General features: G+C 45.6%; 2 protein-coding genes across 2 annotated transcripts; both read left to right on the forward strand.

The window, feature by feature from the left end:
* The first annotated feature begins 13,080 nt into the window (after nucleotides 1–13,080).
* On the forward strand, nucleotides 13,081–31,023 carry ARHGDIB (Rho GDP dissociation inhibitor beta). Its single transcript, XM_075574056.1, has 6 exons — nucleotides 13,081–13,233; nucleotides 21,383–21,566; nucleotides 22,556–22,639; nucleotides 29,352–29,428; nucleotides 30,098–30,161; nucleotides 30,690–31,023. The coding sequence occupies exons 2-6, from the start codon at nucleotides 21,389–21,391 to the stop codon at nucleotides 30,887–30,889; spliced, it is 603 nt and encodes a 200-aa protein (XP_075430171.1). The 5' UTR covers nucleotides 13,081–13,233; nucleotides 21,383–21,388; the 3' UTR covers nucleotides 30,890–31,023.
* A 2,612-nt stretch (nucleotides 31,024–33,635) lies between these two features.
* On the forward strand, nucleotides 33,636–53,317 carry ERP27 (endoplasmic reticulum protein 27). Its single transcript, XM_075575067.1, has 7 exons — nucleotides 33,636–33,762; nucleotides 38,512–38,603; nucleotides 40,027–40,164; nucleotides 42,147–42,263; nucleotides 43,638–43,763; nucleotides 43,861–44,058; nucleotides 52,785–53,317. The coding sequence occupies exons 1-7, from the start codon at nucleotides 33,657–33,659 to the stop codon at nucleotides 52,824–52,826; spliced, it is 819 nt and encodes a 272-aa protein (XP_075431182.1). The 5' UTR covers nucleotides 33,636–33,656; the 3' UTR covers nucleotides 52,827–53,317.
* The last annotated feature ends 18,772 nt before the right edge of the window (nucleotides 53,318–72,089 follow it).

Raw genomic sequence — 72,089 nt, forward strand, 5'->3', positions numbered from 1 at the left:
CTTCAGTTAATCTGGTGCAATACTTTTGTACTGGGTTTGCCCCAGTTTTTCAGGCAGGAGACTTTAATAAATAATATTTATTCTGCAATAGCAAATAAATATGTTTGGTATGAGGGACATAGCTATGAATTTGAAAGTAAAGAAACACTATAGAATTTTTTTTTTTTAAAACTTGCTCAATTTATTTTATTTTTGTAAAGGGCTGTTCGACCTAGCAGAAAACAAACACTTAATACAGATAAATGTAAGGTTATGCATTTGGGAAACAAGAATAAATAGGCAATTTACAAATTAAATGGGGATAAATTAGGGGAATCCTTGATGGAGAAGGATTTAGGAGTGCTTGTAGACAGCAGGCTTAGCAATAGTGCCCAAAAGTCATGCAGTAGCTGCAAAGGCAAACAAGATCTTATCTTGCATTAAATGGCAAAAGGATGGAAGGGAAGTACGCATAATGATTCCCATCTACACTGGCGACACACTTTATTCGAGCTCGGCTAGTCCCACGAATTCGGGTATACCCGGGTGTATTGAGGTTTGTGACTGTTTTCTGCCCGAGTGCATTGAGGTATTTTCCAGGCAGGGATTGAAGCATTTTATTCCCGCTGGCTGCAATACTGCACAGTATATATATATATACTGCATTACAATTCATGAATTTATGCCATCTGGTAGACACGCGAAGCATTGCAGCCTATTAAATCCTAATCATTATCATTTAACAGATCAGCCGCCCGTCAGCCAGGCATGAACCCAGGCTGGGAAGGCAAACGCAACGGGGCTTGTCAGAGGTGAGGAGCGGCGCATTCCAGGTATCTGCCAGGTACATACTGGGTATTTGCTCGAATAAAGTGTGTCGGTGCAGTATAAAGCATTAGTAAGACCATCCCTTGAATATGGAGTATAGTTTTGGACACCACTGCGATGATGAAGGGGTACCCTGACCAATAATAAAGGTGTTATGCCCAGGTGGGTGCCCCAGAGCCATATTGGGGAATCATAGATTGTCAGCTCTGAAACCCAGTAATGGCATGAACACTGTAATTTTAATATAAATGTATGCGTGTCTCCCACCAAGTATAAGATGGCAAGGCTAATGGGATTTCTAAATGTAAAAGGTATTACTGTGGCAGTGTTTCCTGTAACTGTGCAAAGGAAAAATGGTTTTAAAACCCAGTAACTTGCAGCATAGCAGGTGGCTTTTCGCTAACTTTCGCTAGGAAGCTCCTAGCGCACTGAGATTTGCTGTGAGCACTGTTCGGGTAAAATCAGGACATTTCATATCGCGCAATTTTTATAGAGTTATATAAAAATTGATGAATTAAAGTCCCCCTATTTTAACTGTACCAATATGTTGGTATTTTAACTGTACCAATATGTTAGGCACATAGGGATTTATATCTAACCCGCCAGAGACAGATGAAATGCTTTATTTGTAATCACTGTTGTTAGAAATGTATGGCAGGAACTTCCTGCAAAGGTACCGGTGCATATCCAGCCCTGGACTTCTAAAGCATCCCGCTGACTCAATGCCACGATGTCTGGAAAAAGTCCGGAGTTGAAAGGTGCCGACATACTAAGGTGTCAAGTGGGGAGGTGTAACACAAGTATCCCCATCTTTGTAAATGTCCGGGCAAGTGGGCCAAATTTCCAGCCAGACTAAGGGTTCCAGATCCAATACTACAGCGGCAGCACGAAGGAAGCAGCTCCGGCGGAATAACAGTTGTTGCGAGAGGCGCCACTGACCAAAGACTGTTTCCAGCTCGATTTGCGCACAACTCCCGCTTGTGGGAAATTGTGCCTAGATACGTTATTACCAAAGATTTCGTTTTGGGAACAAGATTTTTCGTTTGCCGACTCCCAGTAAGTGTATTTTCAGTGTAATTGTAAACCAATGTGTGTGTGTTCATTCTGTAAATAAATCACAATTTATTTTATCTCTTCGCTTTGCTCAAAGGATCCAGGTATTAATGTGTTAAAAGTGCTGGTCTCCCGTGACAGCCTTTTTTTCTGGTGGCAGAGGTGGGATCTGATTGAGCCTATGGTATAGCATCCTGCGGGATCCTATAGCATAGCGGGAGACTCGAAAGCAAGAGGTAGCATACACACGGTTTACAAGAGCACAAAAAAATACAGTCACCCTTTGTCCCATAACTTTGGGCCTGCGGGTGAAACATGGACAAGCGAGCAGGACGATTCCGAACTTGGGATCATGCCCAGATCGTTGTCCAGTGTGAAGGTTATGGCTTACCAACGGCTGGTCGGTCAAAAGCGCAACTGGAGGAGGATTTGGAACGGCATGATGCTGGCATTGCTTACCCTGAGGGCACGGAGTCCATAACTGCAGCCGCAGTGATCACACTTCAGGCCGGGGTGCAGGAGGTTAATCCAGCCCCTGAGGGAGATGAACATGGGGAGGGACAGGTTGCTCACTGGAATAATGGTGAAGGACTGGGTCTTGGGAGTGCAGGAGGGATAGTCCGCGTGGCTACTGGACTCGCTAACCCTGGACTCACAGCACTTCTTGACTCATGGGGAGAGAGGGCTACAGCAGATGAGGATTCGGATGCTAGCAGCAGTACACGGTCATGTGTCCCCTCACTCCCATATGATCAATGGGGAATAAAGCAACCCTACAAGTGGACCACCACAGTTTTAACAAGTTTGTTTGTGGCACTGATAAAATCGATGGTTTTCTCCTGGACTTTGAAACACAGTGTCTGAGATACCGGGTGCGAGAACGGGACTATGTGCTGAGAATGCACCCCTTGTTGTCTGTTGTGGCCAAAGAAACGCTGCAGGGTTTCTCACGAGAAGACCAGGATGATTACCAACATGAAAAAGCTTTGCTGCTGTTGCAGTATGCCCTCACCCCAGAAGCTTACCGGGCAAGTTCAGGACAAGGGAATGTCATCCCATGGAGTCCTATGTCCATTACGGGGCCAGCATGGCAATGCAGGGGACCGAGTGGGTGGAGGGTTGTGATGCTACAAAATACCACACTTTGCTGGACTTAATTTTCCAAGAAAAATTATTGCAGCAGTGTTCCTCGGACGTGAGGCCATGGGTCTCCTGAGCTGAACCGCATTCATTTCAGCCTCGGGGACACCCTGCTTCCCGAGTTAAAGGCCCTGTTATGGGGTGCCGGCATACCCCCTGCAATGTTTACATCTTCTGCATCACGTGACCGGGAGATTTAAACGCACAGGAGATACCGGCACCCCATACCGGGTCCTGTAACTCGGGAAGCAGGGGGTCCCTGAGGCTGAAATTAATGCGGTTCAGCTCAGGAGACCCCCTGCTCCCATACACTATTATTATAATTCACATTAAAGCAGCTTCATTACTGTACCTTAGTGGCTAGCCGCTACGGTAATGATTTTTTTTTAATACTAGTGTGCGGGAGCAGGGGGTCTCTGAACTGCATTGATTTAAGCCTCAAGGATGCCCTAATTCCCGAGATACAGGTATGGGGTGCCGGTATCTCCTGCAGTATCTAAATCCCCTGGATGCAGAGGATTTAAAAATGGAGGGAATACCAGCACCACATAACCGGGCCTGTATCTCGGGAAGCAAGGGGTCCCCGAGGTTGAAATCAATGCAGTTCAGAAGAACCCCTTCTCCTGTACACTATTATGAAAATGAATAATTTAACTGCACGATTGCCTGTAAAAGACGTGCGTGGAGAAGCAGCGTCTCCGTGCAGCTCTTCCAGGCTACATTTTAAACAATAGAGAATGAAGGAGAGATGGAACCCAATAGAGCACTCAGGTTCACACTCTGGTGATAAGTGAATGAATTAAAAACATAATCTTTATTAAACAACATATATAAAATATTGATCGAACGACGTACTAAGGGTGAGTTGATCCTAAGTAAAGAAAACCATATTGGCTCTGGATCAAAATAAATAGTGTGTGCCAGATGATTTTAATAGACCACTGGTACTGAGTTCACACAGTATTCCTGATGCGGACCTGTGTGGTGGGTGATTATTCCAGGTGTGTCAGGGTAAGTACTGAGATTGCAGGTCACAATCATATAATATATTTAGTACTTTATGGTAAGCGTGACCCAACTGATGGACATAAAAACAAATACACTATGTATATCAGTGGTGGTATAGTACAATCAGCTATGCTCCTCTATAGAGATCTGTATGCCCCTATCAGTGTCAGAATGACCTAAGGTAAACCCTCTGCGTGCTATACTCCAGGGGTGTGTGGACCTATATAAACCAGCGTGGCTAGAGTCAGAGGTAAGTATCCTGACTAAGGTCATAGAGGTCAGTATCCCAATCTGGGAGACACTGATGATAGGGGGCAGGCTGGTGACTCACAATTTAACAGAGTGCTTGGTTATTGTAAAAGCTGAAGGAACCCTCACAGATGCTAAGCAGCACCCCAACACGGCAGGGCAGCTGCAGTGTGCTGTAGGTAAGGTTCCTCAGTACTATTATTCCAGAGCACTATCCCTATAAACATCATTTCACTGAGGCCGCAGCGGGGGTTCCCCTACTATTCCTACATTTTAAACAAACAGGTTCAGTGCGATAAGATTTAGAGAAAAAAAAAACAACAAATAGTGCGATCTTGCATTTTTTGACCGCACTTTAAAAAAATTTTGGTTTTTCTAAGTGAATACAGTACCGTTTTGACTCACATGTTTTATAGCATGGTAAAACAATGCAAAGTCGATCGCTATTTAGTGAATAGGCCCCAATAAGTACAATGTCCACCAATGACAGGAGGTGGTAGTGGAAGGATGAGTGAGTGGATGGCCTGTGAGAGCCTGAATTTTTTCTACATATATGTTTCCGTGTAAAACGTGATACATGTTACAGATGGATGAGTTGGGGAAGGTCAGAGTCCCTGAGTTCCTGGCGCATGGCCCATTTTTACCAAGTAAAGTCTGAGTCAAAACCGCATTTTTTATTTGGCACGGGTAGGAAAAAAAAGACTAGAACAAGCATTTCACATTCGTTTCCCCAATGTTTCAAGCTGCAGCGCTGTGAGGAAGGAGTTCCCCAAAATGAATGTAAAAAATTACAGAAGGGAGAGAGAAAGAGAATAAATCAAGCAAAGAGAACATAAAAAAAAACAGAGAGAGAAAGCAGAGATCAAAATGGAGAGAAGAAAGGCTAATTAATAATAAATGAAGAAGAAACAAAAATAGCAAATATAATTGGCACCAGTAATAATTAACACATTATTTATATATCTTTAACTTCTCAATAAAACCAAGAGTTCACTTATGTCTGATTTCAATCGACTTTACATTCTTTCTGCGGTATGAAGGCTTTCCTGAATAACTTCCCTCGTACGTAACACAGCAAATATCCGTAGGTGACCACAAACGTCCTGCACGAAGCCCTATATGAGAGTTATATAGCATAATGTCACACATGTAACATTATAGCTACATCGAGATTTCTGCTCCAAAGATATTGATGCAGAGAGAGACGAATTAACAAGCTTTGGGACAAAATGATATGTTTAATGAAGTTAGCGCATTCAATTTGAATGATCAATAACGTAATTACTATCCCATGCCTCCTATAAACACAATGCTTCCTGGGAATAGATATAGCGAGTTTACTGCCTTCAAAATGTATTGCCCTGTCGGATTAATGACATGCCTATTATGTAAAAGGGGCAAAACCTCCAAGGACGAAAGAATACTAATGACACTAACATATTTAGCCCATTAATTGGTGGAGGGGCGCCTCTGGCTGTTGTGATCACGAGATCAGTCCATGGTTAATGACTGGGTGGAGCGGGAGAGGGGGAGTCTCCGCGTTCAGTTCCATATTGAGACAGAATGCGAACCCCCTAGAAGAAGTAGCAGGGTCTTTAGGACGTAGCTGCTACATTACGGGGCCCGTGGAGTGCCAGAACCAATGACGCCAGTAGCTACATCCATAAATCACCCAATGGGTAAATGGCTCACATCTAGGTAATTGATGGCTTTTTTCAAACCAAAATCTGACATCTATAATTTATTTTGAAATCATTTTTGTAGTTTGTTTAGTTGAAAATGTTGAGGGCATTGTTGTCCTCTGAGTGCTCCTTTTTGTCTGATGTTCAGCAAGTGTTTACACAGGAAGGGCCCCTCTCGCCCCTCCCCTTTGTCTTTATTGGCTCTCTGATAAGGACAAGTAACTTAAGGGTAAAGAAAACACTTGATTTACAACCACCTGTCCATTCCGAGGCTCCTACAAATTCAACTTTATTAATATGCAAAAAATGGAAAGCAGACAAATCTTTGCTATTTGCATGGTTATAAGTTTTTAGGCAATCCAATTAGATTGAAAATGGTAACATTTTTAAAGAATGCAGCAAACAGGGGCGTCCTCTGGAGTTGAGAAGCTCTATTTTCATACTTACCACTTTAGTTGTCAGTTTACTCCCTGGATTTTCAAAAATGGCGTCCATAGTCCTCCAATAGGAGACCACAACGTCATTCCTATTGGCTCATGGGACCCTCAGGGTTCAGTAGCTATTTTGATTTCCCGAATGGAAGCTTCACACAATGGCAGTTTGGATGTTTCACTTTGTTTTAGTGTATGTGAACTGGGGAGGGGGTGGGGTGTTCACAGTCCATTTGTTTCTCAATACATTATGAAAATGAGAAGTTAGAAAGAATAGCACAACATGACATGATATTAGTACTTTATTACTGACTAGCTGATATACCCAGCGTTGCCCGGGCCTGGAAGGGCAGGGGGCATGGAGTGGAAGGGCGGGGGGCCAAGGGGCGTGGAAGGGCGTGGAGGGCAAAGGGCAGGGGGGCAAAGGGCACGGAGGGGCAGAGGGGCAAAGGGCAGGGAGGGGCGGGGGTGCCAAAGGGCAGGGAGGGGCGGGGGGGGGCAAAAGGGAGGGGGGCAGGGAGGGAGGGAGGGGGCAAAGGGCAGGGGGGGCAAGAGGGCAGGGAGGGAGGGGGGCAAAGGGCAGGGGGGCAAGAGGGCAGGGAGGGAGGGGGTCAAGATGGCAGGGAGGGAGGGGGGCAAGATGGCAGGGAGGGAGGGGGGCAAGAGGCAGGGAGGGGGGCAAGAGGGCAGGGAGGGAGGGGGGCAAGAGGCCAAAGGGCAGGGGGGCAAAGGGCAGGGGGGCAAAGGGCAGGGTGGCAAAGGGCAGGGGGGTAAAGAGGAAAAGGGCAGGGGGCAAAGGGCAGGGGGAGGGTGGGCAGGGGGCAAAGGGCAGGGGAGGGAGGGCAGGGGTCAAAGGGCAGGGGGCAATGGGCAGGGGGAGGGAGGGCAGGGGGCAAAGGGCAGGGGGAGGGAGGGCAGGGGGCAAAGCTCAGGGGGAAGGAGGGCAGGGGGCAAAAGGCATTGGGAGGGAGGGCAGGGGGGGCAAAGGGCAGAGGGCAAAGGGCAGGGGGAGGGAGAGCAGGGGGGGCAAAGGGCATTAGGAGGGAGGGCAGGGGGGGCAAAGGGCATTAGGAGGGAGGGCAGGGGGCAAAGGGCATTAGGAGGGAGGGCAGGGGGGCAAAGGGCATTAGGAGGGAGGGCAGGGGGGCAAAGGGCATTGGGAGGGAGGGCAGGGAAGGGAGGGCAGGGGGGGCAAAGGGCATTGGGAGGGAGGGCAGGGGGCAAAGGGCAGGGGAGGGAGGGCAGGGGGAAAAGGGCAGGGGAGGGAGGGCAGGGGGGGAAAAGGGCATTAGGAGGGAGGGCAGGGGGGGCAAAGGGCATTGGGAGGGAGGGCAGGGGCAAAGGGCATTGGGAGGGAGGGCAGGGGGCAAAGGGAAGGGGAGGGAGGGCAGGGGGCAAAGGGCAGGGGGAGGGAGGGCAGGGGGCAAAGGGCAGAGGGGCAAAGGGCAGGGGGAGGGAGGGCAGGGGGGCAAAGGGCATTAGGAGGGAGGGCAGGGGGGGCAAAGGGCATTGGGAGGGAGGGCAGGGGGCAAAGGGCATTGGGAGGGAGGGCAGGGTGGGGCAAAGGGCAGGGGGGGCAAAGGGCAGGGGGAGGGAGGGCAGGGGGGGCAAAGGGCAGGGGGCCAAAGGGCAGGGTGAGTCAGGGATGCGTTAAATAACCCATTCCCCTGCGTTTACTCACCTTGCACACGGCCGCGCTCCTCTTCTTATGGGTACTGGCCACCCTCCTCCTCAACCTCGGGTTCCTCAGCGGTGAGGCTGAGACGCTCCGGTGAGGAGGTGCTCCGCCTCCCGCGGGGAGAGGCGGAGACAGCCGGTGGAGCGACCTGTGTGAGGGGAGAGCCGCGTGCTCTGTGTGTGGGGGGGGGAGCACCGGGTGAGGGCGGAGCCACGTGCTCTGTGTGTGTGTGGAAGGGGGGGGGAGCGCCGGGTGAGGGGAGAGCCGCGTGCTCTGTGTGTTTGGGGGGGAGGGGTGAGCAGGGGGGGTGAGCAGGGGGGGGGTGTGCGGGGGGGGTGAGCGGGAGGGGGGGGTGAGCAGGGGGGGTGAGCGGGGGGGTGAGCACCGGGTGAGGGAGTGGCCTATGGGTGGTGAGAACCGTGGGGAGGTGAGAGTCCCCCGCTGTGTCCCGGGCGTTCGCTCCGCTCCCCCGCTGACTGTAGCGGTGCCATGGGGGGGAGGAAAAAGCCACGTGCTCTGTGTGGGGGGGGAGCGCCGGGTGAGGGGGGAGACGTGTGCTCTGTGTGTGTGTGGGGAGGGGGAGCGCCAGTTGAGGGGAGAGCCACGTGCTCTGTGTGTGTGGGGGGGAGGGGTGAGCGGGGGGGTGAGCAGGGGGGGTTGAGCGGGGGGTGGTGAGCGGGGGGTGGTGAGCGAGGGGGGGTGAGAGCGGGGGGTGAGCGGGGGGGGTGAGCGGGGGGGGGGTGAGCGCTGGGTGAGGGAGTGGCCTATGGGTGGTGAGAGCCGTGGGGAGGTGAGAGTCCCCCGCTGTGTCCCGGGCGCTCGCTCCGCTCCCCCGCTGACTGTAGCGGCGCCGGGGGGGAGGAAAAAGCTGCGTGCTCTGTGTGTGGGGGGGAGCGCCGGGTGAGGGGGGAGCCGCGTGCTCTGTGTGTCTGGGGGGGAGGGGTGAGCGGGGGGGTGAGCGGGGGGGGTGAGTGAAGGAGGGGGTGAGCGGGGGAGGGTGAGCGGTGGGGGGGGGTGAGCAGGGGGGGTGAGCGGGGAGGGAGAGGGAGGGGTGAGTGCCGGGTGAGGGAGTGGCCTATGGGTGGTGAGAGCCGTGGGGAGGTGAGAGTCCCCTGCTGTGTCCCGGGCGCTCGCTCCGCTCCCCCGCTGACTGTAGCGGCGCCGGGGGGGGGGAGGGAGGAAAAAGCGCGGGAAAGCGGGAGACCCGGGGAGAGGAGGAGGTGCGCACGGGTCCCGATGAGCGCCGCGGTGTGTGTGTGTGTGTGTGTCGTCACTCCGCCTCATGCCAATGAGAGGTGTGCGGGGGCGGGCGGGCCAAGGGAGCAATCTCATTGGTCTGGCCCAAGGTCCAATCTGATTGCCGCTAGGGACACAGGGAGACACATACAGACAGACAGGCAACGACACATAGGACACTTTGAGAAATATATAGTAGATTTAATAGGTCCTCCATTTCTCCATTAACATTGTTTCTTAGGCAAAGTAGCAATGACCATGTGTGCAGTGGCTACACAATCTCATGCTGGTGCCTAAAATGCAGGGAGATATATTGACTTGCCCAAGGAGAATTAATACTGGGATTATGAACAGTGTTTACCCACATCAAAGGCAGTGTATTTACAGTAGACCACTAATGATACCCCTTCAAACCAACCTAATTGGTTGGAAGATGCCTGAGTTCTACGGTTAGAATAATTGTTCTATATTATACCGTATACTAACATAATGTAACTGAGTTTGTACACATGGCGAGCTGACACATGGGAGGGGTTTCCCCCAGGAAATGCATGAAAAATGCAACCCAAAATAACTGCAATTGCTATTAGAAAATGTGTGGGTAAGATCGGTCAGGTTTGGCAATGCTGTACTTATACTACTCTGATGTAAAGCTCTGTGTGTGCAAATTAAAAAGTAGTGGTGCATTATAAACCCCCAGTACTATCGAACCGTCCTGTAGGAATGGAGTCATTGTGTTACATCCTTTGCACAATATACAATATGTTGCTGGCACTTCCTGGGCAGGAATTAACCTATCCACAGCCAGAAGAGTCACTTACGCATGGAGAACGTATACTGGCAGTAAAAAGGTCAAACATTTAGTGATAATGTTCTCTCTCTCTTGTTTCAGGTGAGCAGACAATTTTCCAGCTTCAGATCATGTTGGTTAACTGGTATTCCTCTTTTGAAGAAATGTTACATTCACCTTGTACTTCATAAGAAGTTTAGCACCCATACACAGGGCTGCCGACAGGAGGTACAGCTGGGATTGCTGTCCCGGGCCCGGCCAGTCAAGGGGCTCGGCCCCTCTGTTGGCAACCTTGCAGTTCTCTCTGTGCAGGCAAGCCGGGACCTCCCATCTTTCCCTCACCTTCTGCACGACTGAGGGGTCCTACACTTTCCTGGCTGATGCCCCCCTCCCTTTCCTCCTGTAGGACTTCAGGGCCCTCCCCTTCCCTCAGCACCACCCATCTGTCCCTCCCTCACCAGGCCTCTGCGGGCCTGCTGGGCTCTGCCTTGCATCGGCCATGCTGCTCCAGCAGGCCCTTCTAAGGGTCGCAGGTAGGCCCCCCTTATACAACCCTCCCAGGCACCTTACCCTCCCTAATGGGGGAGAGAGCATGTGTGTGTTTGGGGAGGGGGGGGGGTATTTGTGTGTGTGTTTGGGGAGGGTGGCTTATTTTTGTGTGTGTGACGGGAGGGGGGCAAGCCTATCTTCTCCATATTGCTCAAACAAATGTTCTGATTTCATTTGCTCATCCTACTTTTGGTCATAGTCTTGGTATTTGATAAACCTTGGAAACCAGTCAAGTACAGTACCATCTTTGTCCAAAAATGGTAATTTCTTCTTGTGATATGTCCAGTTCACTGCCATTTTAGTTTTTTTCGGCCCTAGGATCATATCACAGACTTTTGTTTGCTTTCAACCCCATTTATTCTTTTTTCCTGTCTTTTTGGAGAATACCCAAGTAAGAGACCTTTGCAGATGTATACTCAGGGAGACCGATTTGGGGGAAATTAACCAGGGCTTTATTTAGCCTGTCACTTTAAAAAGCAGTTTAAGGCAAAACATAATACAAAGAAACAAACACCTACTCCTTTGGAGATTAAATAAACAGTCCATGCCCTATCTATCTGACTGGCTGGATAGGCCAGTTCACAGTCACAAAATATAGAACAATTTATCAGGGAGCAATATATATGAAAGTCTTATCTGACTGTGCTGGTCCGGCGTCTCCAGTTTCTCCAGCTTCACTTCAGATTCATGCGTTGCAGTCCTGTTGATCCCAGGAAACCTGTTGTCAGCACACAGCCCTGTTTTTTTTAAATAATCATTACAGTTACAATATTATATTAATCTATATACAATTCATGTGTTATGTTTACAGACCTTGCTCAATTTTTTATTATAAATTGTAGATTTTTAAAAGTTTTGCTATTTGCACTTCTATATTTGTACTCAGTGGGAATTCTTGTACTAACACTGTACCTTTTGTTTGTTTATGTGTACACACACACGGGAGTGTGTGTGTGTGCCCCCTCTGTGCATGTGCACTACTGCACATGCGCTGGCGGCGACGTCACTTCTGTTACATACTTCCATCTTCAAGAAGGAGATTTGTGCCTGCAAAGAAGTTTCACTTCAAAGTTATTTCATCTCCACACCCCAATGATGTTGTGGCTTTCTGTTGACCACCAGAGAGAGGCTTGCCTAGGCAGCCATGTTGTTACTACCAGACAATAATTTTTGTCCGGGACATTGATAATGAAATATCTCTGCAACCGGTTCTCTTAATTCCGTGTACTGCATTTCAGCTCCAGAGGAGCCACCAGTTACTTCATGTGCAACATACTATATATGTGTAACGAACTAATACCTTGGTAGGGTTAAAACACCACTTTGGGATAAGGCCTGGGACATAGTGAGTTTGTCCGGGCTGAGGCGCCATCAGGGGGCGGGACGGGGGCGGGCCAGTGACGTCATGGAGCTGGTTCGCCCTCATTGGGCGAACCGTTCACGTGACCGGCCCTGCGCTCCGGCGAGCGCCAATTTAAAAACTGTGAGAGACACATGCTTCCGCAAGCGTGCGCGAGCCCCTGCTAAAGCCGCTCTCATTGCGGCTGCAGGGGGCTCAGTTTTGAGCAGCAGCACGCCTCAGCGCATAAGCGCTGACCATGCCCGAGGCCTAACAATCAAGTGACAATACTTAATAGCTCATATCTATATTTTCTAGATAAGCATAAACAGGTAAAAAAAGTTCAATCAATAAGTTATAAATCAGTTCAAGTATAGATCCAAATAGTTTTCATACAAATTAATTTAAAAAAGACTAAGAAATCATCTACAGAATAAGGAATACACACAGCCTACAAATTTACCTAGGGTACTGTACCATTATAAGGACCATTATATTTTGGGTCCTGTATATATTATAAGGACCACTTATTCCCATTGTAGTGTACCTGTTGTGTTGCCATTGTTTGAGAGCAGGGGAGAAATCCAATGTGCATTTCTGCACCTACGAGTTGAAACTCTGTGTATTCAGTTAATCAGAGCAACTATTGATGTACTTGCTACATGTTATAAAAAGATGTGCTAAATGTTTTAATTAGACAGATTTGGGCCCATATTTATTAGGTGGTGGTATGCCACAAGACACCTTACAGACCATTCAAGTTAATTGACGATAAGGTGTCTTCCAGCACTGGAAAGGGTATTGTGGGATTTCATTGCATAGTAGTTATGGGCCTTTATCAAAACATCTATTGTTTGCATATAGAAGAAAAAAATATATTAGTAAAGCTATATATTGAAATGCCTGTATAGGAGGTACAGCATATTATCTTTCTTCAAAGTGCCTCATCACACAGTGATGAAGGAAGTACATTTTCCATTTTTTAGGGAAGTACAGGTTGAATTATATTGTACATTATTGTGCTGTCATGTAGCGTAAGACGTACTGTGTCTGTCACTATTGCAACTTAAATAAGATGTGACCGTTACAGTACATGCAATTCTAAAGGAGGAATGATAGCCAATGCTGAGAACTTCCTGCTCAAGTGGTTTTGGAGAGAAGGGGGAGGTTGGTTGCTTCAACAGTTTCCTTCCTCTTTCAACTGACAGGCAGCATAGAACGAAAAAAGGAAAGGTTCCTCTTGCACAGAACAGCACACAGACCAGAGCTTGGCAAGTATCTTTTTTAAATCATTTAATGCAGCCATGAGCTCCTTTTTATTGCCGACAGAATGAACAGGAGTGGGAATTGTAGAGGATCCGTAGTATAGCAAACGTGTACAATGGACATTTGCCTTGATGGATCGGATTAGATGTCTGTCACTAATGTATGGTACTGTCATTTCAGTGTCATAGTGTTACTAGTGCAGAGAACGACCCATGTTCATTATGCTGTGAAGCTACTGTGCTGTATTTCTACATTTCAGGGAAGCTTCTGAGCACCGTTCATTTGAACGGAGTTTAGAGTCTTCCCTTAAACATCGAAGCATCTTCACAGCATATTGAATAAGGCCTATAGAGGCTGTGTTGGTCGTAGAAAAGTGTCTGTCTAGGCTTGTCCCACTAAGGGGGTTCTTCACAGTAGTTGTGATATGTACAGAGCTTTAAAAACCTCAAAGCTTACTGCTTCATGAAATTCAAGGCTGGCTCTAGGTTTCTGGGGCCTTAAACAGAGCCAGGACTCCAGCCATGGCAAGTTGTTGGTGGGTGGGGAGGCACCATCCGGTTTTGTTGAGCGGGATGGGGTTGGGCTGCAGAATCTGATCTATGACCAAATGCTACAGTGATCGGAGCTGGATTGGGGGAGAAATGGGGCCCCCTAAACCAGTAGGGTTCTTAAGCGATCACTTAGTCTGCCCCACCACTGTGTATAATACAGAAGTAGTACAGAGATTTGGCAGCTTTTAAAAAACACTATTAGACATACATTTGAAGTATATTCTATATTTTGTAGCACCAAACATAATTATGGTTGTACACAAGCTTCTGATGGTTTCTGTGCCTATTTTTCAGATGTACTTAATCACTATAGTTTAATCCAACTTGTTACACCCATATATTTAAAGGAAACATAATTGTAGCTTCATTGTAATGTATCTTTCTAAAACAACCACAGTCATTGCTGTTAGAGTTAAACCATTGGCAATCTGAATTTGCTTAAGGCAATGAAACTCATAGGGAGCCCCTTTCCCTAAAAGTATTACAGATGTGTTATGTCTTCCTGTCATTTTAAATGTCATGGTTTTGTGACCGCAGATTGTGGAGTATATACCTCTACTACAACTGCCCCTATGATGGACTATTTAATAACCACGCAGAACGTTTGTCTAGATGCACAGCCCCCAAAATGTTTTAGTTTAGTAACCCTAACGTCGGTAACCTGTTACACGTGACACAGACCATTAGATAGAGGAGTTTAGAATTTGCACATTTTTTACACATTGTAAAGGGGGAAAAGTGACAGACTCAGCACATTATAACATTATAATAAAGTACGTGCATTCTGCATCCCCTCCCTAACTTCTCCTTTAGTTTATACCCAAATTGCAAGGCACAAAGAGATGACCGCAATATGATTCATTTCGCACACCGAGGGGCTTACACTTAGAGATGGGCGATTTTTTTTTTTTTTTTTGCAAATTCGGATCGGCCGGTTCCTTTGGGCCGCGGATTTCAGCAGATCAATGTCAAAAAGGGGCGATTCTCGTTTTAATGATTTTTTTTCTTATTATTACCAATACACTCCGCGGATTCCGCAGCCCAGAAATTCGTAAGAATTCGCCAACGGATTGCTGAAACTGCGGAATGGAGTCGACAAATCCGGCCACGGGTTGTATCCAATAGCAGATTTTGATGACTCTGCGCGAATTGAATTTGGCCAAATCTGTTTGCGGATTTTACACACAGCGAAACAGATTTTAGGGGCAACAATAGCGAAAATCTGTGAAAGGGATTTGGGCAGATTCGTCCCTCTCTACTTACAATGCATCAGTTAAAGCTGCAGTTCAGTCTTTTTCTTTTTTTTAATTCAATAGTTTCATGTGGGAAATCTCTAATTACCTAAAGAACTGCATAGCTGCCAGTCAATTCATTCTCCATGTATTGATCGGCGAAATTTGGCAAAATCTTTAGATATGGGATATGTTTTTCCTCTGCTTCTGTCACTCAGTGGAAGCTCATGAATAGTCATGAGCACTCCTGCACTGACATGTGCAAGAGGGAGGGCAGGGCTGACAAAGGGGTGTGCCAGGGCTTGTGACAGGACATGAAGGGGCAGTGCCTTAGCAAATGGCTGTTAAAATAGAATACAAGAAATTTCAAAGTTGTTTTTTTAAAAACAGAAAATGCTAAAAGTATTTTTTCTTACTACAGAACTGATTTATTAAAAAAAAAACACACATGCAGGATATTGACTGAACTGCAGCTTTAAGGACAGAATGAAAGTCTCACTAAGCTTTCATTTCATAGGAGAAAACGGCACTGTGACACACGAATCCCAGTCCCCTTATTGCTGTAGGCAATATTCATTAGTGTAAGAAAAAACGCTACTGTACATTGGGTTATGAGTAAACCCTTGCTAGCTACAGTAGATAAGTAGGTTTTGCCTTTTCAGTATAATTTGCTCGCTCTCTCCATCACAGCAGGATGTTCTGGTCACATAGGGTAATGCTCATCTAATCACATACATTGAAGATCCGCTAATAGGATCAGCATAAGCTTAATACCAGGTCCAAAAAGAAGCTCCTACATTCATGAGTCAAGGGTCAAAGATTGCTTAGCATCGAATGTCTCTCGCCCAGTGAAGATGTTTTCCCATGTGTGACAGCCTGTTGTGGTCTTTAGCTAAGCTCACCCAACTCCACTAGTGCCTTATTGTAACTGGTCGCTAACTTTGTCCAATCCCTGATTTCTCTTGCACATATTGATGGAGGGATGTATTGCAGGCACAATAATAAGCAATAATAGTCAACTAGAGACCCGGGGAAGGGGGGGAATGACCAAATACTGGTGACAGAGTTACAGTATGACAGACATACCCATACGGTACATATACGTGGCACAGGGACATAAGGGACACAGAGAATCCCCCCTCCCCCACACTCACCTTAGTGGAGGCCAGCACTGTCCTCTGATGCAGCCAAACACCCTCTGCTCGGCTGCTCTCTGCTCAGCTGCTCGCTGCTCGCTGCTTGCCAACCCTTCTCACATAAGCAACTACACAGCGTGTTAAAAAATAATTGAAACATTTTTGACGCGCTTCGCAGTTAATTATAAATGGTCCCAGTCCGTGGAGAAGTCTCCTCCAATCCAGGCTCACTGGAGGCGCGAGCACAAGTACCGTGACATCCTGATGAAGCGGGGAAAATGTGCCGCTCCCGTATTTTTCCACCCTAGGCCCGGGCCTAATGGCAAATCCCCCACTGGCTGCACCTAATCTAGAAACCTGGTCAACATAGATGGAACTCGATGGACATACAGTGCAGCATGTCTTTAACCCTCATTTACTACAGTATGTAACTATGTTACTATCACATTTCATATCAGAAAGGTATTAAAGATATTGTAATGTCTCTACAGATGGTTGTAGATTAGCTCACTTTAACCAGATCTATTCCATTTGTAAAGGCAAGTTTATTTTAAGATAACACACAGCGATATTCCATAACGTGTTCATTCTGCAGCAATAGAACATGTTAAATTGTTAGTGTACAGGACCAGCACTCGTCTAAAGACAGGGGTTCTCAACTCCAGTCCTCAAGACCCCCTAACAGGTCAGGTTTTCAGGATTTCCCTGCTTCAGCACAGGTGGCTCAATCGGTGCCTGCTTCAGCACCAGTAGCTCAATCAATGGCTCAGTCGAAGACGGCATCACCTGTGCTGAAGCAGGGATATCCTGAATACCTGATCTGTTGGGGGGTGGGGGCGTCTTGAGTACTGTAGTTGAGAACACCTGTCTTCAGACATTAAACCAACGTGCAATAATTTTCTATACTGTCGGTCCATATACCATGGTGCATACTGTACATACTGTAAGGACAAGAGATTGGGCTGGAGACACTGGTTTAAATAATGACCTCTGCTTTCAGATATACAACATTGTAAATCAGTTATATAGCTTCCTCTTTCCCTGCCTGCCCCTTTATTTATCGCTCGCTGTTATCAGCTTCCTCTTTTTATAATACCATCTTGTTTTTCTTTTTCTTTACTAATGTAACTATTGTGCCAGCTCTTCTAGGAACAGTTTTACTGAAACACAGGATCTGTTTTTTTAAATTAGTTACATAGTGAGTTACATAGTAGACGAGGTTGAAAAAAGACATACGTCCATCAAGTTCAACCTATGCTAAATTTAGACAACAGATACTTTATCCTATATTTGTACTCACAGTATATTGATCCAGAGGAAGGCAAACACTAAACCCCAGTGTCATATCATCCAATGATATCTCATAAGGGGAAAATAAATTCCTTCCTGACTCCAAGAATTGGCAATCGGATTAAAGCTGCAGTTCAGTCTTTTTTTTAATTTATTTTTTACATTTATTTTTTTACTTCAATAGTTTCATGTGGGCAATCTCTAATTAGCTAAAGAACAGTATAGCTGCAGCTCAATTCGTTTTCCATGTATTGATAGGTCGAAATTTGGTGACATATTAAAAGCTGGCATTTGTTTATAATCTGCTTGACTGGCAGTGGAAGCTCATGAATATTCATGAGCAATCCTGCACTGACAAGTGCTAGAGGGAGGGCAGGGCTGACAAAGGGGTGTGCCAGGGCTTGTGACAGGACATGAAGGGGCAGTGCCTTAGCAAATGGCTGTTAAAATAGAATACAAGAAAATTGGTCTTTCAAAGTTGTTTTTTTAAAAACAGAAAATGCTAAAAGTATTTTTTCTTACTACAGAACTGATTTATTAAAAAAAACAAACATGCAGGATATTGACTTTAATCCCTGGATCAACATCCTCCCCATGTTTACTTATTTGGTCATTTATTTAATCATAACTTACTGCTGCGGCACAGTTTATTCGAGCATTTGCCCGTTCTGTGCCGCAGCAGTAGCCTGGCGCGCGCCCGAGTGTGACGGGCGCGCGCCGAAGCAGCGGAAGAGCGCCCTCCGATCGGGGCGCTCTCCCTCCCGCTGCCGGGTCCGCCGGGTCCCCCGGAACCCCCTGCCGCTGTCCCGCGATCGCGGGACACCAGGGCTCCCTCGGGGAGCCCCTGGACGTGCGTGCAGGGGGCGCACGCTCCCGAAGACGCGTGACCGCGCGTCTATGACGCGCGGCACGCCGAGGGGCGGCCACTAGCAAGCCGGGAAATCTCCCGGCTTGCGGATCTGGCCGCAGTGCAATTAAATGTGTCGCCAGTGTACTTAGACTCAATGTCATTTTAACCTGAAATAAACACACTGCAGTTGGTGAGCAAGGTGTTTTTGTGTTTATAAACACACTGCACCAATGTTTATAAAATGAAAACATGTCACAGCTTTTATTAACAACAATCAACGGGCAATACAACATAACATACCCGAGGCCAACTTGCTGTGACTACTGACACATACAGTACCCCCGACTTGAACCACAAACAGCTACAGCCTGGTGAGACTACAAACAACACATTCCTTTGGGAGGTCACTCCCACACCTGCCACATTAGCCTAGCATGGCACACCTCCCCATGACCGCACCTCAAGAACTTCCAACAAGTCCCCACACCGACCCCTAAATCACCCCGCCAAGCAGCAATGGCAACTGTTGCACTCATTTCAAACCCAAACATAGGGAGGGAAGGAGGGCGGGCTTCTCATGCAGATTGAAGAGAAAAAGAAGTCTCCCACACAGTAACTATTTGCTTACATAACCTCCCACCCCCACCAAGACTGGCTACATCACTTCCTTCTAAACCCAACCGCACTTAACCCTATCCTAACCAACCCCAGTGGGGAGCTCTCTGCATGTAGTTATATATATCGGCCAGTTTATTCGTGTTATTATCCCGGCTTTACATCTTATTCTGCGATAACAAAGTTGCTTACAGATCTTCAAATCATAATATAAAAGAGAGAGCACAATACAGGCATACCCCGCATTAACGCACGCAATGGGACCGGAGCATGTATGTAAAGTGAAAATGTACTTAAAGTGAAGCACTACCTTTTTCCCCACTTATCGATGCATGTACTGTACTGCAATCATCATATACGTGCATAACTGATGTAAATAACGCATTTGTAACAGGCTCTATAGCCAGGGTGGGCAACCCTGTCGCCATTCGCCACTTGTGGCGAATTGGCAGTCAAACTGTGGCGAATTGTGTAACTTAGTTTTTTCCCAAGCGCGAGTCCCCCCTCCCCTCCGGCATGCGCGAGCACTCCCCCGGCATGCGCGAGCACTCCCCCGGCATGCGCGAGCACGCCGCAGTTTGTGAATGAAGCAGGGGCCGAGCAGCAGTCAGAGGACACCTGTGGTGGAGCATGTAGTGAGCGCGCGCGCCTGAGCACTCCATGTACCCCCAACCTGGAAGTGTTCCTGGTCTGCACTGATATACCTGATCCTCCACTGCGGCGCCACGCTCCTCTGATTCCTGACTCCTCTCTGGCTGTCCTCCTCCTGCTCACTAATAGCTGGTTGCCTGCTTCTCCTCCTGCTTCACTAATAGCTGGTTGCCTGCTTCTCCTCCTGCTTCACTAATAGCTGGTTGCCTGCTTCTCCTTCTGCTTCACTAATAGCTGGTTGCCTGCTTCTCCTCCTGCTTCACTAATAGCTGGTTGCCTGCTTCTCCTCCTGCTTCACTAATAGCTGGTTGCCTGCTTCTCCTCCTGCTTCACTAATAGCTGGTTGCCTGCTTCTCCTCCTGCTTCACTAATAGCTGGTTGCCCTGCTTCAAGTTTACAGCACAGGTGTGCATTTTAAACTGTTCTGTAACAGTGCACTGATTTGTATTTTTGCATTTAGGTGTATTAATTCTCTTTCTAATGAATGAACATATAACCTGCTTGACTCACCATGGCTGTGTGTGTGTGTGTGTGTGTGTGTGTGTGTGTGTGTGTGTGTGTGTGTGTGTGTGTGTGTGTGTGTGTGTGTGTGTGTGTGTGTGTGTGTGTGTGTGTGTGTGTGTGTGTGACTGGCTGTGTGTATGTGTGTGTGACTGGCTGTGTGTGTGTGTGTGTGTGTGTGTGTGTGTGTGTGACTGGGTGTGTGTGTGTGTGTGTGTGTGTGTGTGTGACTGGGTGTGTGTGTGTGTGTGTGTGTGTGTGTGTGTGTGTGTGTGTGTGTGTGTGTGTGTGTGTGTGTGTGTGTGTGTGTGTGTGTGTGTGTGTGTGTGTGTGTGTGTGTGTGTGTGTGTGTGTGTGTATGACTGGCTGTGTGTATGTGTGTCTGACTGGCTGTGTGTATGTGTGTGTGACTGGCTGTGTGTGTGTGTGTGTGTGTGTGTGACTGGGTGTGTGTGTGTGTGTGTGTGTGTGTGTGTGTGTGTGTGTGTGTGTGTGTGTGTGTGTGTGTGTGTGTGTGTGTGTGTGTGTGTGTGTGTGTGTGTGTGTGTGTGTGTGTGTGTGTGTGTGACTGTGTGACTGTGTGACTGTGTGTGTGTGTGTGTGTGTGTGTGTGTGTGTGTGTGTGTGTGTGTGTGTGTGTGTGTGTGTGTGTGTGTGTGTGTGTGTGTGTGTGTGTGTGTATAAGGCCGCGCTTATAGTCCCGGCGACAGCCACGCGACTTCGCATCAAAATTAATGTATTGAATCCGTTGCGTGTGCTTATAGTAGGAGCGACACGACGGCGCGACGCTTGGTCGCGATCGCTGGAAGTCAATTTGATTTGATTTTTATCAGCGACCGTAGCGCGATGTCAGCGTCGTCGTCGCCGGGACTATAAGCGCGGCCTAAGGCGCTTTATCCTGTTGATAATTTGAACCATTACATATGTGAGTGTAAGACCGTCTCATTCTAAGGTGCAGCACTTTTTAAATATGCCCCTATGTATATCAATAGGATGTGTGTGCTGTACGTGTCTCAGTGTGGTAATGTGTGTGTTATACGTGTGTTAGTGAATTAGTATAGTGGGTTTAAAGAGCTTCTGGTGCTGGCCTTGGGGGTCCATAGTTATAAGTGGCACAGGGCATCTTGGTAGGCAGAGGGGGCAGCAATGTAGTGATCTCCAATCCTGCGTGTGGGCCAGTTTCCAAAAGTTCCTATGTTCTTGTATTGCACAATAGTACTAACAAAGGCCAATACTACCAGACATCTTTGGTGACAGATGGAATGAGTTGGAGAATTATCGAGTACTGTATATAGCGCGTCACTGTCTGCTTCTTCTTACCCATACAGATAAAAATGACGGAGAATGAGCCAGTCGCCCATGATCTGGAGGATGATGATGAACTGGATGGAAAACTCCATTACAAACCTCCCCCCCAAATGTCCCTGCAGGAAATTCAAGAGCTTGACAAGGATGACGAGAGTTTAGCCAAGTACAAGAAATCGCTGCTGGGAGATGGACCAGTGGTCTCAGGTATATGCCTATGTTTCAGACAAGGATTGTGGTTTTGTTGGAGCAATATATACCCTTTTTTTTGGCCTAGATTAATTAATATTTATTAAATCAGGGCAAATTTCCCTGATGTAATGCCTTGTTTACTAAGGTAATCATAAGCAAAAATAATGGTTCATTAGCATAGAGTTAAAAAAACATTATTTCAGTAAAACCCTGTGTTATTTTCCAATAACAGCTTTATTCTAGTCTTAACTTTACCCCCTGCCACAGTTAAGTAATGTAGCATTATTTCTCTGCATTCAGAGCTTCGTACATTTTGTATGCATATAATTTAGGTTGCAATGCTTTAGTGAATACTGCAATATTAATCAGATGTGTTAACTTCGGTTAACGTCCCATTATACAGCCGGCGAAGCCTAGTAGATCTAGACCGCCTTAATATGTGTTAATGAAACTGATCTCTTCTCGGGGCCACAGGGATTAGGAAGTGTTGTAATGAAGTAAAAGCAGATGGGAAGTTTCACAATGTATCTGTAACTGGTGCTCTTCCTTAATGCAATGCTAATCAGTTGAGGTTACAGGTATCTACACCAGCAATAAGGCACGTTCTCCTCATCTCCAATTATATCTTCTGAAATAACTTCAAATGAACCTGCTCTTCACCCTTTCCTCTACTTCAAAACTCTTCCCTGTTAGAGGGTAATTCTATATATGCTAAGCGACCGTTGGGGCAAGTTTCAGATGAAAAATCCCCATACACTTCAATCCTGGAGGCAGCCTGTCTATTGGCATTGAAATAGTTTACAATGAAGTGATCCACAATATGGCCGGTACTAGGGGTTTTCCCAATTAATTACAGTATGCGCTCTGGACAAAAAAGGGAAAGTACAAGTTAGCTACTAACCAAGTGGGACTGGACAATAGAGATTGGGGCAAATGCAAAGCTTTGTGTCTTCTGTACAATAATTATCTGTTACTGAAGGACTTTTTCTGACTCCATTTTTCAGACCCAACAGCCCCAAATGTGACTGTAACCCGCCTCACACTGGAATGTCAAGCAGCGCCCGGACCAATAACCATGGACCTTACTGGTACGTGAAAAGATATTTTAAACATATATACCAAACCCTTACCTGTCTACTAGAGAATAGGCGTGTAATTATCTTAGGTGCTTCCAAAAGCGGCTTTTCAAAATATTAACTCATCAGTGTATTGGTCTTCTTAGAAAGATGCAATAACTCTTAAAGTAACTGTATTACTTATTTCTATCTGGTGAAGAAAAACAAATATGAATAAATCTTCTTACGGGGAACACTGGATTCAAGCATATCAGCTACTAATGTGTATTTGTTTTACTAAGGATGGCATCATAATTATTTTGTAAGCAAAGAAACAAATCTAAGCTAAAAAGTTTGTTGACTAAACAAAGTTTTGTAGTGATAAGATCATTTCTCAAACAGCATAAAAAAGCTGTGTGTGCTGTGCACGCACATAGTAAGTGAAACGTCTTTGACTTTTGTCACAGAAATTGACTTATAACGCGCGTTCTCGGCACACATGTGTCAGTCAGTGTATGTGTCAGTCAGTGAGTATATATGTGTGTCAGTCAAAGAGTATGTATGTGTGTCAGAGAGTATGTATGTGTGTTTGTTTGTGTGTGTGTCAGTCAGTGTGTGCATGTGTGTCAGTCAGTGTGTGCATGTGTGTCAGTCAGTGTGTGCATGTGTGTCAGTCAGTGTGTGCATGTGTGTCAGTCAGTGTGTGCATGTGTGTCAGTCAGTGTGTGCATGTGTGTCAGTCAGTGTGTGCATGTGCGTGTGCATGTGCGTGTGCGTGTGCGTGTGCGTCAGTCAGTGTGTGTGTGTGTGCGTGTCACTGTGTGTGTGTGTGTGTGTGTGTGTGCGTGTGTGTGTGTGTGTGTGTGTGTGTGTGTGTGTGTGTGTGTGTGTGTGTGTGTGTGTGTGTCAGTCAGTGTATGTCTCTCTCTCTCTGTGTTGTGTGAATGTCTCTGTGTCGGTCAGTGTGTGCATGTGTGTCAGTCAGTGTGTGCATGTGTGTCAGTCAGTGTGTGCATGTGTGTCAGTCAGTGTGTGCATGTGTGTCAGTCAGTGTGTGCGTGTGTGTGTGTGTGCGTGTGCGTGTGCGTGAGTCAGTGTGTGTCAGTCAATGTGTGTGTGTGTGTGTGTGTGTGTCACTGTGTGTGTGTGTGTGTGTGTGTGTGTGTGTGTGTGTGTGTGTGTGTGTGTGTGTGTGTGTGTGTGTGTGTGTGTGTGTGTGTGTGTGTGTGTGTGTCAGTCAGTGTATGTCTCTCTCTGTGTTGTGTGAATGTCTCTGTGTCGGTCAGTGTGTGTATGTGTGTCAGTCAGTGTGTGTATGTGTGTCAGTCAGTGTGTGTGCGTGTGTGTCAGTCAGTGTGTGTGCGTGTGTGTCAGTCAGTGTGTGTGCATTTGTGTCAGTCAGTGTGTGTGGGTGGGTGTCAGTCAGTGTGTGTGCGTGTGTGTCAGTGTGTGTGCGTGCGTGTGTGTCAGTCAGTGTGTGTGCATATGTGTGCATGTGTGTGTCAGTCAGTGTGTGTGCGTGTGTCAGTCAGTGTGTGAGTATGAGTCAGTCAGTGTGAGAGTGTGAGTCAGTCAGTCTGTGCATGTGTGTCAGTCAGTGTGTGCATGTGTGTCAGTCAGTGTGTGCATGTGTGTCAATCAGTGTGTGCATGTGTGTGCGTGTGCGTGTGCGTGTGCGTGTGTGTGTGTGTGTGTAAGTCAGTGTGTGTCAGTCAATGTGTGTGTGTGTGTGTGTGTGTCACTGTGTGTGTGTGTGTGTGTGTCAGTCAGTGTATGTCTCTCTCTCTCTCTGTGTTGTGTGAATGTCTCTGTGTCGGTCAGTGTGTGTATGTGTGTCAGTCAGTGTGTGTATGTGTGTCAGTCAGTGTGTGTGCGTGTGTGTCAGTCAGTCTGTGTGCGTGTGTGTCAGTCAGTGTGTGTGCATTTGTGTCAGTCAGTGTGTGTGCATATGTGTGCATGTGTGTGTCAGTCAGTGTGTGTGCGTGTGTCAGTCAGTGTGTGAGTATGAGTCAGTCAGTGTGAGAGTGTGAGTCAGTCAGTGTGAGAGTGTGAGTTAGTCAGTGTGAAAGTGTGAGTCAGTCAGTGTGTGAGTGTGAGTGTAAGTCAGTCAGTGTGTGAGTGTGAGTCAGTCAGTGTGAGTGTAAGTCAGTCAGTGTGTGAGTGTGTGTGTCAGTCAGTTTTTGTCTCTCTCTCTCTGTGTTGTTTGAATGTCTAGTTGTGTTGTGCCCCCCTCCCCCCTCGCACGCAAATTCTGCCCCCCCCTCACACGCAAAAATTCTGCCCTTCCCCCTCCCCTCGCACGCAAATTCTGCCCTCCCCCCCTCCCCTCGCACGCAAATTCTGCACCCCCCCACCTCGGGGTACATGCGCCCGGCACGGGCATGAGTGACTGAGCCCCTGTGCCGCGCGGGTTGCGCCCGGGTTTGTGCCGTGTGCCAGTGGAGGGCTGAAGGACTAGGAGCGTGTGGGGGGAACGATTCCGCTGCCAGCCGCTTCTGCGCATGTGTGGCGTCCGTCAGCGGCGCCATCACAACTGCGCATGCGCGACATGGCAGCGGGCGGGGAACAGCGTTACAGCGGTCGGGTGTGTGGGGGGCTGGGTATGTGTGTGTGGGGGATGCGGCGGCGATTAGGAGCGGCGCTGGCGGCTATCGCCGCCGCCGCATGTGACAGGGGACATGTGAGCGGAGCGGCGTCCATTACGTGATGTCACTTCCGTTTCACATTTCGCCCCCCATCTATCCAGTTTTATCCCATCAGAGGTGCCACTAAAGAAGTTTCACTTCAAAACCCTCCAAACCACTTGTTTTACCTTGGAAATGTTAAGCGTGGAAACAATTATTTGAAAATATATATACACTTGTCTGATTTTTTCAAAATAAATGTGTTAATCAGCTACATTTAACATGTTTAACTAGTCGCTATCCTTATTTTACTTTCCAACAAAAGCCAACATGCTGATTTCTTAAGATAGGGCCACATACTGTGACGCCTCAGTCAGAGAGGAGTTATTAGTAATGTTTAAAATAAATTTAGCAAGTATTACAGGTGTGTATTACATTGTGATACATTTTAGTGGGCAATCAAAAGCTAATTATATATATATATATCATCTTCAGTCCTTGTCTCCCCACTCCTTGATGAAGCCTCCCCAATGATCTGCTAGGTACTTTGGCATCAAGCTTCTCTTCTCCATGTTGCCCCAGCACATTTTCTGATTGCATCCTCCCATCTTACTTTCGGTCATCATATTTTATTAATAATAATAATAATAACATGTTCTTGTATAGCGCTGCTAGTTTTATGTAGCGCTTTACAGAGACATTTTGCAGAAACAGTCCCTGCCCTGTAGAGTTTATAATCTATGTTTTTGGTGCCTGAAACATGGAGATAAAGTGACTTGCCAAAGTTCCCCAGCTTCAAATTCAGTGCCAGTCAGTGTCTTTACTTACTGAGCCACTCCTTCTCTAATGTGTTGAGCTTGAACCAGCTCAGTGACTTTCCCAATGAGCCGCTCCTTCTCCTAATCTCTTTTGGAATCCAGTTGAGTACTATCTATCTTTCTCCAACGATGGTAATTTCTTCTTACTTTGTGTCCAGTGCATTGCAATCTTAATTTCGTCACCCATGTTATGATGTCACAGACTTTTGTTTGATTTCGAACCCATTCATTTTTTTCCTGTCTCCTCGACTGGTAGTTCTTTTCCATTTATTTCGATCTTCGCAGACTTGACAGATTTAGTGAACATCACATTGATCCTGCTGAGATTCATATGGAGGCCCACATTATTACTTGCTTTGGTCAGTTCTCCAATTTGTTGCTGGTGGTCTTCTGGACCTGTGACCAAAATAACAATCTAACCTGTAAATGATAGGCGACTCAAATATTCACCATTGATTTCTTTTTCATGCCAATCTTATGTCTTCAACAATTTTTATAGTATTGCAGTGAAAAACTTTGGTGACATGGTGTCTCCCTGTTGTACTCCTTTTCTGATCCTTATCTTATTTGTATCTTTGTGCAATCATTCATTACTTTGGGAAATCACTTCTTGTATGACTTAGATGTGGTCCATCTTCTTGTATCCACTGCAAAATCCCACTTGTTCTCTAGATTGGGCAAAGTCCAGAGTCTGTTGCAGTCGATTAGTGAGTATCTTTGTAAATCTCTTTGAAGTAGACTGATTGGTCTGTACTGTAGTTCTTGAGGTCTTCTTTGTCTCCTTCCTGGTCAATGAGGATAACTATGGTATTACTCCATTGTCCTGGAATTTACCTGTTCTTCATGCAGCATGCAAAGAGATTTTCAAGGATTTTTTCTACTTCTTCCCCAGCTTCTTTCAATATTTCAGTTGTAATTCCATCTTCACCGGGAGTCTTCCCTCTCTTTAAGGATTGTATTGCTTTTGCCACTTCTTCTGGAAGGACGCATGGTACATCATTGGTGGTTTCTTCTCGCTCTTCTTCTGCGGGATTATGCTGTGTTATGTGCATTCGCATACAAATTTCATGTAGAAGTCCTCAACTTTCTTTTTGATACTACAAGTGCACAGCCTTTTGTTGTTGATCCATTGTCTTGTTTGAGTGCAATGATTTGCTTCTTCCCAGCCATAAGTCGCTGCTTTGTCTTCTTTAAGCTTTTGTTATCTACAATATCACAGTTAATTTTTCTTTCATTTTCAGTTATACAGTAGCGGCAGCTTTTATTGCTACTTTTACCGGCGACACTCCGGGATCTACTCCAGCTGGCGCCCGGTCTAGAACGTGCACCGCCGTGTGTTCCTCCGCGCACCCCCCTCCACTTCGCGCGCATTTTAGCCCCCCTTCCTGACCTCGAACCCGGCTCCTGCTCTGCCCCTCTGCTTCCCGCACCCCCGCTTACCTCACTTTAAACTCCAGGGGTGTCGGGGAAGCCGGGGAAGCCGGGCACGCACGTGACAGGGACGTCACAGTGACGCCGCGACAAGCCGCGTCACCACGCTTCCCGCACGCATCCTGCCGTGCGGGAAGTGTTAGAATAAAAGCTGCCGGTGCTGTACGTTTGCGGATTGTCTCGCACCGCTCTGCATATTCAATTCTTATTCCTGCATCTTGGGATTGCTTCATTTCACGTTTTTTTCCTCATTAATGGTTTTGTGTCATCAGATATTTTCTTATCCTATTTTTTGTTAGAGATTCCTCCAGTTTATTTTGCACTTTCAGCTACAATCTTCAGAAGCTCTTCATAATTGTTTGTTGAAGTGTCCCCATGAATTTTGAGTAAGCTGAAGCGATATTTCTCTTGTAGTTTATATTCTCTGTTGTTATTTTTCAGGGAGTTTTTTTTTTGTCTTCTCTTTAATCCGTTTTCTTCTTTCCAGCTTTGAATTCAGATGTAATTTGCAATGAACCAATCCTGATCACTCCTCTTTGTGCCAAAACGGTTAAGCACTGTGCAGTCTTCTATCACGTATTTCTTGTTAGTTAGGATATAGTCCTTCTTTGGGTCCATTTAATGTCTATTTTCTATTTGGATTTTTCTTGAAGAATGAATTCATGATGTACTGCTGCGGCCGAGTTTATTTGAGCATTTGCCTGGTCTCGGCCGCAGCAGTAACCAGGCGCGCGCCGGGATGTGCCTGGCGCGCGCCGAAGCCGCGGAGGAGCGCCCTCCGATCGGGGCTTTCTCCCTCAGCTCGCCGGGTCCGCCGGGTCCCCCGGAACCCCCTGCCGCCGTCCCCCACATCGCGGGACACCAGGGCTCCCTCGGGGAGCCCTGGATGCGCGTGCAGGGGGCGCAGGCACCCGATGACGCGTGACCGCGTGTCGATGACGTGCGGCACGCCGAGGGAGTGCGGCTAGCATGCCGGGGCATCCCCAGGCTTGCGGAGCTAGCCGCACTCAAATAAAATGTGCCGCCTCTGTACTGTAGAAGTTTTCACATTCTGCAGATTCTGTCCCAACATTTATTCCTTTTACCGTAACTGTACTTCATCCGTCATCTTTCTGATGGGCCCCAATCTTTGCATTGAAATCCCCCATAACGATCTTGAGATGACAATTTCTCTTGATGTTAAGTTGGTTGAGTCCGTGGTAGAAGTCTTCCACTTTATTGCCTGTGTGTATAGTTGGATCCAAAGATTTTGTGATATTTCATCATCTCGTTTTCCACATATTCCCTGGATCGAAAATCTGCCCCCAAGAGGACCAACGTCAACTATTGACATTTTTGGGTCTAGAGAGGACTCGTGTTTTTTTTAGGCAGTAAGTCATTGTTTCCAACAAGAGACACTTTATGGTCAATTAACCCATTATTTATTATTTGTCACTGTTCATTCATTTTACTGCGCATTGACATGGCGATGCGTCGCCGAAGACAAGGTAGGTGAAGTTACAGCGGCCTCACGCGATCCCCTGGAATTTAATTGAAACGCCTTGGGGAAGAGTGCGGGGCCTCTGCAATCGGCGCACCCCCCAGTTTGCGCACCCATGCCTTATATAGCGCCTTGTATTTGTTGTTTCTGTATTGTATTGTGACTTTGTTCAGTCAGTATTACTCGGCTGCCTAACTCATCTGGTTGAGGTTCTTTGTTCTCTTGATTATACTTGAGCACATTTATTATACTGTAGTATTTAAGATTTATAAGCGCTTTCTCAGTACCTTCTCTTTTTTTCTATTTTGCAATACCTATTGCCCTAAATATTCAAAATACAGGATTTGGATAATGAATAATCAACAGTATACACATATCTGTTTCTTCCTCAGGAGACGTGACAAAGCTGAAAAAGGAGACATTCGTCTTAAAAGAAGGAGTCGAATATAGAGTCAAAATCAACTTTAAAGTGAGTTTGGGACAAATGAAGAGACTGAAGTTTAAGATCTGTGTCCCATGCTGTGATATTAGGGGACACTGTGAAACTACTGTATAAAATGCAACAAAAAAAAAAGCATTATTTTTAGCAGGCAAATTATCAACCTGTTTCCACTTAAAAGAATGCATATTTTAACATGTGTGTTAATTATATCTGTATCGAGTATCAAACTGAGTAAATAATGTAGTGCCTTCACACTACCTACCTAAGTGACCAAACCTCATGGTTTTTATAGTCAATATACATTGGTCAATTTCAACCCCTTCCGTATTGAAGAGCAGAGCACCGTATGGATTAATAGTTTACAGTGCCATAATGACGTGCCTGGTACAGCATGGGCTCTGGCATGCCAGAGACTCCCATGACGTACCAGAAAGTCATAGGCACTTGCTCACTTTCTATTGGATGATCGGAGCGGTTAATCCAATGGAAATGGAAGTGGAGCCCCCTTCACTTCTGTTTTCCGGCCTAGTCAGGGTCATGTGATCACTCCTCCAAGAATTGATGGCGCTCCAGTGGCACTCCAGTGCCACTGGATTCCTAACACTAAAAGGTAAAGAACATAGTGTAGTGGTCTTCAAAACAAGATTCATAGTATCAAATGCTAAAGTGTTTATAACTTCCCTCTGCTGCTTACAGGTCAATAAAGAGATAGTCTCCGGACTAAAGTATGTGCAGCACACGTACCGGACAGGAGTGAAAGGTGAGTATCCATGTGGAGGCAGATGGAAGGACATGGGTGGAGGATGAAGTGGAGTATAAAGGATGAAATTGGGCAAGGTCTTATAAACTGGGTGTGGCAGAGAAATGGAAGTTAAGAAGAAACATAAATAAGCCATAGAAAGCATTATGGTCATTATTTGCTAGGAAGTGTTACTCTATAGGACACTTTCTTTTCTTAAGTCCATTGGCCATTTACTTGAATGGTTCGTAAGAAGTCTCACGGCATGGGCGGTGTCATCTTATGAGTGGCCGCTTAGTAAATATGGCTCTCAATGTTTCTTTTATTTTTAAAGCGTGGTTTGGGGGTATTGCTACTTTTAAACGTATAAGGAAGGATAGAGGAAGGTATCACATGTGAGAAGTGAGAAAAAACTATGGGAAATCAAAAAAGAAATGGATAGTTGAAAACACCTGAGGGAGGGATGGCAGAAGGTATTGGAAACCATTCTTCGTGTAGTCTTATATTTAAATTCCAATGTTGATCAGTTAACTTGTTTGTCCCGTACAGTTGCTAAAGCTACATTTATGGTGGGTAGCTATGGGCCCCGGCCTGAAGAATATGAGTTTCTGACTCCGGTGGAGGAAGCACCCAAAGGCTTGCTGGCCCGAGGAACATACCACAACAAGTCATTCTTCACCGACGATGACACTCACAACCACCTGACCTGGGATTGGAACCTTTCCATTCGCAAAGAATGGAATGAGTAAACAACCCTGATTAACCCCCTTTCCTGGATCCTGAATATCTTCTGCAAATGTCTGCATTCTGCCCTTTCCCACACTTTACAGCTTCTGTATTCCTCAACAAAGTTGGAATAAAATGCTAGTTTATGCCACAACAACCCTCACTGTGCCTACTTGAACTCGTTCTTAAAGGCCCTCTTTGAGAAATCTCATTCCCACCCCTTTTCCTACATTCTATGGCCCGAGAGTCATCAAAGCGCTATACATGGTATCAGTCAGTGGCAGTTACCAGCAGATCAGGAGTAATACACTTCATTGCACTTTGATGACTCCAGGACTATGTTCCTTAGTCAACTACGAGATCAATAGATGAGAAGAGGAGCAGGACCTGTGGAGTTGCTGATAGTAGTGTCTTTATTCACACCATACATTAATGTTTCTTGTTCTTGAGAAAGGCTATTGGATAGCTGAAACGTTGATCTATGGTCTGAATTAGGACGCTACTTTCAGAAAATCCACAGATCCTGCTCCTCTTCTTCTCTATTGATCTCATACTAACAAGTAGCAGGACTTCCTTAGAGATTTGGTGCACCGTAGAAGAATTGCAAGTATACTTTGTAAATTAGGAGTCCTCTATCTGATAGCATTTGATCTATTTTGCTTAATCAACGGTAACATAAAATATACATGCACATATTTATGCAGCTACATCAATATACATGTGTATAAAATGTTGACCAAAGGATATTTTAAAGCACATTTCCTTATATGCTAATAAACAAAAATGACTTGTATTGTTTTAATTCATAATTATAAAATACTTCGCTTCTTCTGATCTTACATTTTTTTTAGTACCAGTTGTCATAATAATAATTTATAATTATAGCTAGTACTTATAATAAAGAGATCAGAGAATCATACATTATAAAACTTAAACCTATTCACGCTTCAGAGAAAATTAGATTGGTGCTCAGTTTTTCACAGATGATTACAGAGGTTAACAAAGCGAAGTATTATTTAGGGCAGTGCAGGGTGAAGGTTGGCCATTTTACATATACATTATACACAGACGCACACTGTAAGTGATCCAAAGCATACAAGACTTAATAAATCCCTGTACATACATCAGTTTGCAAGATACCGTGAGTGGCTGCAGTGTAGAACAGGTTAGAGGAACCCAGTGTAACCAAGAACCTGTGACCAACAACACTGGGACAATAATGATAAAACCAGTTGTGATGGAAATGGCTCCACGGAAGAGTATAACACAGGTTGTCTGGCCCCCGCCCCATCCTCCCCTGGGGCTCATCTGGCCACTATACCACAGAGTTTTTTTACCACCATTTTCTTATGTCTGGGAGCCCCTTGCTTACTCTGTAACTGGGATTCTTTATCCCTGAGTGTATAAACTGTGCGGAAGTGTAAAAATGTGTGTTGATCCCACAATAAAGCATAGGCAGAGGTGGAGAGTATAGACCGACCTGTACCTGTGATCTAGATCCTGAATCAGTGGATTAGTCGGTCACAGTTCCGGGTTCAGGGTTGGAGAGAGGCAGAGAAGTCTGGTAGCAAGCAGGGATCTGAGGCAGGAGAAACAGCAACAAGGCTTCCAACAGGAGACAAGGTAGTGAGTACCTTGCACAGGCAAGAATAGAGGGGAATGGAAGCCTTATAAAGTATGATCAATCCAGCTCAAGGAGAGGCTGACTTCCTGCCTCGGCAGCCATGTTGGTAGAGGTAGCGAAGTCATGTGGCATCCATGTTGGAGATCCTTATAGTATCCCCCCTTTTAGGGGCAGACTCCGAATGTCATGGGGCAGGCATGGCAGGAAAAGCCTAATGGAAGTTCTTGGCCAAGGCAGGATAGTGGATGTTGGAAGTTGCAGCCCTTTTCATGATTCTCTTCTAGCTTCTCTTCACATTGGTTATTGAGTAGTGCTATTGATGCAGGGCACTTCATATTGTACAATGATGTGAGATGCAACAAAAATCAACTCTTTCAGTGTACATTTAATAGCTCATCAACTATTTGTCATGCTTATAAAATAGTCGCCCAGCATTAAAACAAATATTTTTGACCAATTGCTACTATATGTTAGAAATTTTGAAAAAACATTAATTATTGCAACTGATGAAGGGATTCATTGCTTAGACAAAAATAAACATCTTGAGTTTCTTTTTTATTTAAAACATTTTTTAGATTGAATTATCTCTATTATTTGACACATGTCACTCTAATGTTTTGAGGTTCTCGCTAAATATTGTAATGCATAGAATCCCTATTTTATTTATTTATAAAAATGTTTTACCAGGAAGTAATACTGTACACTCTCATTTCCAAGTACACTCTTATTTCTCATGGGCACAGAGTTATAACAATACATGGTTACATTAAAAGAACAGAGGTTATACACTCAATTCACAGGCATTTCATGGGCAGATAGAGTTGGAAAATTAGGTACAGAGGATAAAAGGGCTGGTGAGTTTCAGATTGAAATAGAGAAGCTATTCCAATATCCCAGTTCTATTCAATACATTGTGAACTGTTTCCCATTACTGTAGAAGAGATCAACCCCACACAAATAAATGGGACTCAAATGCTCCCCAGCATTGAGAAGCGGCTCCACAGCATATTGAATAGGGACTTTTATCCTCTGTATATTTATAGTTATCTTGTAGGGCAAAGGTTTTAGAAACAGGTGGAGATCTCTCATGCCTTATCTGTCGCACGAGCTGGCACATCCCCCTTTTTGTGGTTGAGTCACTGCACAAGGACCAGCCACTGGAAGGAATGATGGTCAGAACAATGGCTTGGTCTTCTCCAAGCTTTATCCTGCTCGTACTTTTGGTGAGTCCTTCATCGGGTGAAGAAGTAGGAGACAGCACTACCAGTGAAGGTAAGAAATATCAGCGGTAAGGCTTCCTAACCCCTTGTTAACAATAGCTGGAGATGAAGAGGAACTCCAGTATTAACCTATTAGCAACTACGCAGAAAGATCAGCAGAAAGGGTTCACATATTTACCATAGAGATAGCTGATCCATGGCAGAATGCTAGATGTCTAAATGTCTTTGTCTGAAAGATATGATCAATGTTGGGAGGATGACAGCATGTGGAAAACTAATACAGTGCCGGCCACATCAGCTGGTAATGTTGTCATGACTGCTCAGTAATAGTGAAACCCTTTTGGACATATTTGCTAAATGGTGCTAAAGTATGTTATAATACACCTGGCAGTTCAGTTACTAGAATGGACCAGGAGTTGTCTTCTGGAGTAGCACAGTTGATTAAATATGACTGTTTATCAATTCTTAGGAAAAATTGATGGACGGTATAATATAGTTATTATAAAGTTATTTTTACACATGTTAATATAGAGACATCGAATGTGATGGCAGATAAGAACCACGTGTGTGTGTGTGTGTGTGTGTGTGTGTGTGTGTGTGTGTGTGTGTGTGTGTGTGTGTGTGTGTGTGTGTGTGTGTGTGTGTGTGTGTGTGTGTGTGTGTGTGTGTGTGTGTGTGTGTGTGTATTTGGGGGGATTGTGTGTGTGTGTGTCCTCCCAAATCTGACCATTTTCCTACCTGCTGTAAATCCTCAGACCCCATTATATCCTCGATTTCTTTTATATTTGCGATTTAAGGCCGGTTCTATACTGCGTGTGCGCGGCAGTTTTAGTTGGCTGAGGTTAGTAAGCCATTCTATAAGGGTGCCGCGTGCGGACGGCAGGGAGCGTGGAACCGGCCGACAGGGGGGAGGATGAGAAAAAGAATGAATTTGCGCCGCTACCGCTGCTGAAAATGTGTGTGTGTGTGTGTGTGTGTGTGTGTGTGTGTGCAATGTTATTAAAACAGTTATTAAAGTATTTATTTATTTAATTTTAAACTTATTTAAACACACACACACACATACACACACATACATTTCCTCACTATACACAAAAAGCGTGCGGCACGTGCACGCGCGTTCGCACAGGCACGCGCGCACGGCTGCACACAGTATAGAACAGCCTATATGTCTATCACAATCCTTTTTTAAGTCCCTTACTGTATTAGCTCCACCACACATTCCATGAAAAAGTATTCCCCACACTTCCCATTAGCCTTTCATCCTCCAGCTTCATAGCATGCCCTGCTGCTGTAATGCTTTCCTCCTCCTGCGTGATACATTATGAGCACTCATTGTGACACTCTAAGTCCCAAATCTATCAATGTGTTCATTACCATTACTGTACTTACAGGGTACATAAGAGCGGGAGACCTGTGGCCCCTATATCTTTGCAGATGTGCGAGTGTGCATGTGAAAAAGTGTATGTCATTCTATATACAGCAACTAGATAGTGTATCAGTGACTTTGCTTGTATATCAATTTCTGTGTGTATCAGTGTGTCCATGTACAGTGTGTTCCGTCTGTGTGCATCAGTTTGTCTGTGTGTATCGTGTTAATGTGTATGCAGTATGTGTGTCTGTGCAGTATGCATTTTAGTGCCTCTGTTTATATCTGTCAGTGTATGTGCATCAGTGTTTCTGTAATTTGCATCAGTGTGTTAATAGCGTATGTATCAGTGTGTAAATGTGTGTACTGTGTGTATTAGTGTGTCTACGTGTGTTTGTATCAGCATGTCTATTATGTCTATCAGTGTGTCAGTGTAATGTGTGTACATCAGTGTGTATGTATGATGTATATCAGTGTTAATGTGTGTAGTGTGCATTAGTGAATTTATGCAGTATAGTTAAATAGCATCAATTGCTGGCAATAAAATATAGTAAACATATGTATAACTGTCTGAGGAAACTGTTAAGCCCTTTGCTGTGCAATGTTCTTCTGGTTCCTTTAAACGGTTAATATTTGCCCTGCATGACCTCCCTGAATTAGTATGCAAGCCTTTTAAAGCCACGTTGCACAGTGGCAGATCCATTAGATGTGTGAGTACACAGGTGTGCAGCTTCACATTGTTTATCATGGAGCTGGGAGTGTCAGGTGGAGAGGGGCATGTCTTTCACATTATTTCCCAGGTGAAAAAAAAAGGAAAAACATAATCATTGTTCAATTTAATGGAACAAAGATGTGGATTCCAGAGGGGATACGCTTTAATGGCCTGGTGCCTTGTTAAGTACAATTTGTATCAACAGTGACAACATGTACTATTTATGGGAAGAGAACATCTCGTGGGTATAAACAGAACCCTTTGCCTAAGGGAGAAAAAAATATTATTGCAGGTGCTTAAAAATAATAATTGAATTGACACTATGTTTCCCAATTAAAGTTGCAATTATCTCAAAGGCATATATATATATATATCCAAAAACTAGATAGAGACCCTGCTCCTCTCAAACAAATGTACACTTCATTCTGGTAAAGGAGGGGAGCAATTAAGGGAGAAAACTTTATTAAATACATACTGTAGCTCATATAAAAAAACTGAGCACAGATTCACTAATTAGTTTTAATGACCGAATGGTAGCAGCTGAACAGGTTGGCCGAGCTTATATTGCTCTAAGTAATAGTACCATAATCAAATGTCCTGGGTATTGCGTATATAGTATTTATATATCCATACGTCAGAACATCCCCTCTGTTTCCTCCTCCCACACTACCCGGTTCCTAGCTCTCCTCCTGCCTTCCTTGACTCCTTTTCCACTGTCTCAGAGGAGGATGTGTCACTGCTGATCTCCTCTTCTCCCTATACCACTTGCCCTCTTGACCCCATTCCCTCCTATATCTTGCTCCTACTATAATTCCTACACTCACACACATTTTTAACTCCTCCCTCTACTCTGGTACCTTTCCCTCCTCCTTCAAACATGCAACAGTTATACCATTACTTAAAAACTTAAACATAAAAACAGCAAGCTTGACCCTACCTGTCTTTCTAACTTTCGAGATGTCTTCCTCCTGCCTTTTGCCATTAAACTCCTTGAATGTCTTTTATTCTCTCGCTTGCTTCATTTTCTCAACACCCATTCACTCCTAGACCATCTATAATCTGGCCTTCGCACTGTTCACTCTACTGAAACAGCCCTTACTAAAATAACTAATGACCTCCATGCTGCCAAAGACAGAGGTCATTACACTCTGCTCAGATTACTCGACCTCTCTGCAGCATTTGACACCGTGGACCACCCTCTTCTCCTTCACATTCTCCATACTCTTGGTATTCGTAACAAAGCTCTATCCTGGATCTCATCCTACCTCTCCCATCGTACTTTCAGTGTCTCATCTGCTAACACCTCCTCCTCCTCTATCGATCTCTCTGTGGGGGTATCCCAGGGCTCTGTCCTGGGACCTCATCTCTTTTCTCTGTACACACTTTCTCTAGGTGACCTAATCAAATCTCTTGGGTTTAAATATCACCTCTATGCTGAGGACACACAAATTTACTTTTCAACCCCTGACTTTACACCTGTTGTACAGACCACACTTTCTGAATGTGGCTAGATGTCCTGTAGCAGCGACCTGGAAAAAGATACTCCCGCCCTCCAGAAGAGAGATTATTAGAAGGTTTAATGACGTCCAGTTAATGGAGATACCTCATTTCTGAATCATACCACTAGGAAGTATGATAGGGTCTGGGATCTCTGGAATGCTAGATAGGGGTGCGCTCCCGGAGGGAGAGAGGATATGGGAGTGCTGGGATGCTAGATAGGGGTGCGCTCCCGGAGGGAGAGAGGATATGGGAGCGCTGGGATGCTGGATAGGGGTGCGCTCCCGGAGAGAGAGAGGATATGGGAGTGCTGGGATGCTGGATAGGGGAGCGCTCCCGGAGAGAGAGAGGATATGGGAGTGCTGGGATGCTGGATAGGGGTGCGCTCCCAGAGGGAGAGAGGATATGGGAGTGCTGGGATGCTGGATAGGGGAGCGCTCCCGGAGGGAGAGAGGATATGGGAGCGCTGGGATGCTGCATAGGGGAGCGCTCCCGGAGGGAGAGAGGATATGGGAGTGCTGGGATGCTGGATAGGGGTGCGCTCCCGGAGGGAGAGAGGATATGGGAGCGCTGGGATGCTGGATAGGGGTGCGCTCCCAGAGGGAGAGAGGATATGGGAGCGCTGGGATGCTGGATAGGGGAGCGCTCCCGGAGGGAGAGAGGATATGGGATCCCTGGGATGCTGGATAGGGGTGCGCTCCCGGAGAGAGAGAGGATATGGGAGTGCTGGGATGCTGGATAGGGGAGCGCTCCCGGAGAGAGAGAGGATATGGGAGTGCTGGGATGCTGGATAGGGGTGCGCTCCCAGAGGGAGAGAGGATATGGGAGTGCTGGGATGCTGGATAGGGGCGCGCTCCCAGAGGGAGAGAGGATATGGGAGTGCTGGGATGCTGGATAGGGGAGCGCTCCCGGAGCGAGGGAGGATATGGGAGCGCTGAACGTAAAATATGGTGTTTACCAAATTTTGTATGATATGTAATGTGACTGTTGTTGTTTGTAAGAAATTTGATACAAAATAGTTGTTTTCCCCCTCTCCCCCCCCCTTTTTATTTTTTGTATCCTTCTCCCCCCATTTATGTGTGAAAAAAATAATAAAAATATAAGTTTAAAAAAAATGAGGTTAACATCACGTTACCTGACTTTACAGAGCTTTGTAGATCTGGTCCAAGTACCAATAACAGAATACTCTGATTACATATTCCCTCCCTCTTTTTATCTTTAAGAGCTGGTGAAGAAAGCCAAGGTGCTTGCTGATGTATCTGCTGTCAAAGCCTTCATTGATTCCTCTGAGATTTCAGTGATTGGATTTTTTGAGGTATGTTATTATTTATCATCATTTCAGTAAAGTACCCACATGTTCTGCAGCAGAGTTTAATTATGTATAACATCATAATCTGAAGTGAATTATCTTTAGGTATCCACATCCGGTTCCAACTACCTGTTCACAGAGGTATTAATGTCACTTGCACTGTATGATATTATACACTGTGTCTCTTTTTATTCTTCTCTTATATACGGCATTGAGCACGGAGGGAATAACAGTGCCAAGGAGGACAATTTTTCTATATGTTTTTTTTTTTTGTTTCTTTACACCTATGCTCAATGAAGCTCTTTTTATATTCCATGTTTTTGTGGCTGAATAAACAAGCCTATTTAGAAAACCCACGTGTCATTGCGTTGTCCCTGAAACAAGTGGAAATACTCTTAATAAATGTAAAGTTTCAGGCAGAAAAAATGGCAAATATTCCTATGCATATACGTCAGCGCAGACCACCCTCTTGATACGTCGGCCCTTATTCTATATTGTCCGCAATGGACATTCCGGACATTTTCGGCAGCAATTCCCCATTGAAGTCAATGACGATATTTAGCTGAAAACAGCCCGGAATGGCCGGATTTGTACTATATAAAACTTATACAAAAGACAGCATATTTTTTAACCACAGGTGTGTCAAACGTAAACTGAGAAATAGTTTCTAACATTTAGTCCAGATTAAATTTGGCAGATTTTTGGACGCAGATTGAACGGAGAAAAAACGGACAGACAGACACCCAGAGTTTAGTACTTGTATTTATTATAATTTGTGCTTCTATAACGCCTCTCTAGTTCCTCTTATTGTCACTCTGCAAATCGCAAGCTGAAGCATACGAGGCAAAGAGTGGACCAGCCATTTTCATATATTAACACACAAAAGCACAAAATGGAAATTATGCTTTGCATCAACTTTGATCCGAAATTGCCTTTGATGAGGATGAACCCTGTTCTTTTCCCAGTGTCCGCTCTACAGATGTGCGACCCTTCATCGAAAGAAGCGAACCAGATAAAATGTGCTTCTTTTCAGCCACTATTCGGCAAGCATTACGTCGATGTGCATCCTGCTTAATATACTCATTTGTGACATTCTCTAACACCACGGTTCATTCACTATATTTCAATTATTCGCTGAAAGCTTACAAAACTGCAAAATCTAAGAATTCGTTTGTGACAGGACTAGCCCATTGAGGCTTGTCGAAATGTTTTCGTAAGGAATCAACATTGGAAAGAAAAATGCTAATCATTTTGCAACTACTTTGTAGATATTTTTAATGTTGTTTTTCAGACACTTCATTTTAATTGATGAGTTTTGTTAGGTATTGCAAGATTGGTCATCTGTAATCCTTTGATGAAATATCATTGCCTTGGCATTAAATCGCATGTGGCGTTGGAAAGTCTTCTAGAAACTCCATATCATTTACAGGATTTGGGGACAGCTGAAGCAAAGGATTTTAGTGCTCTGGTCACGGAGCATCCTGAGTGGGAGTATGGGGTGAGCACCAGTGCAGAGGTTCAAAAGCACTTCAACGTCACGGGTAACACAGTGTCAATCTTCCGCCAGGTAAGTTAGACAATTTACTCATTTGGTATTATTTTTGCTACTATTGTTATGTATTTGTAAAGCACCAACATATTCCAGGGTGAAGTACAATAAAGGATTGAAAGACAATACCAATAAATATCTGGGGCCAGGAAATCCCCTTATGCTATCAAATCCTAACGTTGCATACTCATACAGTATCTAAGTTTTATTATGGCTAAAAAAAAGAATGGTCTCCTTTATCAAAATCAAGTCTTACTTTGTAACTGATAGCTGGCACAAGTTGCAGGTGACCTGGAAAAGAACAACGTGGCCACCAGTGACATCTCTAATACGGTCTAGTCACCTCAGGCAATTCTCTCTATCTTCTCTTATTTACCATCTGTGTCCTTTGGAACCCTGGAGTTCAGCAAGATCGTGTCTGAACCCCCTTACTGTATTATCCTCTACCACCTTTAGGAGAGAACAGGAAACGGGGGGGGGGGGGGCGGTGCACAGCCGAAAGAAACTCCCCCAGGCAAGGTAAGTGCAGTAAAAATTTCTATTTATTGGCACATAAGGGTTAAAAAAACAATATTTTTTTAAAGATAGTCTGTTTGATAAAGCGCCCCCTGCGTGAAACGTGTTAGTGTGTTTTTTTTAACCCTTGTGTGCCAATAAATAGAAGTTTTTACTGCACTTACCTTGCCTGGGGGAGTTTCTTTCGGCTGTGCACCGGCCCCCGTTTCCTGTTCTCTCTGTGCTGCTGCTGCTGTCTGGATTAGAGCACGCTGTGCAGTTCAAGCCACTCTGCCTACAAGGAAGACAGTGATTAGAGTTGCTAAATTCATGTCTACTTACTTACTCAGATTGCATACTTCAATCAAGTTAATGTGACTCTCAACTCACTGCATATATATTCCTACAATTGTTGGGCAAGAGGAACTGCTGCCTAATATACCCAGTTACTGCTGTACATTTCTAATGGACATTTACTTGTGTTGTATTGTATTGTATTGTATGTCTTTGTGTTAAAGGTTTAGATGCACTGTTTGGGTTTTCTGCATAGTTTGCCCTGTTAATCACCTTTATGAGAGGCTATTCCGTACTCTAAGTCCAAAACAGAAAAAAGAAGTACTCAGAGAACAGAAGGTATCCTGTCACGGGTGCATGTCGCTCCAATCAAGGAGGAGATTCATGCCAAAGCTGAAAAAGATCAAACGCCTCTCCACTGGGCTTAGAAAAATAGCACATTTATTATATAACAAAAAATATACACTTTTCGGTCCCACTATCAGACAACTCAAGATTGAACTCATCTTGACTGTCTGCTAGTGGGACTGTAACGTTGATATTTTTTGCTATATAATAAATGTTCTATTTTTCTAAGCCATGGGGAGTTCCGTTTGATCTTTTCCATCTCTGGCATTATTCCATAAATCCACCGCCCGTTCCGTAAGCAGGCACAGTACTTCACATTTCCCTTGCGCTTGCTACCCTCCACTTTCAAAGCATGTCCTCCTTTTTCTAGCATCTCTGCAACAGAAAAAATTCTTTTTGACACAACTCATTTATGCAAATGGAAAGTGGAACATACGGCCTCGTCCAGGCTGAGAGCTTGCGAGCGATCGAAACAATTAAAGTAAATTGTTGTGTCCAAGCTGCGAGCGCGCGTGCAAGTGAGCGTGCAGAGGCGTGATGCTGGCGAGACAAATATTTTTGTATTTGTCGCGCTTGCCCTGGTCATGTGCGCGGTTCAGCCAATGAGGGCGAACCGCTCACGTGACATCACTGGCCCGCCCTCCTCCCCCCCCCCCCCCCCACCACACACACACACACACACACACACACACACGTGCAACTAGCTGGCCAGGAATCACCCAGCGCCTGACCGCGCTCGCGCGCGCTCCCACCCTGGACGAGGCCTAAGAATCGTTCTGAAAGCTACATTGCAAACTCCGAAATGACCCAGGAACTGACTACCAGTCAATATAACATTGGGTTTCTTGGTGAATCTATTTCAGGTGGACAGTGCGAGGGAAGATTTAGTAATTAATGAAACGAAAGATGTGAACGCTGCCAAGCTTTACCGTTTTCTGACTATAAATGAATTAAGATGGGTGACGGAGTACAACGCAATGGTAAGATGCATCCCCTTTCCTAATTTATCCTAAAATGAACAACTGGTTAAACTCAGATTAATATTGAATATCTTAACTGCAAAGTGACACACTAAAATCAAATGGATCTAATGATGCTATTCCACTACATGAATCAAAATGTCTTTTTTTTTTTTTTTTTACAAATTGCTTTGATTTTTATCCTAATTAATAACTTCATTAACTAGGTTTCTAATTTGGAGATTTTACGAAACACTGCTTTATAACCAAGTCATTATTAAAATTGCAATTGCTTAATTAAAGATGTAATTCCCGGTCCCCTCCCCCCAATACCCTAATACGACGTATAGTGAAAGTGAGCTCCATGTGGCACCTTAAGGCAGCGGTGCGCAAAGTGGGGGGCGCTGGATTTCTCCTGGGGGGGGGTACGGACAGTTGCAGAAGCCCCGCGCTCTTCCCCGAGGCATTTAAATTAAATGCCAGGGTATCGCGTGAGGCCTCTGCAACTCTAAAACTTACCTTGACTCCGCCGGCGTCACTAGTGTCCATGGCAACGTGGTGTCAAAAGATGCAGCGGGGTCATGTGACATGACGTCACACGTGTCAAATGACGCTGCGGGTCACGTGACATGGGGTCACGTGACCCCGCTGCGTAATTTAACACCACGCGAGGTAAGGAACGGCGCAGAACACAGGAGAGTAGGCAGGGGGGGCGCAGCAAAAAAAGTTTGCACACCCCTGTCTTAAGGCACATAACAGACTCTTATTTTTTACCTAGCTCTTTTTTATTTAATTTGTTTTATTTAGAACAAGCTCTGATCGTGCATGTGCGGGAGGCAAGTGCCGATCGCGCATGCGCAGTAGGATAAAGCCAATCGCGCATGCACAGCCACAAAAAATACATTGGAGAGTGAGCCCCCCCCCAAGGGCACGGGCCCCCATGGTTTCTCGGGCTGCCTGGGCCATAGCTACACCCCTGCCTGTCTTTAATAGAGTGCCAAGACAGATAGGGAAATTGGGAGAGAATGGATCTCCATATGTGCAAACTCTTCTTGGACACACAGTGCAATCAGACAAAAGGGAGCAGCCAGAGAAAATCAAACCCCTCCCAAGTCTCAGCTCACCCCAATTACAAACTATCTTAAATAATTAAAAAATACTTTGTACAGTAGGTGTTAAATTGAAAAAAAAAAAGGCAACAATCGCCCAGGTGTAACTCCTTAAGAATGTCACTGCCATTAGTATGCTTCATTCCCAGGGAGTACTGCTTCATTAAGAAAGTCAATTACTTTAAGTTGTTTCCAAAATGTTGCTTTCCATAAACTAAGAGGGATTGCACCTTTATAATCCGATTTATCATTTCCCCCTGATATCTATTTATTTGTTTTTGTTCAGACGGCAGTCGGGCTCTTGGCTAGCAAAGTTCAAGTCCACCTGCTGCTCTTAATGGAGAAAGGATTGGAGAAACAAGAGGAGGCACTTGAGGCATTTCGAGAAGCAGCGGGGGTCCTTCGAGGAAAGGTTTGTCACGGGCAAAGTTTACACTACGAATGCCAACGCTTAGTGATTTTTAGTCTATCTCTTCTCATCTCACCTTATATTTATCTTCTGTTTTCAGGCTTTGTTTGTGGCTGTAGACATCACAGTGAAAGGCAATGAGAGAGTAATGTCCTTCTTCCATGTCAGAAAAAGTGACCTCCCTGCAGTAGCAATTTATAATACAGAAGATGAGAGCAAACAAGTGATGGGCACTGGGGACATCACTGTCCAGCACCTGAAAGATTTCTATTTTAGCTTTCTGTCTGGGAAAAGCACTGTGAGTAACCAATTAAGATACCTTTTTTTGGTTAAGGAACCCTAAGTGAAATTCTGAGGAACCCCCAACCATCTATAATAGAGCGTCTGTGATCAGATGCATTGTAAGGAACCCCAAACCTCTCTAATAGCGCGTCTGTGATCAAAAGCATTGTAGGGAACCCCAACCCTCTTTAATAGCGCGTATGTGATCAGAAGTATTGTAAGGAACCCCAACCATCTCTAATAGCGCGTCTGAGATCAGATGCATTGTAAAGAACCCCGACCCTCTCTAATAACACGTCTGAGATCAGATGCATTGTAAGGAACCCAAACCCTATCTAATAGCGCGTCTGAGATCAGATACATTGTAAGGAACCCCAACCCTCTCTAATAGCGCGTCTGACATCAGATGCAATGTAAATTCTTCTGTATTTGATAGATTTTTCAAATGACCAGAAAATTGCAGGGAACCCTTTAGGGATACCCAGGAAACCCAAGGGTTCCCAGTAACCCTTGTTGAAAAACACTAAAGTATCTCAGGTGTCAGTGACTTTGTTTAAGCAGAATTATAAATGTTTATCAATGTCAAAACCTTAAATAAGGGTTTATGAGGTGTATTCATTAAACTGAACAAATTGCATAACGAGGCAGAAATGGCCCTTTCTTCATGAATTTGCATCTCACCGTTTTCATTGAAGTCTTTATTGCACGTCCAAATCTTGCACAAGCTGCTGGTTTTGACACAATTTGGTTCTCGCTGTGAAATGTTCTGCATAATGCACATTTTGAATGCAAATTAGGCAAATTCTCTTCTATTTGGAGAGAGGTTCAATTTAGGAGATGGTACATTTAGTTACAAACGTCCAAATATATTCATCCATCCAGTACCTCACATGGCTAGATGCAACACACCTGAGAACACACCTCAGGGAGATACCTGGGAAATATGCAAATTAGTCATTTGAATAAATATTACATACATTTTGTATTTGCATATTGCCAGGATTTTGGGATGTGTCCCCAGGTATAACCTCTCCATATTCTTTTCTCTGTCTCTGTTTGCCACCGCCCCCTCTCAAACCATGCAACATTTAGGAATCCATGATTTTTAATTGTGTCAGCTAATATAATAACAGTTACAATTGAGGCTGTTTGGCGTTGCAATTGAGCCACAAAATAGACCACGGGGATGATTAAAAGCTGAGGCACTTTGAAATATCGTTATTTATTTATAAAATGTGTTACCAGGAAGTAATACATTGACAGTTACCTCTCGTATTCAAGTATGTCCTGGGCACAGAGTTAAGATGACAAAATAATACATGGTTACAAATACAGTTCCATAAGTGAGCAGGGTATACATTATATACAAGACATAGCATGCATTGTAGGCAGACATTGCTCGGGATCTCTAGTCCCATTGAGCGCACTACAATACAGTATATTTATATCACAGAAACTCGGTATATATAATATCAATATCATGTTACAGTATGCAGTAATTATTATTATTATATATTATATATATTATTATTGTAGTTATTAGCTATGTACATTCAACCTTACTTAGAACATTTGTGTGACAACTTTGGGGTGGGATACTTGTAACCATTACAGCAGGGTACATGGGCGTCCGCGGGAGGGGGCAAGGGGGGGCGCTTGCCCCCCCCTGGATCCAGGGCCACCAACAGGGGGGGCACAGGGGGACAAAGGGTACTGCGTCCCGGGCCCCGTGGGTCAGGCCGGGCCCCCTGCGCGGCCGGGCACCAGTTAATTAAATAAATACATAAAAAAAAGTTTAAATAAATGGCGCCGATTCCCCGCGGTCGCGGCGCGCATGCGCAGGGCAAGCAGGGCCCGCTTCCCCCCGCTCCCAACGTGGGATGGAGGGGGAAGTACCAGCTCCTCTGCGGCCCGCTTCCCCCTGCTTGGCCAGCTTCCCGCGCACCCACCTCCCATGCGACCCCCGGCCCACCTCCCGTGGCATTGCCCCCCCCACGAGCCCACCTCCCGTGCCCCCCCGAGCCGTCCTCCCGCGCCCCCTCCCCAAGCCCACCTCCCTTCTCTGGCAGCTGCCGCGGGGATATCAAGGGCAGAAGAGGATATCAGGGGCAGGAGGGGGAAGCGTCCGGCAACAAGCTGCACCCACCTGGTCAAGGTAAGTCACCCCACCCAGTCACTGTCACCCATTGTCACTGTCACCCACTGTCACTGTCACCATCACCCACTGTCACCGTCACCCACTGTCACTGTCACCCACTGTCACCGTTACCCACTGTCACCGTCACCCACTGTCACCGTCACCCACCCAGTCACTGACTGTCACTCACCAAAACACGGTCACCCACCCAGTCACTGTCAAGTCACTGTCCCACCCAGTCACTGTCACTCACTCAGTCAGTCACCCAGTCACTGTCTCCCACCCACCCACTGTCTCCCACCCACCCAGTAACTGTCTCCCACCCACCCAGTCATTGTCTCCCACCCACCCAGTCACTGTCACCCACCCACCCAGTCACTGTCACCCAGTCACTCTCTCCTACCGTCATTCACCCACCCACCATCATTCACCCACCCACATTCAACATTCACCCACCCACCTACTGTCATTCACCCACTGTCATTCACCCATCCACCCACTCACTCACTGTCATTCAACCATCATTCATCCACCCACCTACCGTCATTATCCCACCAACCCACCGTCATTCAACCGTCATTCACCCACCGACCCACCGTCATTCACCCACCCACTGTTATTCACCCACTCACCCACTGTCATTCTACTGTCATTCACCCACTCACCCACCCAGGCAGGCAGACACATGTCTTTTGTTGAAAATATAAAAATAAACAGGTTGCATTGTAATGTTTTATTCTGTATCACAATAAGAAAACAGTTAAGTAAAAGTTGCGCGCTAAAAGATATTTTTTCGTGGTAGGTGCGCTATGGGTTCGGAGGGGGGGTACGCTATGGGTTCGGGGGGGGGCGCTATGTGTTCGGGGGGGGCCTGCTCCTTTCATTTGTCCTGGGCCCCATGATTTCTGTTGGCGGCTCTGCCTGGATCACTCGCAGTCCTGGGCTGTTTTTGGCATTTATGGCGCCGTACAGTACGTTAACGGCGCTATAAACCCCAAAAACAGACTCTGGGTGGACCGGGACAGAGGTGGGTGGACCGGGACGGAAGTGGGTGGACCGGGACGGAGGTGGGTGGGTGCGCCTGGCGCCACGGCAGGCAGCTAGTGGTAGGCTAGCCTATGCTGCTACGCAGGAGGAAACGCAGCGCACTGTCATTGGTAGCACTCGGGAGTGATGCGGCTCCCATTGGTAACACTACCTACCAATGAAAGCCGTCTCACTCCCAAATCGGGACCAATCTGTGCCGCAGCCGGGACCGCCATTGCGCTGCGGCGGCACCGGTGCCAACAAGTCCACTCATCATTGGTAGCTGAGCGCTACCAATGAGAGAGGCGCCGCCATCCCTTGATGACCCAGTCCCTGAGTCGGACCAATCATGGTCCGACTCTGACCTCCATTCTCATCACGCGGCCTCCCACCCATCATGCTCCCGCCTCCTCTGACTCATCGTCAATTTGCGCAGGCTCACAGTTCAGAGAGTCTGCTGAAGAGTGAAGACGCAGGCAGCAGCACTCTCTCTGCGCAATAGGCTCCGGCGGCCCCGGCACATTAGTTCTGAAATCTGAATCCAATAATCCACAGACCACAGTAGTTTTGCTGCCTCAGGGGGCAGGAGGTAGCATTTGGAATTGGCAACAATTTGAAAATTAGGGTACAACATGACGTTTCGCTGGGTGCCAGTGCCACCACATGCATCATGGTGGCTATTTATAAAGCTGAGCTGAATAGAGTGTGAGAAAGATTCTGAGAGAATGGAGGAATATTATGGAAAAAGCAAGACAGGGTCAGGGTGAGAGAGAGAGAGAAGCGAGAGAGAGTAAAAGTAAAATAGATACAGCAAAAGAGAGACAAAGGAGCATGATGCTACTATGGATGGAAAAAGAAAGATCGGGAGAGAGAGGGAGCACATGGTAGAAAAAACCCTGCGCTGTGTCTTGTTGAAAAAACAAGGAGAAGCAGACAGTGAAAAACGAGGGAAAGCAAGCAAGCACTCAGAAAAACGGGGGAGCGGAAGATGTGGGATTATATCTGGTGAATGATGTGGATGCCATCCAATGCTAAGGCAAGTGCTGTGGGGTTATAACTGGTGCTGTGTGGCAAGTGTTTTGGGTGCAATCTGCTGCTGTGGGTGCAATCTAGGGCTGTGGCAAGTGAAATCTGGCACTACAGTATATATATATATATATATATATATATATATATATATATATATATATATATATATATATATATGTAACGGGTTTTCCCCCACCCACTCGCAGATAATACTGTGGAGGTGTAGGAACATGCAAGGTTACTCAGGTGTGGTGCATTACCTGTTGGCTCACAGGAGGGCTGAGCTTCCGCCACGGGGAACCTGGGGTACATACATCTTATACATCTCTAGGTGCAACGCCTCCACCTGGGAGGGATCCCAACGGAGTGGGAGGAGGCCCTCACAGGAAACAACCACACAAAACGAACGAATGTAAAACAGGACTGGCTTTACTGCATAACCAACTATATCTACATCATCAACACAACTTTCATGCGCCGCGGTGGACGCTAACCACTCTGGGCGTCACGGCGGACGCTACCACCTCTGGCGTCACGGCGAACGCTAATCACACTAGGCGTCACGGCGGACGCTACCACCTCTGGCGTCACGGCGGACGCTAATCACACTAGGCGTCACGGCGGACGCTACCACCTCTGGCGTCACGGCGGACGCTAACCTCCCACAGAGTGATCCCACCCCGTGTCCAGTAACCCCCACCCAAATGTCTCGCACCCCCAAAGTCAAATACCACTGTGCATGTGTATGTGTGACTGCGCAGCCACTATGTCTGGTGATAGGCCTGGTTGGTGCACGTGAGTTGCAGGTTACCTGCCCGGGCTCCAGCCACGGGTACCGCGATATCACTGGAGATCCGCCCGATCCGACGTTGTCCTCCACACCGCGTTGGGTGAATTCCAGCGCGGATAATATCACCTTAGTCCCAGGGTCTTTGATGGTGTTCTGAGCCCAGAACCCACCTCACAGGGCCGCACGGCTTTAGCACTGTGTCCCTGACTAAGCTACCAATAAATGGGGCAGTATCCCTATCTAGGGCCTGTCCCTATACTCCACAAGCTATTAAGTGACTCAGGACCTAACTGGGGGCCTGGGGGCTGCTGGCCTAATGCAGAGGGTCACTGACCCCTGCATCCACATCTTACCCCTAGCTGGTCCGGATCCTGACTGACTCCTGCTGCCAAAACCCCGCGAAATGTATCTAACTGGGAGCAGGGGAATCCGGCCTTCCGATTGGCTCCCTGGCGTCACGTGTCCCTGCCCCTGTGCACCCTGGGGGCTGTCCTTCCCGCCTTGCGTGTGCGCGAGCTGTTTGGGGGCCTCTCGCGCTAGCTGGCCTCCTGCGCATGCGCGAGCTGACTTTCAATGGCGGCGCCCTGCTCCGCTAGCCGCCGGGACCCTAACGACGCGATCGCGGGCTCGGCAACCGGCCCGCTCGCGTCCCCGGCAACCGGCCCGCTCGCGTCCCCGGCAACCGGCCCGACCGCTTCCCTAGCAACCGGCCGCAATTACAACCACGCGCGGCAACGGGGAAGGAGGGGGTGAGTGCGCGAGGGGGACCTGGCTACATCTATATATATATATATATATATATATATATATATATATATATATATATATATATATATATTGTGTGTGTGTACAGTCAAACTAATTATTGCCCCCACATAGCTTGTTGGTCGCAATGATGAAGCATGCCACCAAGGGGAAACCCTATTGGGTGAGGTTTATATAACATTCTGTTTTCCTTGCTTTATGAAAAAGAGTTGGTTTTGGGTCTTTTTTTGATTAGAAGTATATATACCCACCCACCTACACTGTGTGCCACACACATACACATTTCCTTTTTCAAGTTTCTATTACTGCATACAGGGCTGTATTCAATAAATAGTGCATTGTAGGTGAGTTATTTGAAGTTCACAAATCTCATCTTACCAATATAACTATGCATTATGCAAGGAAAGCTTGGATCTCCTAGCAGGAGAACTTTAAAGAAAATTTTCAACTCCCTGCAGCTCATCTACAACCCACAGTTTATTCAATACCACCAGCCCGGTGATGAGCAGAGTATTTAATGATCCCCATTTCTTTTTCTTGTCCCCACCTGGCACACATCATGTCTGAGGATCCTGCGCAGAGAAGCAGCCATAAAAAGTAGTAGTGCGGCTGGAATTTTCTGCACTTAAGCGCCAGAGTGACATGGCAAGTTCTCCAGGCACCCATCAGATCCTGCAACCCTGAGTAGCTGCTCTTTTTTGATGTCATAACTACACTTTCACAATTGCTTTTTTAACCTTCAAGCTTTCTCAAATTTGCTTGAAAATGCACCATTTGGCCACTCTTTTTTTTCTAAATTTTTTTCGGGGGGAGAACCCCCCTTATGCTGGTTGGGCTTGCTCGCCACAGTGCACTCACCACCACTTTTACGCTGGGCACTGGCCGTTAAAATTATGCCCCCCCCCTGAAAAAATTTCTGCGGACACCCATGGCAGGGTATACTCAGCTTACAAACCTGAGGATATAGATACTATGTTATTTACAACTATCTATTACCAGTGGTTGACAAATCACCAAAAAATCTACTCGCCACACAAAAAAATCTACTCGCCACCTAGTACCAAACGTGTGTTGCTTGGGCCAATATTTACTCGCCCGGGGGTTAAATCCACTCGCCCGGGGCGAGCAAATGTATAGGTTTGTCGAACACTGTCTATTACTACTGTATGCTAGGTGTTGCCATTGAGAACATCAACATAAAGGCTATTATTATAGTACAAACAAACAGCCCAAACCACATAGACAAAAAAACTCTTTCAAACAATGAATTAGGTGCGGGTAACACCAAGAGTCCCTGTATACTCTAAATATAGTCACAGTATTAAATAAATGTGACCCACACATATACAAGAAAACTAAGTACTGTCTATAATTCAATTTTTATATTATATATATTTTATATATAACCACGGTTTTCTACTGATATATAAAGATTGAATTATAGATTTCTTGTTTGTGTGCGGGTCAAATTTATTTTATACTGAGGCTATTATTAGTGATGTACCGAGTACCCGGAATTACCCCGTACCCGGCGTTACCCGGCAGGTTTTCAGCTACCCGGAAATTAAACGGACCCGGCAACTGAGAAGTGGGCCCGGCACCGGGTAATGTCAGGGTACCTGAAAAATACATCATCACTTACCTGCTGTCAGCGACGGAAGGCGAGGAAGACCCATGAGGAACATGGTGGAGACATCTAGGAAGGTCTGCAGAGGACCTGTGGTGGTGGCAGCATCAGAAGTGTGTGTCCAGCCGGCGTGGGAGCTGCAGAACTCCATAGCAATGTGAGCTGGGGAACCACGTGACCGGAGGAGGAGCAGAAGCGTTCCTATTGGACAGCCGGCTGTCCAAAAGGAACGCTCCTGCTCCGGTCACGTGGTTCCCCAGCTCATTGGGAGAAAATCGCCGTTCTAAAGCCTCGATAACCTAATCAAGGCAACTAGAATTGCACAAATTAAAAAAAAACTGTGATAAGGGGCTTATCGCGGCACACCTGGCGATGTGTTTTGGACGATTAAATGTATTAAATGAAGATTAATATTTTCGCCGCCCACTTATCGAGTCTTTCTGAATCGCTGTAGCTATTGTTTGCCAATAACTGCTAAAAAGCCTCCATAAGTGGGTTATGACGGCTACTAGCGTAGGCCCCTAATTGTTTTATTATCTTAATTGCACTTAGAAAAATGGTAATTTTAACATAACTCTTTCTAACTGCTTGCCTTAGAGTGGAATCGGTACTGTACTGTTGGTGCTAAAGATAGCCACTAATAAATAAATAGTATAAAATCCGCCTTTATACCTTCCTTCCGGACTCACACATCGCTAGTAGAGTAACAGAGGTCAGACAGAGGCCCGGGAGCCAAGTTACCAGAGTTAGCAATCTGTCCAGAGGCACGCAGATGGGAACCGGAGGAAATGCTGGATTACAGGAGGGGGAAAAAACATTCTTGGGCAAAGATGTAAGCAAATAAAACAGGATAGCAAAAACGGTGGGTGGGGCTTATCCAGCAAGCTGCAGTAGCTTTAATCCTGTACTACAATGACGTCAAAGGGGGTTTCCATGCGATAGGGCCGCATTGTCACTATCACAGCACAGTGAATAGGCCCCATTGACTTGAAGTGGCTATAAAGCACTTGGGACTTTAATAGAGGAAACACCACTTCTGCATAGTATTAGTGCTAACAGAGGTAGTTAGTGCCAGCCTCCTCACAGCTGAAAACAGCACTTTGCGGAAATCTTACTGTAGGTTACGGGGTGGCCAACTACAGTCCTCACGGGCCACCAACAGGCCAGGGATATCCCTGCTTCAGCACAGGTGGCTCGGTCATTTTGATTGAGCCACCTGCGCTGAAGCAGGAATATTCTTAAAACCTGGCCCTTGAGGACTGGAGTTCCCCCCCCCCCCACCCCTGGCTTAGGTTAACACCTTGCTAAGTTATTAAAGTACCTCTGCGGACACCGACATTAATACCTGCAAACTTTTATCTTCTTCAGGAGGAAGACTCAAAGAGGCGCGAAGAAAAAACTGAATTATAACCTTATTCAAACTTTACAATTCTTGACCTCCCTCCACACCGCGTTGAATTCCCAAACTCCTATATTGTATTTACTGTAATAAAACCCAGTTTCTGTTGGTTTACCAGTTTCTATAAACTGAATCTTCATTGTTGTTGTTGAGTTTTTCCACTGTTTAATATGTAGCGGTTACCATAACAACCTTTATTGTCCCAATACATGTGAATAGCAGAGGTCATTTTAACTTCCCGGGGACGTACTTTTTCAGAAACTGATAACTTTTTAAAACAGGGGTGCACAATCTTTTTTCAGCTGCACCCCCCTGCCCCCTCTTTTTTCAGCTGCGCCCCCCCCCCTCCTTGCGCCCCCCTCCTTACCTTGGCTCTGGTGTTGCCATGGCAACGGGTCCCCAGAAGCCGTCTGAGCCAAGGTAAGTGAAGTTTACAGAGGCCTCCGCCGGTCCCCCCGGCATTTCATTTAAATGCCTTCGGGAAGCGCGTGGGACCTCTCTAAACCCCGCTCCCCCCCGCAGAGAATCTCACGCCCCCCAGTTTGCGCACCCCTGCTTTAAAATGTAACTAAAGAACTTAAGAAATGTAGGATTTCTAAAAAAAATTTTTTAAAAAACGCAGAAAAAAGGACTGCACAACGGTGAATATAAAGAGCACATTTTGTATGGTGCATTGTGCTGCCCTTTTAATCATCACTTCTTAAATTAATCTCTCTCTCTTCTCCTATACCAGGGGAAGGTAACCTGCGACTCCCGAGCTGCACGCGGCTCTTTCCGCTCCTACTTGCGGCTCTCTGCAGGTTGCCGACCCCCAGCTGCTGCCTCCCTCACTATCCTGGCGGTGGCTGCGGGGGGGGGGGGGAGGGCCCGGCCGGTGCTGGTTGGGCTTCTTGTTGCCGTCGAACCCGGTTTGTCCCCAGCCGTTGGCCTGATTCTCTCCTGTACTGTCCCACGCCGGGCTCTCATGCGCGCCGGAAGTGCATATCGCAACATCCGGCGCGAGCCGATGTCATAGATCCCGGCGTGGGACAGTACAGGAGAGAGGCAGGCCAGCAGCTGGGGAGACGCCGGGTCCGGCGTGCAACAAGAAGCCCAACCAGCGCCGGCAGGACAGTGAGAGAGAGAGAGGCCCAATGTAAGTGTGTGTGTGTATGTGTATGTACATACATACATATATATTATATGTATATTATGTATGTATTTGGGGGGGTAGAGTGTGTGTGTACTTGGGGGGAGGGGGTAGAATGTGTGTGTGTGTGTGTGTGTGTGTGTGTGTGTGTGTGTGTGTGTGTGTGTGTGTGTGTGTGTGTGTGTGTGTGTGTGTGTGTGTGTGTGTGTGTGTGTGTGTGTGTGTGTGTGTGTGTGTGTGTGTGTGTATTTGGGGGGATTGTGTATGTGTGTGTATTTGGGGGGATTGTGTGTGTGTGTGTGTGTATCTGGGGGGGTCGTGTAGGTGGGGTTTTTTGGGGGGGGTAATGAGTGTGTATGTATGATTGTGTATTTTTAAATTACACTGTTTTGCACAGAAAAACACTAAATAAAGGGACTTATTGTGACATGCATTTTATTCCCCCACATATTTTGTCGTATGTTAATTCTTATACAGCATATACCTATTAAAGTGTGTTCAGTATATGTATGTGTTTGTGGGAGTGTAATATTCATGAATGTGTTGCGGCTCACAGAATATTTTGGAGAAAGACATTTTTTATAAAATGTCTCTTCTTTCTTGAGAGTTTGCAGACTCCCTATATACTCTCTCTCTCTCTCTCTCTCTCTCTCTCTCTCTCCTTCTATTTCTTTAGTCCTGTCCATCAAGTCTCTAACTTCCCTCGATATAATACTCATGCTATCAAACTGAGTAATCGGACAAATGACAGCCACAGCAGGGTATTATACCCTCATTAAGGAGCAATAGTTTGCTATATTTATTCACATGTATAACTGCACAGCATACTGTATACAGTAGGGAGGAGAAACATGTTTGTGTTCAAGTGACTGATTCTGTACCCCCGTATTACACAGAGCAAAAATAAAATAAATCAAAAACAAAAGTGAAACTTCTTTGCTGGCACTTACTGAGTTTTAATGGCAAAATTCTCTTGTGTTGTCACGGAAAACATGACGGAAGTGACATCACGCTGCTGATGGTCGCATCGCACGGTGGTTGTAGGCAGCGCATGCGCAGAAGAGGAGGTTGTAAATCGTGCCACACATGCGCAGAAGCCTATATTGATCTTCCCATCCATAGTGGGTGCCGTGCACAGGCGCGACCTGCACATGCCCGCCCAGTACCGCGCGCAGGTGCAGGGCCACAGAAGTCGACTGCAAGTTCATTAATCACACTGAGTGGGTCATCCTAGAAATGAATACAGTAAACTGCAGATTGTCTCCCTTGTTTTTTACCTTTTGGTTTTATTTACTAGTCCTGTAGTAATGGTGTGGGGAGAGGATGGCAATACTGGTACAGCCACATGACCAATGGCAACCTGTTGAATATGTGTGAGACCAGAGGTATCCCTCAACTAGATAGCAGTTGGGCAGAGAACAGGGTGCAACAGAGGAATGTGGTGGGGTTGGCACCAGGCACGCAGCCTCCTGCTACCCCTAGGTATGAGACACGGGGTGTGGTAGGATCTTGAGACTCTATTATTAACTAGCAAGACCCACAAAACTGGCAACCGAGACCATCCCAGATTATAATAATAATAGCATGTTCTTGTATAGCGCTGCTAGTTTTATGTAGACATTTTTGCAGTCACAGATCCCTGCCCTGTGGAGCTTACAATCTATGTTTTTGGTGCCTGAGGCACAGGGATCTAAGGTGACTCGCCCAAGGTCACCAGAAGCTGACACCGGGAAATTAACCAGGTTCCCCTGCTTCAAACTCAGTGCCAGCCGGTGTCTTCACTCACTGAGCCACTCCTTCTCTAATGCATTAGAGAAGGAGTGGCCTTCTATAATGCGTTGAGCTTGAACCAGCTCCCCTCATGATGACTGACCCTGCTGGGAGTGAACCTCTTCCCAGGACTGAAATGTGCAGTGATTTAATCTGTGCAGCAAGAGTTTGCACAAAATCAGGAGGACAGACGGTAGCAAAGGGAGGTGGACTTGGCACTTCACCGTAAGTGCTATACGCCCCCCGTCCAGCCGACTCCAACCCCCCATCAAGTTCTGTGCCTGGGCTTCAATCCCCTACCCAAGTTTGATGGGGCCATAGGAGACCTGGATGGATACCTCAACATCTTTTAAGGAAACTGCCACCTGCATGGTATAGCCCAAGGACTGGGTCAAGTATCTGATTCTCTTGTTGACGGGTCAGGCCATTTGCAAACGTCCCAGACTAATTCTGCACTGACTATACAAGGTAAATCAGCCCCTGCCCAAGTGGTATAGCACCACTCCAGAGACATACCGTTTAAAGTTCCAAGCTCTCCATCGGCCACCCCAACAACCCTATACAGAACTCCCAATTCAGCTGATCCGGTATCGGAGAAAATGGGTCACCGGCAGCAAGGCCACAATGGTGGAGGAGAGAGGACTTCTTCACCTTAGAGCAGTTCCTCCAGCGCTGCATGGCTGAAGTGAAGAAATGGGTAATTGGCCAAAAGCCCTCCACCATTCAGAGTATAGTCCCCATTTGCTAACAGAAGGAGGTCCAGCTCCACCCAACCCGGGGAAACAAAATGCCCGGGCAGCTGAAACCTCAGAAGTCCACACAGTGGCATCTACCTCTGACAAGACTCCAGCACCTTACAGCCAAGTTTTGACATGAAAAGCGGTGCTATTAGTGTGGCCAGGTGGGCCACATGAGAATAGACTCTCTGCAACCACCCTGGCCGGCTGCTCCAGCGAAAGAGAATTATAAGGCCTTGGGTGATTAGTGGTCTCCTTGAATGTGGGAGTCATTCTGCGGGTGGTCATAGACAGAGCGGGTCCTTACCAGTACCCAGTTGGACTGGGAAGCAATACAGTATATCCTGCAGTAGTGGATTATGCCACCTGTTACCTGGAAGCAGTAGCTCTCTCCTCTAAGGAGGCCAAGAAGGTAGCAGGAGCCAATTTAGGTATATTTTCTGGGGTTGGGTTCCCAAGTAAGATCCTCACAATCAGGGGACTGTGAATTACCGGGACTGTGGGACCAAGGTGCCTGCCCATATTCAATGCCCATTGACTTTTTAGCGTTGAACAAACTTGTTGCAAACTTTTGGATCGAAGCAAACTCTTTTGCGAGCTAATTCTAAAAGCTTGCATAGGCCTGCAAAGCCCCATTTCTACCTCGGATAGAACAAAATACAGTAGCATGCACTTTGATGAAGCATTCATTCTAGCTTTTTGGTGAGGATGAAACAAGCAGTGGATTCTGGGAGAAGAAAAAGCAAACTCACGACGAGATTCATCGTGCTCGGAGAGCGACACCTCACATCCTTTCCCATAGAGCCTGACTGATGCACTGACAATCCTTCAAATGTAGGAGTGGATGGTATTTCATAGAATGTGTTTAAGTAAACGTCGATTTGGGGAGAGAGTTTTAAAGGGTGTTTTCTCATTCTGAAAGTGTTGAAAAAAAACTTTTCACAAACATGTGCCTTTAATTTGCCAGTGTTAAATAGGAATTAAACTCATCACAGAGCATTATACTACAGGCTCATCCAGCCCTAAAAGAGTTATATTCCCATCCCACTTTCTTTCTGAATATAGATCTGCTCTCTTTGGACCTTTTTAATTCTGCTCTTGAGCTGTATTCTCCTTGCTAAGTAAAATTAAAATCCCATTCATTGGATGGGAGTTTAAATCTGCCCTAATAAGGATAAGAGGGTCTTCACACGATATTTAATAGGGGTTTGTACCCCTTTAAAATAATCTTTCCCTTCTCTCATCTGCGGTTCACTGGGACATTTTTAAAATACGTTTAATTCCTGTTATTTTCCTACCAGCTGTAAACATTTTCCCAATTATTAGCTTGGCTGGATGGATGTCTGGTGAAGGGAGGAAAAGCTAAAAATACCATTTGTTTCCTTTCCTGTTGTTTTATAAGTCTTGAGGTCTCCCCACCTCTGCATGTTATCAGTTTATAACCCATTCCTCAGCCAAGTCTCAGAGTACCCATTAGAAACGCCTATTATTCAATGGAGAATATTGTGCAATTCTCAGCGCAGCTTTTGTCATGGAAGCTAGTGTATTTCTTTATATCAGAGATCTTAACATAACCCTGTGATTGCCTCCCTGCAATGCATTCTGGGGCATAAACCGAGGCAATTACATTTTTAGTCATAACCTTGTTACTCCGTCTCTTTTTTGAATATGAAGCGGTCTTCGCCTTGCTTGTGAAGATTAAAACCCTATTTAAATAAATGGAGCTTAACTCTACACAGGCTAGGTCAGCTGGCTTCACAGAACATAGAATTAGGGCAACCCTAAATTCATTATTCAATATGCTGTAAAGCCAGCTGCCCTACCTGTAGCTTATGTAAGATGTTACAACTGATCTCTTCTCAAGTACAGGTAACAGGGTCCTAAAAAGAGACATTTTTAACATATTGCTAACCCTCAGTTGCTCTTATTAAATGTTGTGATGCAACTTCCCAATGTTGGAGAAGAGTTCATCTCCATTCAATCAAAAAATAATGTGTTAACATGGGAAAGTGGCTTGACAGAACCTTCCATATGTGCTTATATATGGAGATCATTTTCCCCATTTTTACAGTATATGTGACAGCATGTGATATGGGTGAGTGGTTATAGGAGGAGGGAGAAGGTGCATATTATAAAGGGATGTCTACACAAATGGCTCAAGGTCATCCCTTGAGATTAGAGGAAAGACAGAAGCAGAAAAGGGTTATTTACAGCAAGGACAGTCAAATCTGGAATTTACTACCCATGAAATATTCCCAGTACTTCTGCATTAACCCCTTCATTGCCTTAGTGGTTAGTCGCTAAGGTAATGAAGCTGCTTTTATTTTATTTAGATAACATAGTATTGAAGCAGGGGGTCTCGCATTGATTTCAGGTCCGGAGACCCCCTGCTTCCTGAGATACATGCCCCGTTATGGGGTGCCGGTATCCGCTTGCTTTGGTTAAATCTCCCGATCACGTGGGAGAATTGAAGCATGGCCGCTGGGATACCGGCACCCCATAACGGGGCCCGTAACTCGGGAAGCAGGGGGTCTCCGGACCTGAAATCAATACGGTTCAGCTCCGGAGACCCCCTGCTATAATACTATGTTATTAAAATGAAAGCCCTGGGATCGCCTGTTGGAGGCACGCAGGTAGAGTGACTGATTCAGTCTACCTCTTACTGCGCGTCTCTTACAGACAGGTGGAACCCTGTTGGCTTCACACCGCGCGAGTCCCATTAAAACGGAGGGACTCCCGCTTTGTTAATCCGATTGTCCATTACAGCCTGCTGTGAACTCTCTAGCGAAGTGTCCATGAGATGCCCGCGGATTGTCCTCGGACAGCGGTTCACAACAGGCAGTTGCACCTGTAACAGATGTAGAAAGGCTTAGGGGACTTCGATGAGATCACTGCCTTACGAATCGGTTTGGCATGTTGTTACCTCAATGTATGACATTTGGTAAAAATGGTATTCAGTAAGATATATTGCTTGGTACATACTGTTTGGTCCCAAAATTCTGGGAAATGACATGCAAATGAGCACACAGTGTCACCTTTTGTGACACTGTGTGCTCGTTTGTATGTCATTTCCCAGAATCCCTTGCTGCAGTGGAACCACTGTATGCTAGGTGATAATGGCAAATAGCAGGGTTGGAAAACTGTCTACAGCTGCGGCCATGCTAGCGCTGAGCGTACTGAGTGCACGGCGCTTGACGCGTTTAGTTTAAATTGTCCCATCCACACTCTCCCAAGCTTGGCATTTGGGGAGACAAAAAAAGAGAGTTTGAAGTGCGCTCCACAAGTCCCCAATGCCACCCCCCCCCCCCCCCCACATGCACTTGCAAAATACACAGGACACCCGGCACTCATACTTGGAGAGCTGGTGACATCACCGCTCTCAAGCATGAGCGCGGTCAGTGCCAGCGGGGCCGCAGCATAAGACATAGGAATGTGCTCACAAGTTACATAGTTACATAGTTACATAGTAGATGAGGTTGAAAAAAGACATACGTCCATCAAGTTCAACCTATGCTAAATTTAGATGACAGACACTTTATCCTATATCCGCACTTACAGTATATTGATCCAGAGGAAGGCAAACACAAACCCCAGTGACATATCATCCAATTATATCTCATAAGGGGGAAAAATAAATTCCATCCTGACTCCAAGAATTGGCAAACAGATTACTCCCTGAATCAACTTCCTCCCCATGATTACTTATTTGGTATATCCCTGTATACTTTTACTTTCAAGAAAGATGTCCAACCTTTTTTTGAACATACGGTATCTAATGTATCTGCCATCACAGTCTCCATGGGTAATGAATTCCACATTGTAACTGCCCATGCTGTAAAGAACCCTTTCCTTTGTTGCTGGTGAAATCTCCTTTCCTCCAAACTTAAGGGATGACCCTGTGTCCTTTGTACTGCCCCTGGGATAAATAGTTCTTTTGAAAGCTCCTTGTACTGTCCCCGAATATATTTGTATATAGTTATCATATCCCCTCTTAGACGCCTCTTTTCTAATGTAATTTTTTTTTTATTAAGCTAGCCTCTCCTCATATTTTAGATTGTCCATCCCCTTTATTAATTTAGTGGCTCTTCACTGCACTCTCTCTAGTTCCATAATGTATTTTCTACGGATTGGTGCCCAAAATTGTACTCCATATTCAGCGACTGTTGTGGCTGGCGGTTTTACTACCCACCACCAGTACACACTCAAGTGTACCGTTCCTGCTTATTTCCGATCGTTTCTATGCTATCAAAAACGGACAGGCATCCTAAGGACACCTATTGAAGGCCCCGGTTCCTGCACATGCGCGCTACACTCCGCACCACGCTACCACACGTGGAGGACAGGAGAGTGAACAGAGACAGCCCCAGCGCGCGGGTCTGATCTCTCAGAACTGAGATTACCCTTCATACTTCCTATGTGATGCCCTACTCCTGTGATAGACACCAGAATCGGGGATTATTAAAGAAATTTTATATGTAAGTTACTAATTTTATTATTTGTTGCTAATACAATATCTATCTCTCATCTTGGTGCGCTTTTGTGTTTTTTCTTGTTTTACTCCATATTCAAGGCGATATTTTTATTTGCAATATGCTTTACGGTGGAGGGTTTTTCATTACCCTTTACACCCACCATAAATGATCTAATTGTGAGATATATATATATATATATATACCACAATTAGATAATTTTTAACAATTAGATAACACTGATAGGCATCCGTGACTGTCTGGGAGTTTAGCTGCCGGTAATCCACACAGATTCTAGTGGTACCATGCTCTTTTGGAACCAGGACTACCAGCGATGCTGAGAGACTGTGTATGGTAGATAGCCCCCAAGACTAGCATCTCGTCAATATCACCCACAATGTGCTTCTCTTACTCTACTTCTGCCGATACCCGGTAGGCATTTTTGCGGAGGGGACGCGGATCACCGGTATTGATCGGAACATCATCTCACGGAATTTCAGCTCTTCATCTCTCTATGTCTCAGCGAAATCCTACTAATTTTGATGATGCTTCATTAGGGGTGATAGAGGCTTCCTTCCCTTATATACCCTATGTGCTTTAACCTTTGGATGGACATATTTACTTGTGCAAACTATACATAAATTAGCCTGACATAAATATAACCAATAATACTAATGAGAAAATGTGATTTTATATATACATATATACATATATACATATATACATACATACACATATACATATAGGCAATACGATACCATGTAAGCGAATATCAGAGGCAGCACTCCACGAGGTTGTCAAAAAAAATTATATTTAGCGAGACATCATATCCAGGATATGATGTCTCACTAAATACAATTTTTTTGACAACCTCGTGGAGTGCTGCCTCTGATATTCGCTTACACGGTATCGTATTGCCTATTTTGTTCATACAGGATTTGCACCAACCTTGATCTACCTGATGGAGAGCCTTGTTCATATACATATATACATATACATATATACATATACATATACATACAAACATATACATATATATATATACACACACATACATACATATACATATATACACACATACACACATACACACATACACATACTGTACATACACATACATACACATATATATAGATACATACATACATACACATACATACACACAGTATAGAAAATCACATTTTCTCATTAGTATTACCAGAGCAGAACAGGCACATGTTGTACTAATTAAAAAAATTATCTTCCAACATAGGGGGTAGAGGCCAATACACTAAATCATTTTAAAAAAATCATGGGATATACATAAGGCTATCCAAAATATAAATAACATGCCAAGGATCAATTGGGCTCCTGGGTTTTACAGCTGATAGGAAAATGGACAGAGTAGGTGGGCTAAGTGGTGTTATCTGCTGTCAAATACTGTTCCTTGTTACACATTGTGCCGATTTGCAGTGTGAAATATATTGTACATGGACAATGTTTATACATATTGAAATCATTTTAGAGAGTTGACCCTGGGATCCGTACCCAACAACGAAGCCTTTGTTACTGAATATTATGGAACAGGTTTGCAGCCCCGAATTAAACATTTTTCCGTTTCTGGCTCGTGTATCTTCTGCATCTGTCCTTTATATTCTATTAGGAGATTTCCAGGTGCACCGGAAGTTCAACTGACCATACTACACTAGAGGATTTATAACTGCTTGTTTTCAGTTAACTTCACAGAGAAATATATTTGTTCTGGGCCAGGCTCGCTGTAGCTAATGAGTAGGATCAGGCAGCTAAACTCGTCCCCCTTTAATGCACACAGAATCCTTCTATTTTCTGTAACTTTATTGGAGGGAGTATACAGAAAGCATAAAATAACTTGGAGAAAGGGGTGACCAACGGGACGTGAGGAGCCTTCCAAATTCACTTACTAAAATATAACCTGTGCAGGAGAAAATCCTCTGCAGCTTGGTGCTGGAGTCTCAAGTCAAAGAGGGGTTTCGACTTAAAGAGGAATCCATGTGCACTGACCCCGTGGAAGACTTTGTTGCGGAAAGCAAACTGCTACACTGCTGAAAACAAATACAATTAAAATACAGCCTAAAACAAAGTTAAAAAACTGCTTCAGCAAAAATGGTCCCCCGAGATACGGTGAAGGTACGGCGTCGCAATCCCCTCTTCAGGGAAAAGAAAATGGCGGTTGCACTCTCCCGCAATCCGCGTGCCAAAGGGACTATGTCTATGCCACAGTCTTCAGTGTTACATCCAGCAGTCAGGATGCTGTAGGTAAAACCCGTCAGTCTAAAGATATGGTATACGCAACATACATGCCTAGTAAATACTGTTCGTATGCAACTGCGTGCATTTACTTTGTATGTTGGTTCCGGTGAGGGAACACTCCCACCACACTGGGATCCCTTATCGGTGGAGGCGCTGCACCGTGCATAAGTGTATCCCAGGCTCCCAGTGGTGGAGGCTCAGGCCTCCTATTAGCCACACAGGTAAAAAGCAGCACGGGTACTCCAGTACCCCGGGGGTACAAGGGCTGCAGTATATATATGTATCATGCTTTGCGTATAGTAGTGTGGATATTTACCCATGAGCTTGGTTGTATGTATTGATCAAATGAGGCTTTGTTCTGGAGGTTTTTGTACTGATGACGCCACATTTGCCTTAGTGGGAAATTACCAGCATTCCTCTCCACTACCTCTCCGTCTCATCACTGGGGACTTTTAAACTACACTGTATATATATTTTGGTCACATTTTTTGACGTTTTTTTACAGTTAATAAAAGTTTTTTGTTTTCAGTTTTGTGTATAGTAGTCCAGTGGGATCTTTCTGTGGTCTGTTCCTATTGGGGTTTGGTGGTAGCAGGCACTTCACTGCTACTTTCAGTTAATAGTAAATTATCTGTATCAAGAGTCCATTTAATAGGGGCTTCAGTGACCCCCTGTGGTCACATATATGTGTTCTCTACAACCTTCATACAAAGCATGACATTGATGTCCTGATGCCAATGGGTGACATTGAGGGAAGATGTATAATGTTGTCACGCTTGTGCGAGCCCACAGACAAGACCTGACCCCGGCACTGAGGTGGGAAGGACAATGCCACACATCAACAGTAGCGAAGGCGGGCCCAGTAGGTGGTTTGTAGCGTTGCTGGGTCTGGGTATGAAGAAAAGGGTTAATCCAATACTCGCCAGGTTCCAAGGGTAGGAGAGATACACGTAGTCGTTATCCGTAAGCCAGGGGTAAAGAGCCAGAGAGAATCCAAATGCAAAGCCAGGTCGGTACACGAGAGGTTAATCCATAAACCAGGGGTCAAGAGCCAGAGAGAATCCAAATGCAAAGCCAGGTCGGTACACGAGAGGTTAATCCATAAACCAGGGGTCAAGAGCCAGAGAGAATCCAAATGCAAAGCCAGGTCGGTACACGAGAGGTTAATCCATAAACCAGGGGTCAAGAGCCAGAGAGAATCCAAATGCAAAGCCAGGTCGGTACACGAGAGGTAACTGTAGAAATTAAAGCAAGATAGGGCTGGACAAGCAAGGCACACACAAGGCCACACAAAGTCTATGTTGAGCAAGGTGTGCCAGGAAGAGGCAGTGTTATATAAGAGACAGGAACCAGTAGGGGAGGGAGCGGAGGCGGGGCCTCCGCTGATGCCAAGGATAGGCTGCAGGAGACAAGGGCTCATAGCTAAACTTGACACGTAGCTGGGGCTTGTTGCGCGCCATCATGCGCGTGCACCGCACACAGCGGAGGTGCGGCGCGTCCCGAGGGGGCGGAGCTATGCTCGGTGACCTGCATAGAAGGAGCGGGTGCACGCGCGCTCTGTAACAGGAACGGTGATGCGCACATCAGCGGGGGGTGAGTCTTCGGCAGCTGCCGCTGCAGGACTATAGGTAAGCGAGGAGGGAAAGCGCCGCAAGGGACGCGCTCCCCGATTCCTCGCAAATGTAAAGAAAGTGCAAATAGAAGTTTGTTTTGACATATTGCTCCATTATCAGCTTGTATTTGTGTCAATGTGCTCACAAGTGGTATTTTTACTTGCAGTACACTGTACCTTGCAGGGTTTTTGTTGAGTAAGTTAACTGGCCATACACTTCTTTAACCCATGCTCTGCTGAAAAAGCTGAGTGACACAACAGGCTTACGCTTATAGGGATCCATGTTGAAATGGATAAGAAGCAAAAAGTGCCTCAGTGTGAGTGCTCATTTGCATGTCATTACCCAGAACCCCGGGCTGCAGTGGAAGAATTGTATTCTAAGAGATAATGGGGAACGGCAGGTTTATGAATGTGAATCTGCTCAGTGGTATTTTTATTTGCTGTAAAATGTACATTTGACCCAAGGTGTTTGACTCAAGTTGATATCCAGAAATGTTTACAGCACTTCAGACTTGGTGGAATTTCTTGATGCAAATACAAAAATACTGCACCAGATGTACAGTATGAGGAAGAAAACAGGGGGCCGCTTTTCAATCACAAAGTTTCTATTAATATTTTCACATTTTATTTATTATAAATAAAAGTTCATGGTTGCAGCTAGAAATTGATTGTTACTTGTTACTGTACTAAGGAATTTTCTAATATAATTTAGAAGGTGTCGTCAATGGACAATGATTAATGCACACGTTTATAAACTGACTGGATCCGCAAAATAAGGCCAGCACAAATTTTCCAGCTAAAGTGGAGCTCAGACAGCATGTCTGTGTACTGGCAGGGATCCAGGCTCTCGCGTTCATGGAAACTTTGTACAGTAAATTCCTTCTCCCATCCAGGAGCATAAAATGTCACAATAAATTGGCAAAAGAGCTTTTGTTTTTATGTGGTTTAGCTCTGCGCTTGTTTTGATCTACCAGAGAGATAAGAAAACATATTTCTTTCTTTCATTTGAGCATCAGAAAATATTCTGATGTAGAATCATGCTGTAAAATCACTGCACAATATTGTTTGTAAGGGGGCCAAGGATTTAGCAAGAACCATGTCTTATGACTTAGCAAATGTTGCCCTATATGATTATATAAATTGTGATGCCGACACCACATTGCAGTCTCTTTTATCCCAAATGAGGCAGGAAACGCTGTATGTTTTTGTACTTGAGGTTTATTTACAGGGATAAATAATATGAATAGGCCCACCGTCCTTTTAAGAAAAAACAAATAATAAAATCAAATCCTATTTCCATTAGGAAAGCTAACTGACTTCTCAGGCCCTTACTATCAGGGCTGCCAGCTAAGCCAGTTGTCAGCCCAAAACATGCCCTTGCATAAGCAATAAGGTAACAGCAGTCTTTGTAAACAATAGAAAGGGTTGTGCTTATCTTAGTCCATCTGGCGATGTCCCTGCTTCAGCACAGTCTATCGTCCTTCCTTCTCTTTGGGATTCCACCCCATGGGAGCTCAGGGAAACTCCTGTGTTCCTCTGTAACTAGCCGTCACTGCTTCAGCACAGCTCTCTCAGCAGTGTCTCTCAGACTTCTTTAGCCAGCTTCTGGTAGCTGGGGAGCTTCTCTATCTCCCCCCTTCTCTGGGGAAAACTGTCTCTCTGTGCCTTGCAGCTTCCAGCCTTTTAAAGAACTTCCTGGCTAATCAGAACAGGTTGATTAGCTTCATTAGTTATCACCTGAATAGCCTTTCCAAGGAGGATTAAATTAACTCTTTGTGATGAAAAAGTCCAATAACTGCCCCATTCAGCCCCTAGAGGACAGCGATGGCACCACAATATATATATAGACCTGTCTAAGACATGTGAATGTGCTCACAAGTGATATTCTTTATTGGCTATATGCTAACGGTGGAGGTTTTTTTGTCGCCTTTTTCACCCACCATACCTTAAAATGTGTATGGTAAAACTTCCCAGCTTGAAAATTGCAAAGTCAGTACACCCAATCTCACACTGATGAGGCCCATTAAGGTTGAAACATGTCTGCGAAAAGTTTGACTGGCTTTGCATCTAATCCCATGCTGTGCTTATAGGCTGTGTGAACAGCAGAGCATTTGCTTATACAGTATGGGTTCCATGTATCTGGATTTCAGGCAAAAGGTGACACATTGTGTGCTCATTTTCATGCCATTTTCCAGAATCACTTGCTGCAGTGGAAGCACCGTATGCTAGGTCAGCGGTGCGCAAAGTGGGGGGCGCTGGATTTGTCTGGGGGGCACAAGTGGTTGCAGAGGCCCCGTGCTCTTCCCCGAGGCATTTAAATTCAATGCTGGGGGATCGCGTGAAGCCTCTGTAACCCTAACACTTACCTTGACTCTGCTGGTGTCACTCGTGTCCATGGCCCCGCTGTGTCAAATGACGCTGCGGGTCACGTGACGTCGTGTGATGATGCAGTGTGAGGTAAGGAGGGGGTGCGCAGAACCGAGAGGAGCAAGCAGGGGGGGGGTACCATTTACATATCACAACGTTTTTACTCATATATATATATACAGTATATTTTAATTATATTTCATATAATATTTTTGCATGATTGCAGCTAGAAATGAATTTTACGCTGATACTGTACTATGTAGGATTTTCTAAATCAGTTAAAAAGGTGTTATCAATGGGAAATGATTACTGTACGAGTTACAAAATGACAACATCCGCAAAATAAGGCCAGCCCAAATTCTCCAGCTAAAGTGGAGCTCAGATAGCATGTCTGTGTACTGGCAGGGATCCAGGCTCTCGCGTTCATGGAAACTTTGTACAGTAAATTCCTTCTCCCATCCAGGAGCATAAAATGTCACAATAAATTGGCAAAAGAGCTTTTGTTTTTATGAGAGAGAGAGGGGGGGAGAGGGAGAGAGAGGGGGAGAGGGAGGGAGAGAGAGGGAGGGAGGGAGAGAGAGAGAGGGAGGGAGGGAGAGAGAGAGGGAGGGAGGGAGAGAGGGAGGGAGGGAGAGAGGGAGAGAGGGAGGGAGGGAGGGAGGGAGGGAGGGAGAGAGGGAGGGAGAAACCTTTCAAATGTAATACATGTCGCCAGTGGTTGTGGGTGCTAGTCCTGTTGGGTCTGACAATATTCCAGTAATTTTGCCTATCTCTAGTGTTAAACCATAAAGCACCTCACGGCTCATTTAAGTTAATTTGACATAATATGTCTTATGGCTTAGAAAATATGGCCCTTTGGCCCGGATACCTAAAATTCTATTAAAGTTGAGTTAATAATCGCACACAGTACAAAAAAGAAAAAACAGGTCTTATTTCTACCGTTTTAAGATCATAAACATCAACATTGCGGTAATGTATGTAAGTATATATTTATTTATATTGCGCCATCCATGTACATAGCACATCACAGCAGTTATGCACGTGACATAATATTATAACACATGATAGGAATAAGCACTTCCGACATAAAGGTAAGAATAGGAAAAGGAGTCCCTGGTGGTACAGTAAGTAGGGAGAACTTACAGGGACAGTAGGAAGGTGTTCTTGTACTGTAACTGCGTCTGCAAGTGACCACGGTCAATGTATGAAGTGTATAGTATCAGCCACGGAGATATCCATATGATGGGTTACAGAGGTGTGTTTTAAGAAACAGGGAAAAGGGAGACCAAAAAGCGCACCAGCACAAACAGAGCAGGAAGAAACCAGAACAAAAAAATAATTAAAAGGGCACTTTAATGTGGCAAAAGACCCATCCAATGCATTTCGAACGTCGCAGCGTTCTTTTCCTTGAAAAAGAACGCTGCGACGTTCGAAATGCATTGGATGGGTCTTTTGCCACATTAAAGTGCCCTTTTAATTATTTTTTTGTTCTGGTTTCTTCCTGCTCTGTTTGTGCTGGTGCGCTTTTTGGTCTCCCTTTTCCCTGTATTGCATTGAGTAGCTGCACAGCCTGCCTGCCTGCCCTACCAGGATGTGAGTATTTGCATATTTTTCAGGGGAACCTGCCAATGAGACATATGGTGAGTGGGTTGCACCACACACCACCTGTCTTCAGGAGGATAGTACCCATTATATGACACAATAGGTACTATATCAATTGTTAGTACCCTGGTACAGTGGTCTGGCTTATTATCATTTTGAGATATACCTGCATTTGAGCGCTTCAGCTATTTTCCATAGTGTTTTAAGAAACGTCTTAAAGGTGGAGAGAGGGTGCCAGTCGGATATTGAGGGGAAGGGCATTCCAGAGCTGTGGGGCAGTGAGTGAGAGAGGATTTTGCGGGAGAGGGCTTTAGATACAAAAGGCATAGACAGAAGACATCCTTGGGTTGAACACAAGAGTCGGGCAGGTGTATAGCGAGAAATTTGGACTCAGATTGGGCTAAGAAGCGGCAGATGAGTGCCTTTTGTAACGCTCGGCCTGCCCACAAGCCAGACGAGACCCCGGGACTGAGGTGGAAAGGAGTAATACCACACACCTAGCAGTAAACGGGGGCACGGCCGGAGTGTGGAAGTAGCGTAGATGGTCCTGGTAACAAGAGTGTAAATGGTACCGTACTTAACAGCTCCGGCGGAGAAGTGTAGAGTTTGTAAGCCAAGGGTCCTGGGTTTGGAGAGAGCAGCGTATACGATTGTCCGTTTGCCGTGTCCGAGGGTAGTAGGAGTCAGCAGCATAGAAAGTCCAAAGCGAAGTTCAAGGGGTTCCAGAGAGCAGCGTAGTAGAGTCCAAAGCTAAAAGGTCAAATCCAGGGAGGTCAGCAGATTATCCAGGGACAGGGTAGGACACTGAAAAACAAGAGAGGCCAGGCAAGAGCAGACAGCACCAAGGTACAGAAGCTATGCAGAGCAAAGAGGAAATGGTGAAGAGGGATTAAATAGGGAGCTGGGACCAATCAGAGGAAGGGGAGTGACAGAGGAGTGGCCCAAAGGAGGACCTGATAGGAGAGCAAAGAGTGAAGGTTTGGAGCCAATGGGAGTGAGGGGAGGAACGAGGGAGTGACCCAAGGAAGACCCGGGTAGGGGAGAATTACCAGAGGCTTTGGGAGTAATCTGAGTGAGGGGAGGAGCAGAGGGACGAACAAGGGAAGGTACAGAAAGGGAAACAGACCCTGGGAGGCGTAGGAAGGGGTGTGGAAGGTACATGCGCCGCGTCAGAGGAGGCGGAGGCTAGGGGAGACGTACCGGAGGGTCTGGGAGTGGTAAGAAGGGAAGGAGCAGAGGGACGGACAGGGGAAGGACCAGGCGGGCAGAGGAACCTGGGAGGCGGAGCTGACGGGGCAGAGGAAGAGGCACGCCAGATGCGTGCGCACAGAGGAAGAGGCACGCCAGATGCGTGCGCACCGGGGGCGGAGTCAGGCGTCCTGCGCCAATCAATAGTGGCCTGAGTCCGCACGTGCCCGTAGGAGTAACGCGCGTGGCCAGGGGCGCAGGGACCGCAGGCAGCAGAGGGAAACGCCGCTGAGGAGCCTGGACGGCCTAAAAAAGAGACAAGGAAGCGCTAGACGCGGGTATACCCGCACCGCGGATCCTTACAGTACCCCCCCCCCTCGAGGGTCGGACTCCGGACGAACCAACCAGGGTTTGAGGGGAAATTTCTGATGAAAGCGCTTAAGTAAAAAAGGGCCATGAACATCTGTATGAGAAACCCAAGAGCGATCCTGAGGTCTGTATCCCTTCCTGTGGACCAAAAATTTGAGTTTGCCCCTGGAGATACGAGAGTCGATGATAGATAGGATTTCAAACTCTTGTTGTCCAGGTACAATTGGGGAATAGACAGAAGAGAGGGATGAGCGAACCGTTTGCCTTGGATACAAGGTTTCAGAAGGGACACATGGAAGACGGATGAAATCTTCATAGAGGGAGGCAGTTGGAGCTGATAGGCCACAGGATTAATCTGTCTCAGAATGGAGAAGGGGCCCAGGAACCTGGGAGACAATTTAGGGGTTGGGGCCTTCAATTTGATATTTTTTGAAGAAAGCCAGACCTTCTCTCCAGGGGTGAACTTGTGGCCCTCCTGACGGAGCCTATCTGCTTGTTTCTTCTGCTTTAGTATGGATTTTTGAAGAACTGCTTGAATCCTCTTCCATGACTCCATGAAATTTGGTCACTAGTTCTTGACCCTGTTCAATTTAGTCTTTTTGTGATGTACAGTTCCTCTTCATCCTATAAAATTGCCTCCTAGGGATGTTCTCTTACCATTTGATATGGTGATTACTGGAAGCATGCAGATAGCTGTTTACAGTGACCTCTTTAAAATGTGTTTTTGTATAAATTTTAATCACCCAAACATGTAAATAATTAAAGATCCAGAAACGTAATCTGTATGGGATGTATCTCATAGGTAAACTTCAATCCCATATCGTTCTTGTTGAATGTTTTTAGAACGGCAGACAATTCCTGTTCCTCGCTGGACAGGTAAATCATATCAAATCAAAAGTCGAATTGCCTGTACTACGGTGAATGTTATTTATATGATCAAGTGCTCATGCGGCTTGTGCTACATAGGCAAAACAAGTCGCATGCTTAAGACACGATTCATAGAACACCGTAATAAAATCAATCATAAGGCTGAAGAAACATCTTTAATTAAACATTGCGTTGACAATAAGCATACTATGGCATTACTCAGAATAATGGGAATTGAGCATATACAAAGAGCGAATGCAAGAACTGATAAAGACACCTCTTTACTACAGAGGAAAGCATTCTGGACATACACATTAGACACTGTGTACCGAAAAGGATTAAATGATTATACTGTATGTCACTAAATTCCTTCCTTATAAGCAGATGATTCACTGGTTTATTGCTGCTGTTGTTGCAGGCGTTTCAGAATCATGGCTGAAAAGGTTAATACAAAAGACTCTGGGTTTATCAATGAACAAAGAAGAAAAATACTCAGAAACAAAAACAAAATGCTGTAAATATAGCAAAGTGTACACAAAAGGCTATTAACTTTTTCAAACTTTTTAATGACTTTTATAGATGTTTCCACTTTTATTCGCCATAAGGGACTGGCACTGTTTTTATAAGATCAAACTCTTAATCATATATATCTTTCCATACTCTGGCAGGAGACAGTATGATGCTGAATACCATTAATGGGAAAAGAGAAGCTGCATGTACACAGCAAGAATATGCTGGGAGATGTCTGCAGCGATAGAACTGCTGCACAAAGAGACGGGAGGAGGGACACGCCCACAGGATGACGTTGCGCATCATTGGACGAAGCGATTGGACAGAAATAAAGATCGACACAGCCATAAAATGAAGTCACGCACCCGAAAATGGAGCATTTTCAT

The sequence above is a fragment of the Ascaphus truei genome, chromosome 17 (assembly GCF_040206685.1).
Source record: "Ascaphus truei isolate aAscTru1 chromosome 17, aAscTru1.hap1, whole genome shotgun sequence".
In the NCBI taxonomy this organism is placed as follows: domain Eukaryota; kingdom Metazoa; phylum Chordata; class Amphibia; order Anura; family Ascaphidae; genus Ascaphus; species Ascaphus truei.

Excerpts from the sequence above, each read along its gene's own strand:
- ARHGDIB (XM_075574056.1), top strand. The coding sequence starts at position 21,389 with ATGACGGAGAATGAGCCAGTCGCCCATGATCTGGAGGATGATGATGAA. Across the intron at positions 29,429-30,097 it reads GAGTCAAAATCAACTTTAAA|GTCAATAAAGAGATAGTCTC; the intron begins GTGAGTTTGGGA and ends TGCTGCTTACAG. Across the intron at positions 30,162-30,689 it reads GTACCGGACAGGAGTGAAAG|TTGCTAAAGCTACATTTATG; the intron begins GTGAGTATCCAT and ends TGTCCCGTACAG.
- ERP27 (XM_075575067.1), top strand. The coding sequence starts at position 33,657 with ATGATGGTCAGAACAATGGCTTGGTCTTCTCCAAGCTTTATCCTGCTC. Across the intron at positions 40,165-42,146 it reads CAGTGTCAATCTTCCGCCAG|GTGGACAGTGCGAGGGAAGA; the intron begins GTAAGTTAGACA and ends AATCTATTTCAG. Across the intron at positions 42,264-43,637 it reads TGACGGAGTACAACGCAATG|ACGGCAGTCGGGCTCTTGGC; the intron begins GTAAGATGCATC and ends GTTTTTGTTCAG.